The sequence below is a fragment of the Stegodyphus dumicola genome, chromosome 4 (genome assembly GCF_044657685.1).
Source record: "Stegodyphus dumicola isolate Sdum_Otavi_A_Nest chromosome 4, ASM4465768v1".
Lineage (NCBI taxonomy): Eukaryota > Metazoa > Arthropoda > Arachnida > Araneae > Eresidae > Stegodyphus > Stegodyphus dumicola.
Genome location: NC_140771.1, coordinates 33,166,114 through 33,238,202, shown reverse-complemented (window position 1 = coordinate 33,238,202; position 72,089 = coordinate 33,166,114). Strand labels below are relative to the sequence as shown.

Below are 72,089 nucleotides of genomic sequence, written 5' to 3'. Positions count from 1 at the left end.
ACTATCAAAACACTGAAACACATTATGATAAAATATGTGTGTTACGTTTGCATTCAAACCTGAGACTTTGCAGAAGAAAAAAAGGCAAATTCTTCATCTTTTGAGAAAATGTTAGAAAGAAATGGAAGAGATTAAAGTAGCTCTATAAACCAGACACCATCTGACAATAAATTAATAGACATATTTAAAAGGACAAACATATTTTAAAGATACAAGCACATGGCTCAAGATGGCGTTTCAGAACAGTAAATGTAGAAAGCAGAAATGAAGTCGAGTGGAGAAATAATTCTCCCCATAGATCCGGAGAACAATAAAAACTGCAGTGATAAAAGTGATGCTAAAGGAAACGATTAAACTGAAATGGATAATATAAAAACTAACTATCCCGAAGGTGCTAAATCCTTGAACAAAGCTCTTCAGCAATTTAGAACAGCACTCATATGCTTCTCCTGTAGCTCTGCTGTGGAGAAAGAAACTAGTATGATTGTGCAGTGGCTGAAAAAATTATAAGACTGTCCTACTGTAAAATAGTAGACATTAAAAAACAAAACAAAACCCCTTTAAAAAATGAAGAAGTCACATAAAAATGCATGACGTGTGGAATTTGGAAAAAAGGTTTCACTTTACTAGAGTTTTTTTATTCCAATTTTTTAATCAGTATTATTATCCCAAGAAAAGATCTTGTTTAACTGAAATAATCAAATTTTATCTACCGTTAAAAGAGTTTATCAAAAAGGTATTAATACTACTATACATATTATCAGAATTTTAAATGAAGCATTTAAAAAATCCCTTGTCTAAATAAAAACTGGTATGATTTCAAATTTAATATTTATGAACCGTGTTTTCGATTATCCAAAGTGGATACAGTCCCCGTTAACAAGATAATCGAAGTTCTAGTGTAAGTAAAAGTTAAGCTCGAAATGTTCACCAGACACTATAAATTCGCCCATAAAATGTTTCACATTGAATTTCGAATTCAACTTTTTAATTAGTTATGGCAAAATAGCGATGGCAGTAAATAATCAAATAATGGATCTGATTAAATTTGAAAGATAAATTAAAGAGGTTACGTCTCGTTCAAGGGCAACGCATAGCTATGTACAAAAGTGTGTGGAGTATAAAATACTTAATCTATCGGTTCGTGATCATAAAGTGCTTTTTAATTCTTAGTTTGCTGATCATTAATAGATTCATTAAATATGAAACATAAATTAAATGCTCTGAGAACAGGCTATGAGTAGTCATGCTTGCAAAATGTATTAAAGATATGCTTTCCGAAATGGCAATATTTGTTGAGGCGCTTGCTTGGATGGTAAATGTTGCTGTTTATTTTATCCGTCTTTTTAAGTCAGTCATTTCGCAAACCATTAGCATGCCTAAAGATTTCATTTACCGCGATTATGAAATAGATTTCTTGAAGTCCAAGGAGGAAGAGGGGCGATTATAATTTACGCAAACAAGGAGATAAGGTAAGACAAGTAAAAAATTAGATTGAGCATTGCACTAGCATTTGCCACATCCTTGTTCGTCTAAACATTGCTTAGTTTTAACAATTGTGGACGAAACAAGTAAGTGCAACATTAGACCTTGCAACAGCTCTAGCTAGTACGCAGATTAAATTTGCAGGCACAATTAATGCTTTTAAAGCAGCCCTCTACGCGAGAAGATTAAATGAGATATGTGTTGAGGTTTTGCTAAATCCGTAGAGGGTGGAAATGATCTGCTGTTGAGGCTTAGTAAAAAGGGAGGAGAGTTTTCGGTAGAGAAGAGGAGTAATCGAGGGAGGTAAAAAAAAACTTCCAACCTACGTAATCGTTACTACTTTGAAGGGAATAGGATGAAATAACTGTCGAACGCAACAATATGCTTTCGACGTGGTGGTAACATTGGGTAATATGTTTCCGGTCGAGCTGCCTCCGGCCTTTTCCGGTGGTCACGTGGCCTGCCACGCGCTCCTGTGCGCGGCGAGAGACAGGCGGGTCGGGGTAGCGAGAAACAGCTCTGTTGGAAAAACAGGCATTGTCCGGAATACCACCCCCACCGAAAGCCCGAGAAACGACAGAACAAACAAAATGGAATGGAAGAATATCTGAGGAGTTCGATGTTAGTGTGATTGACAGCTCTACAGTATGCAACCTAGTTGGATATTTCATTTAAATATTTGTAGACCTTAGGAGCAAATTCATTTTATATGAGATATAACAGCCTCGTGTGAAAAAATTCTTCTTTAGTATATAACAGGGATGGCCAGGCTTCAAGACGATGGGAGCCGCATGATAGGTTTTATGAGTGTTCGAGAGCCTCAAGTCCAAATTTATACCGTTTAAAAAATAATGAGACAAGTTTTGAACATAAAGAAACTTTTGAAGTAAATTAATGACTATGTGATTAACATGATTACATATAAATATGAATAAATGCATCTTATATCTACTGCTCTGTGTTTAGGAAAGTTAAATCCAAAGGAAATAAAAATTTGTAACTCTTGTACTGGGTAACAAAGCTATTTGTATTCAAGTAGAGAAACCAAATATTTTCTTCTGATTTTATACCTCGCCGTTTATAGTTATTGTTGTTTTATTTTAGTAGAAGTAAAAGGAATCGGAAGCATATTCGTTGGTCTACAATCAGATAAAAAGTGTTAGTTGAGTAAATTACAAACCATTATTTAAAAGAAAATTGAGCGTTTTTCTTTTAACTCATGAGCAACCTTTTAGAAAGGAAAAATTAAATGATACGTGTGAACGCGCACTGCAGAGAAATTACTATTCGAGAAAGAATATTTGTTTAAAAATAAGCTATTAACTTGTTTAGACTTTTGCTGAAAAAGTAGTCTTGTTTCTCCACACAATTAACATAAGAACCAACATACTAAGATCATTCGAATCTTTAAATCCTAATCTAAGAAATAGTTAAGCATTTGTTCCCGAAAACTTTGGAATAACTATTATTACTGATATACTCTGTAGAAGAATTCACCCCCCCCCGAAAAAAAAGGGATTCCAGTGGTATTTGAATAATCAGTATCTCTCATAGCAGCCTTGACTTATACAGTATTTCAGCGTGACATCCAACGGAATCTGCCAGAATGTTTTAGTAATCAGTACACTACTCATTGCAAATTCCCGAAACTAGCTCTCGAATCGTTCCGATAACTTTGGACATAAGATAACGAAGTTCATGCCCATCATTGAAAATCCTCGAAGCTATCACTCGAACAGTCCTTATAATTCTGGACATAGATAACTAAGTTCATGCGTATCATTGAAAATTCTTGAAGCTATCTCTTGAACTGTCCTGATGCGTTTGAACATAGATAACGAAGTTCATGCACATCATTGAAAATTTTCGAAACACCTCTTGAATCATTACGATAATTCTGTACATATATAATCTATTGCTAAAACATCTTGTAGTTTATGTCGGGCTATATAAACTCTTCGGCGAGCACATATTCCATCCGTCTACCTGCCAAATCTTTTCCCCAGCTGTTTAATTCTGAGCTATTTTTCAGATACATGGCAAATCAAAACTAATGTTTCAGAAAGAAAACATACCTCTCACTACTATAATGAATTTATTTCGTAAATCCAGATATAACATGAACTCATAACTCTTCATATTTCCCTGGACAGGCACAGATGTTCGATGTGCAGGCCTTTTGTAACAAGGCAGACGTCTGCACAATAGTTTGTTCCTAAGCTCTTGCCAAATAGGTGAATGGATCTACCATATTGTAACTGCTAGATGCATAAAGACGGTCAAATGACTTACCGTCTCGTCTTGAATTTCTAAGTAAAATAACTCAGAAGAAAGTTTGAAATAAATTATTATCAACCTAACGGTTACATAGTACAAGTTTCCATTGGGTTACCTAACCTGTGTATGGGAAAGTGCGATATTTATCGGCCACTCTAACCTAGTGCAGCAAAATGCCTCTAACCTAACGAGGTAGAAAGAAAGAAGGTCATCAAACAAAACATCGAAATATATGAGAAAATATCACGAGCTAAAGAGATTTTAGCAATATCAATATGCCGATTTTGACAGAAACTTTGGAGAAGAGAGACGCTTGTGTTCTGTTGATCCCACATTGCTTGATGCAACGTTATTGCTATGAAGATTTGATGATTAATGTGAAAAATCTCTATTTGGAATAACAATTTTTGATAAAATGGGAATTAAATATTTTGACTAAAATTTAAATCGTTGTCAAACCAGTTATTCTTCCCACAACTCCAAATATTTCAGCATGCACAATCATTGGTGAAATAAATTATGATCTCTGCTTAGGATTATTAAGGAATTATTACGAAAGATAGAGTTTCATGTGTGAAAAGTATTCATTAAGCATAGTATTGTGAATGTTTGTGAAACATGTGAAGCAATTGAATAAAAATACCTGACTTGCTTAGGGATAGGAAATTAATTTTGAATGAGTTCCGCAGAAAATTGAGATAAGTCTTCTAACCAAGTAAGAGGGTGAAGGTTCACTCCACCAAAAGTAAAATCCTCGTAAAATTCTTCCACAGATTAAAAGAGCTCTCAATGGATTATAAGGCAAAACAGGTTTCTTCAGAAGTTACTCGCATCATTCAAGGACTGAATAAAAGTAATATTTTCTACAACGAATAGCAAATCTTCCAGGTGGATGACAACTGTTGTGAACAATGGGATCACACAGTAATATGAGTAGTAAAATTAACTTGGGATAAAAAAAATTAGGGATAATCTCTACATATTGTAATGTTGCGCGCTTCCAACCTGCACGCAACAATAGTGGTGTCTGCTAAGAACTGGAAAGTAGACCAAAGTCTTGAGAAGGGTTTAAATCCCTTTTTATTCAATTTTAGAAATTACAAATGCGTGCTCTTGACGCTCACAAACTACGCCGACCCGGCGGTAAAATAAAAATAAAAAACTAAGAAAAGAATAGTAACAAGTGACTAACTACGAGGCTCTCTAAACGTAACTAACCTCACCGCGTTCTAAGATACCGCTGATAATTCAGCAAACTTCTGAATATTACGTTGAAAGATTAACAAACTGCCGAGACAAGCACACAGGGCGAAACGCGTGGTTCTTCAATTTCTAACTAGCCACCTCCACGCTCGTGAAGCAAGAAAGCACACCTTCGAACTCGTTTCCCTTCTATTTAACTTAGATTACTTCCGCTGACAATTTGAATCCTTGCGCGTTCTACTAAAATTTACATACTCTGGCATTGGCAATTCCAGGGGAAAGTAAGGCTTGACAGGAAAGATAGTTTAAACTTAAAATAAATGTTAGTTAAAATAAATATAAACCCTACAATATACATAATAAAAGAAAGAGTGTGTCTGTGTGTGTGTGTGATTTTCGTTCGCGCTGCGCGTAAGCTAATAGACCCATGGCCACGAAATTTGGTACACAGGTGCATCTAGACAAGAGCCAGTGCACCTCGAAGCGATTTTTTCGAAATTCGAATTCGAATTTTTTTTATTTTATGTTTTGTGACGAAATCGCGTCATTTTGAGACATAATGGGCTATAGGAAAGCGATATTTTACTCTACACACTCCATTTTTCCACCGTAATGAAAAGTAGGCACCTATATATTTTACTTCACATTATTGCCTGAAAATTAAAATAAATTTCGTGTTTTAATAAATCGATTAAATAAGAACTTATTTAACAAAGAGAGCTTAACACCTTTTCAACGGGATTTTTTCTAAAAAAGTTTATTTTTAAAAATGTACAGTTTATTTTTCTTTGATTTTTAAACACGTTAAACTTTCATCCTTGCGACTGCTTTTACAAAGAAGAATTTTGGAAAAATGATAATATTTTGTATTTAAAAAAATTTTTTTAAATGAAGCTTCCGAGACTCTTCTCACATCTCACATCTTTAAAAATGTGATTTTGGCAACAATTTTCCTATCTTATTGTTGTTGATAGATTTTTGATGAAATCGCATCATTTTGAATAGTTTCATTCTTTTAGAAATATGGGTTTGGCAACAATTTTTCATCGTATTTCTTATGTCACTGTTTTTAAGAGATTGGCATATGTCATTGTTATATATATATATATAATACATTTTTTTGATAAAGTTGTGCTGCAGAGTAAAATTCTGCGCGGAATTTTATGTTTTTTGAGTTGCTTTCATGTTATTTTTTGCTTATTTCACTGTTTGCAAGATATTGAAAAGTTTTGCATGATTTTTTTTCTTCAATGGAAAGTTGGTTCATTTTTTTTATTAGGATAATTAATATTTGTATAAAGGGATATAGGTTATTTCATTGTAATTTTTTTATCTTGAAAATATAAGATAAAATTTCATTAGTTATACTTTGCTTTTCAGAATTTTTTGTTTTTTGTATTCTTTTATGTTATTTATTGCTCATTTCACTATCTTTAAGATATTGAAAAGTTTTGAGTGATTTTGTTTAGGAAACAAAGTTCTTAAACTCCTTTATACCATTTGAGTTCTTAAGATTTTGCAAAGGGAAGTTGGTTAATTTATTTATTACGATAATTAATATTTGTATTAAGTGATATTGCTTATTTCATTGTAATTTTGTTATACGTAATAACTTTTTTTTTATGAAGTTGTTCTGCAGAGTAAAATTCTACGCAGTTTTTAAATTTAACGTTTGGTGTTCCCTTCAGCCATTTTTCCGGCTCATTTAAAAGCCAGACGAAGGCTGGCAGCGAAGCTGCTAGTAGTTAAATAAAAATATTAGCATTGAGTTTTAGATTAACCACGTATTAGTGCATTCTGATTACCATTACCTTTCAAAAAGTAACGTAATTGGAATTGTAGTCAGCAGATATGGAATTATTTGTAATTTTACATATTTGTTGCTCTGACGATAAGCCAGCAATTGACAGTTTGAAATGTGTCAAATTTTTACATAGTACATAATATCAGAAATTAAATTAGCGATTAATAAAGAAACGTGGCACTGCATGATTTCTATTTCAAGTCCTATTTGTATTAAAAAGTTAAATTATATTTATTCAAAACAACTAACATTTCAGATGGCAAAGGATCGCAAGTAGCTCGCGAGCCGTAGTTAAGGTGTCGGAGAACCACAGTTTGGCCATGTCTGGTATATATCAAGGTCCAGATTATAGGGTGAATGACAAAAAATTTCCAATCTGAATTGATTGTTGCAGTAGTGTGAGGATGGGCATTGCCATGAAGAAGCACGATTGCTTCAGAGAGCATTCCTTGCTTCCGTTTTAGATGGCTTGTCGTAGTTTTCTTAGAGCCTCATAATAACGATTTGCATTGATCGTAGTGCCTTTTCACATGAAATCCACCAAAAGAATACCTTTACGATCCCAAAGACGGTTGCCATGACCTTTCCGTGTTGAGACAGTCTATTTGAATTTTCTCGGTTTTTTGGGGGGTAATGAGAGATGATGCTATTCAAGAGATTGGCGTTTGCTCACCGTGGTTATGTGATACACCCAAGTCTTATCACCAACCACCATCCCATCAAGAAAGGCGTCTCGTTCTATGTGATATCGTTTCAAGAATGTCAAAGCTGGGCGTTAAATTCGATGACAACCTGGCTTAATGAAATGGGGCAGAAGAGAATGACATGGGATTTCTAAAGCTCGTGAATAGATATGCCAAATGGTCAAATGAAGTTGGCGGTCATGTAGAGAAGTGAATCGCGCTTCAAGTATTTAACAAAATTGCTTTTTCCAATAAATATTGTGATTTTATTTAACTAAACGGTTTTTATATTCTGAATGACCGTCATATAATTCATTCAATACTATACCAGTCTTAGCTCACTTGTACAGTCATTAGGATTACATCCGAGAACAACACATGGAAAAAAAGCAAAGCCCTTGCCGGGATTCGAGCTCCGGCCCTTCCGATATTAGCCAGAAGTGTTTTCGAGGGTGTACCCCAACTGCGCTAATGAAAATCCTCCCCGGGTCGAGCTATAGTCCAACTGCGCCAATCAAAATTTCTTCCCCCTGCTGCCTACAGGGTTACAATTTAACTTTTCGAAGCCAATTGCAGCCAAGAGGAAAAAAAAATAAATAAATAGAATTACATATCACAAGAACAAGTAAAAAATATCTAACAAACAGGCTAATTACTTGAATAACAGTAATAAATGCGAGAGCTAACAAAGAAAATAAAAGGTATTGGTTAACATACATATTAGCATTACAAACATCTTTCATTTATGATAATATTATCATAAATTAAATAATTATAACGCATACAAATTATATTTTTAATAAATTACATCAATAATAGTCAAGATGTCTGAACTAGACTTTAAAATTTAACAGAGTTCGCTAGCGTGCAAAAAATTACTCCATATCAAAGTGTGCTAAAAATATTTTTTGTTAATTAAAGTAATCATGTAAATGTTTGCAGAAATTAAATTTAGTTAAATTAAAAAAAAAAGCTTAGCGTGAAATCTATTATAACAACATTACTATGCATTTGGAACACTGACGTATAAATTGTAAATGAATTAAAATTATTATGCTAAGAAGTTTTTTCTAAAATTTATCTAGAAGAAAGGAATTATGTAAACAATACTGCAAATTAATATAATCAGTCAGGCCTCTCAATAAATAAAAGCTTAGTTTTTTAACCAAAAATTAAAAATTGGGATGCAAAAGTTTAAGTAATGTACTTAGAAATATCTGAACATGTATTTAATTAGAAATGTATAATTAAATTAATAACAAGCTAATTAACAGTAACATTAAGCTTAATTTCATTCAATCTAAAACAAACAATCGATCAGGAGCTCCGCATAACTGAAGTTTTAATGCTATTTTACGTAGATTTGCGTATAAAATAAAAGTTGCACTTGTGAAACAAGTGAATAATGTACTGATAGTCAACAGGAATTGAAATACAGTGGTTAAAAATATAACTACTTGTCAGAAGATATGCAAAGTTGCCATGGCTAGAGAAATTGAATGATTATAGAAAACTCATAAAGTTAAGCGCTACAGTGTGAAAAGAAAATTCTGGAATAAACATATGAAGAAAATTAGATGGAGAAATAATCCTTAATTTATTGATATCCATATAAACTCTATCCTTTTGGAAAAATGTTACATATAATTTGCACCGAGGTATCAATCACCGAAACCGAGTTAATTTCTTTCCTTATTTTTTCTTATTAGAGGGATTTGTAAAAAGATATGCTAAGGTAATTTTTGCAATATTTTTAAAGAATAAATTAAAAAAGTATTTTTACTTCATAAACTGAAATTTTTACGCTACATTTTTACACAGTAAATAAGTACAAAAAAAGAAAGAGCTGAGGGATCACTGGGACTAGAAACTCGGGTCGAACTACCAGTGTTTAGTGACTTTTCCGCTTGATCATAAGACATTTTGAAATTAGGCTGAACAATACATTAAAGAAAATAGAAGATACAGCACACGTAAGAACAAAAGTGGGCTCAATTAGAGATTTATATGTTTGGTGAACGAGTTAAACTTACCTGTATGCCATTATGAAATATTAGGAATGTAGCATAAAAGCATGAGTGAAGAAGACAATGACAATCTAAATCATTGTAATCTAAATGTATATCATTATCAGTATCTGCTAATAATTTCAATACTGCTGGAAAAATTATAAATAAATTATATTATAAATCACATGAACTCGTTGCATTATAAATTACAACAGTTAGAAGTATTATTAGCGTGATTTAGCGACCATCTTTGTTAACAAATAATTTCAAGTAATTAATTTTACAAATAATTCAGCCTGAAACTAGGTTAGAAAATAAGCTACATGCTGAAGATTAAGCTTTGCCAAGGTGTTAGAAACATCTTCTGTTAACTAAAGTTGTGATGCAAGAATTTGTAAAATTTATCATTTAAATTTAATTCTGCTGACGCTTATAATTATTAATTTATTAATGTAATGTGTATTAGAAATTAAATGTATGCCAAAGTACATCAGGTGGAAAACAGCATAAATATTTAAACGTTTCTAGCATTAAAATATGGAATTTGTAACAAAGTTAAATAACCTTAAAATAACTTCAATGACTAAAAATAGAAAGCTTAATACGGGAATATATTGCAATAATATTAGTGTGAATTTAGAACGACTTAAGAAGTCCAATTTTTAGATTTAATAAAGAGAATTTTTTAAATTAAATTAGAACTGTTTACCTAAAATGGTAAATTTGATAGTTAAAACCATTCTGCTATCTAAGAAGCAGTTAAGTTAATATTTATCTAGACAAGAAACTTATTTACGGTGAGCTACAAATCCGATATTTGATAGGTTGATTATGTGTCAGTTTTGTGTATGTCATTAATCTATCAATTTTACTATTCAAAACTGATATATATATCAGATTAAACGACTAAAATCTACAACTTGGAAAGTATTTAATTCTTACAGAGAATAAAAAAGATGTGGCTGATCATTCCTTGAAGCATCATAAAACTTTGAAATGAGTGTAAAAGAAATTTATTTTTACTTTAGCACACGCCAGTCTTTAAATTATATTTGTTTTGCATGCACAATTTTTACAATATTGATAAACGAAAATAAAGGCTTGCAGTCTCAATAGAATGTTCCATTAATGGCGATAAATGACTTTTTGTAGCACCCAATCTTCTTGGAAAAGAAATAGGGGTCAGGAAACGTCGCGCAGTTCGTGGATTAGATAAGGGGGGACGGGGATCTTCGATCAAATTTGGCGCAGTTCGTACCCTACCGTTTTCGAAATACACCACTCAGGGACTTGGTAGGGAGAAAATTCCTTAGACATGATTTTTTTATGCTTTCCATTCCTATTACATTTTTAAAGTTATTTCTATTTTACTAGATCTGTTAGTTTATAGTATTCCATTACATTTTCTTCCACTTGTAAGGTAAATTTTTTATTTCAATCTTAATTTACTAACGTCTTCTTTAGATTAAAATCATTCATAACGTCTTCCATTGAGTGACCAGTGAATTAATTACTGCAGTGTACTATAAAGCTATCTGCCTTCGTAAAAAAACTTTTCAAGGAAAACTTCAAAAGCTCATTTTCCCTATAGCTATACAACACTAAGGCACATACCAGTATAATTCTTCTTGTCTTGAGCATTAACGGGCCTCTTTAATGTATTTTTTAATGTGATTCTTCCTACTTATTAATTTTCACATCTTTCTAACTGATTATCTAGCCCAACTTTCCCTTACTCTCTAATTTATTTCTAACATTTGCTTTCATAATGGGATTTTAGACAAGTAGAGTATTTAAATAAGACATATTTTAGATTAGGACCATAACTTTAGACACTTCTGTTTGGAATTTGCATACTCACTGAATAGCTTATAAAATTTTCTAGGCACTTGTAACTTTGCTGCTAAAAGTTTTAGAACTGGGCTTTAAGCAACTTTTCATTTAAGTCTTTTTTCAGAAACAGGGCCAGATTTAGACTTGATGAGGCTCTAGGCTATATGAGATATGGAGGCCCTTTATAAGGGATATGCAACAACATTTTTTACATGGGATTTGGTCTAATTTTTGGGGGCACCCAAGAAAGTCGGGAGGTCTAAGCTCATGTATTTTATACGTAAATCCGGCATTGTCCAGAAGTAATTCCCTGCTCTATCGAACTTTAACAAAAGTATTCAGACAATAGATTAAACACGTTCGTTTTTCGAAAACATTTTGAAGCGATTCCCACAAAGCGTAAAAATAATCTCTGGATATCTTAACGACACTATTTAAACCTCCTCAAAATGCTTCCGAATACAGATCTGGGGTCACATCTGGGGATATAATATACCTCTAGATATCTTTATGCGGTCTCGTCGAGAAGTTTTATTTTCCATTGAGTTTTTTTTAAAAAATAAGAAATATGAAAATCACAGAACTTCTTCTTTGATAGTTGGACGTCGTAATCGTTTATATCATAACAGCACGCTCAGGGTGTCCTTACATCTATGCCTAGAGATACCCCAGGTCTAAGTACCTCGCCTCATTCTTTCCCGTTATGGTGTGTAGAGTAGTGTAGAGTTTATTTTTTCCCTCAGTAGACATGAAAAATGTGCATTGTCCTTTCCGGGACTCGAACCCTGAACCTTTCGAATACGCGTCAAGTATGCTTCCAGTTACACCATGAAGGCATGCGGAAAGGAGAGAGAAAATATCTTATACAATGTCCTAAGGATATCATCGTGACTTCTTCATACATCACTGTAAAATATAGATCAAGCATAATCTGATTTTGAAATAGCTTAGGACAAGTATTAGTTGTTTAAATTGAATATTGGTACAAACTTTCAGTTATTGAATAGAAAATTCCATTATGCAGTTTAATACTACAAATTATTAAATTTTAAGGATAACAAGACATACGACACAGATGGCGTAGATATTAAATTTTACAGTAACTGACATTATTGCATACAAATTTTACGTAAGTAAAATGCTGAATGCATACTGAAGATTCGTGCGAATTGTGATGTCGATTGTGTAAAAATCCGCATTAACTTTCTGTCAAAGAGGCTAGCATATCAACACTGAGTGGATAATATACCAGAAATTCTGGGTAATTGCTATCCTTCGCCAATTTCCGTCATTAAATTTAGGAAATAATAAAAAATTGTGCTGTATACATAAAAATATTTGTATGTTTCTCAGAACGCTTTCCCCCTTTTCCTTCCAACAGTTGAACATATTTTTAGTCCAAAGGGGCTTTGTCCCTGAGGGACTATTGTTTTCGTTTTGCGATTTTGCGTCGAATCACTCTGAATGTCCGTTTCACTTTTCAAACTGTTGCCACAAAATGTTAGAGTCATGCATTATATTTGAAAAATTAAATAATGAAGAATCTGCATGAATGTATGTATATTTCTCACATTGTGATAAAACAACGGTACCTAGAGCCATCGAATTTTGAATGACGTAATCTTACTGCGAATATGGGCATCTGGAAGCCAAAATTTGGAATTTGTTTTATGACCGATTTCATATTTTGTAAATCTTTAACGAATTTTTGATTAACAAACTTAACGATTTCAAAGCGAGCAGTGGCAACGCTTTACAGAGAAAACATTTTTTATCTCCAGCGCGTGAGACTGTGTATCGGAAATTCTAAAGATAGACTCAATTTAAAATTATTCTGCGTTATTGCTCTTGAACTTAATTTTATGGTTTAAGTGTAAAGAATGTGATATTTAATAAATAAAGGTAGGTACCACACAAAATGTTATAAAACGGCTCTTTGGACGTAATTTAAAATCTGAAAATTTCAGTTTTTTTCCCTTAATACTATTTTCTTAATTTGGTGTAAGATCAGTCTAGATTCTTCTTTACTCTTTCGAGCGGTGACCTCTAAGAAAATCCGATGGTCAGAAGAGAATCACTAAAAATGAAGAAAATAATTTAAAAAATTAAAAAAATAAACACTGTACAATAAACAGGATTCTTGTGTCTTCCTGTTTGGAAGAAAAGGTTAAAACACTTTATTATATTATATAACACTGTACTGTAAAATAAAATATCCAGAAACAGATCTTTTAAAAATTACTTATGAATGAAAAATTACTAATTACTTACTTAATTAATAAATATTAAGTTCATTATGAATATAATAAATAATTTGTAAAACTTCATGTACCAAAAATACTGGCACTGTAAAATTTCAAGGAGAAAAATATTTCATTTCCCAGTTATTATTATTTTTGGGGGGGGGGCGGGGATAGCCTAAAAAGAAGGGGAAGCCTCCTGAGGAAAAGGGGGCCTGAGTCTGCTTGATCTTCCTCGAAATCAAAAGAGGTTTAAACTAAGATTGCTGTTTTGCCTAAATTTAAAATTTACATTGACATTTGTCGCAAATAATAAAATAAGTTTTTAACAGCATCTGTTATGTACGTAGTATTTATTTCTAATTTTTGGTGCTTTAAAATTTCTAATTTTTAAAATTGTAAAACAAACAAAAAAAAAATCTTCTTTTTAATATACAGGTTAAAAATGTATGCTTTAAAAATTTTTTTGAAATGTTAAAAATTTTTTTGGAGGTGTTAGAGCTATTGCAATCTCCTTCCCCCCACCACCACTTCAGTTTTTAATATTCGGACTGCAATACAATAAAAGCATTTTCGGAGATTACTCACTCAAATTAAAATTACAACTACAATTCAGATGACCTACATTTATTAAAAATCTCTAATTTCTTCTAAAACAAAATGCATTTTCTTCTCCTGATGTTTTAAAAGTATTGCGTATGTAATCTGCTTTGCTTCCTTCATAATTTTTTTCCGTTTGAGTTCCTAAATAACTTAAGAGAGAACAATGTTTTAAACAACAGGTTTTTAAATGCACAGAGAAAAGGAGATACGTCTGCTAGATCCAAATTTAATTCAAAAGTTTCCACAAACTGTTTCTTTTGAGGGAAGAAAACAATAAGATCTTTTCTTTAGCCGCTATTTTTTATCTCGACAGAATACAGAAAACAGTTTATAAAATGTTCTCAGAAAATATGATTTATATTTCGATATCAGAGATTTCTTCCATCCCCCTCCGCGCGTCATGTGCTTGTGTCACGGGCGCCCCCTCCGTCAGCCGCGCATAATGTGGGTCCAGGAAGGCGGGGCGACTGGGAGCGTGGGCGTGTCCAAGCAGCTGCAGGACATCGATCGGGAGACGGGCGCATAGTTTTGAGAGCTGTCTTTTGCAGACGATGAAGTTCTATTCTTGGATCGAAGGGTGAAGTAAGACTTCATGACGTCATTCTATAAGGGGTATTTTGAAAAGAGAAAATGAACTTTTTCATTTTTCTTTTTCTAGATTTCTTACTTTCATGCTCCATCCTGGAAAAGAAATATTAGTAACTTAGAAAGAATATAGTCAGCTCTAAATTAACCCTTGGCTCCCATCCTATCATCATTTAAAGGTAAACCATTTCGGATTCAGACTTTAGTTCCTTAATGCAGTGAATCTTCCCTAAGATAATCACGCATTGACGCACAGTTGCAGTTGACTGGCCGTCAGCGGCGATTTTTTTTTTTTTTTTTTATGTGTGTTTTCGGCAATACCTGTGAGTTTAAAAAAAGAAAAAAATAATAACAAAAAATCTGAAAGGTTTCAGATTTTAAATTACGTCTAAAGGGGAGGGTACACAGTTCCGCGAGCTGAAGATAAAAAGGTTTTTTTTACCTGTACAGTGTTGCCATTGCTCTCTTTCAAATCGTTGAGTTTGTTAAAAAAAAGTTCGTTAAAGTTTTACAAAATATGAAATCCATTATAAAACAAATTTCAAATTTGGTCTTCCACATGCCCATATTCGTAGGAGAATTACGTCATTCAAAATTCGATGGCTCTACGTACCGTTGTTTTATCACAATGTGAGAAATAGACATACATTTTTGCAGATTTTTCATTATTTAATTTCTTCACTATCATGTAGGACTCTAACATTTGGTGGCAGCAGTTTGAAAAGTGAAACGGACATTTATAGTGATTCATCGCAAAACAAAAACATTAGTCCTTCAGGGACAAAGCCCCTTTGGACCAAAAAGACATAAAACAGAATTAAAAAAAAAAAAAAAAAAAAAAAAAGAATTTTAAATTTAAGTAGTATAAAAAATTTGCCTCAAACATGGAGATACTATGGAGTAAAGACGTCTTCCAGACTCATATTTAATTTTTTTTTTCTTTCCTAACTGTGTCCCACTAGCGACCGAGCGGTAAAGTCGCTGAACACTGCTAGTTAGGTCCGAGGTTCAAATCTCGCGAACGGGGTGGCTGCATGGGTGTTTTCGTGTTTTTCCCTATGTCTAATGTGTATATGCGTCAATTACCCTTAAATATCCTCCCGAAGGCTCCTCTCCTTTTAGACAAATAACCCTTGAGGGTTTGCCGTAATCACTTATAAGACAACCAAACCTTTCCTAATTGTTATTATCAGTTGAATCTCATAAACGTCTTACTGCAAAAGCAGCGTTTCCAGTATTGGAAAGTATTCGTACAGCAGGAATCGTAGGTGCACTAAATTAATCTTTCATGCATAAGAAGGCTAATGACGAGTAGATTATTTTAATTTCGAGGGAAGGAATTCGCTGAAATCTGGCTGTGTAAGCTGTGAAAATTTGTAAAAAATATTGTGGCTTGAGATTTATAATAACAATTTCTCCATCGAAGCTTCTCAGTAACAGTAAGACAGAGAAAGAAAGAAAGAAAACGTGTCGACCAGAAACGAAACAATCACACAAATAACTAGATAAATATTACACTGTATATTTTAAAATTAAAGCTTGCATTTTTAAACGTATTAAATTCATCAAATTTTTTCCAGCTCTCTTATATTAAATCGAAATTATTATTTAAGACCGGATGATTTTATACGTTATGTTACATATTTATATTCATCAAGGAGAATTTAGGGAAAAAAATCTTTCGATATCGAAATTATTTATCTACATTAACAAACAATGGAAAACAGCTTTTCTCATATTTCAGCAGTTTAGCAAACTCGAGGTTCATTCAAGATTTGGAATGGTTTAAGGCAGATTATTTCCAAATGTATTTTTTGCGTAAATTCTAATGGAGAGTAGTATTAAAAATTATTTAAACATAAAATATAATCTAACAATTACCACAGAAATTATAAAGTAATAGGAAAAAATCCGAAACTCGCTGGAAAATTTGATCCACAAAGTTATACAAAATCTCCTAAAATTCGAAAAAAGCAATCGCAGAAATTCATTGATTGAATAAAATTACTAATGATGAATACATCAGTCTTAAACATGCGCGTTTTGCATTTTAATGTTTTATTTAAAAAATGAGAGAAACGGTGATTAGTTTTCTAAAGGTCTCTGTATTTATTTATTTAATTTTCTTTCTTCTTCTTCTTCTTTTTTTTTTTTTTTTTTTTTTTCCACAACGAATTTTATTTTAAACTTCAACTACAGCGAGAAAAATTTACCAGTAAAATAGGCTTGCTATCAATTTGCTTTTGAAGAATATTATCCAGCAATAACAGAATATTAAAAAGTCCGAAATAATATCAAAAATACTTTAAATTGTTTTAAAACAGGAATCCATAGCTTCCCCGCTCGTCCTTCTTTCTCTTTTTAGTCCAAAGAGGCTTTGTTCCTGAAAGACTATTGCTTTCGTTTTGCGAATTTGCATTGAAAACTTTAAAAGCCTGTATCACTTTTCAAATCGTTGCCACCAAATACTATCGCTCGGTATTATATTTGAAGAAATTAAATAAGGAAGAATCTACATAAATGTATGTATGTTTCTCGAACTGTGATAAAACAACGGTACATAGAGCCATCGAATTTTGAATGACGTAATGATACTACGAATGTGGGTATGTGGAAGACCAAATTTGAAATTTGGATTTTGTTTTATTATCGATTTCATATTTTGTAAAACGTTAACAAATTTCTGATTAGCAAACTCAACGATTTAAAAGGGAGCAATGGCAACACTCTACAAAAAAAAAAAAAAAAAAAAAAAAAAAAAAACTTTTTATTTCCAGCGCGAGGAACTGTGTATCGGAAATTCTAAAGATAGGCTCAATTTTAAAATTATTTTGCGACATTGCTGTTGAACAGAATTTTATGGTTTAACTGCAGAGAACATGATATTTAATAAATAAAGGTAACACAAAGAACGTTAAAAAAACACCCCTTTGAACATAATTTAAAATCTGAAACCTTTCAGATTTTTTTTCTTTTTCTTCCTCCCCTCCCTCTTTGTAGTGGTAGCTGTAGCTGGCGCATGGAAGAGCGGTCGCTTAAAGTAATAGAATGAACAAGAGTCTGCTGACCAGATAGAGTTTCTGTAAAGAAATGCTTCCTTTCTATGTCGTTTGGAAAGCATATTTTATCTGGATTGCTGGCGTTTTGCGCTTTTGATGCTTAATAAAACAATACATCAAACGGAGCTGGAAGAGTCTCCCCCCCCCCTTTTAAGGAAAATTAAAGTCTGCATCTATGTTTAGATGCTTCTAAAAAAAGCACTAGTCACATAGGCAATTGAAATTAATGTATGGTCTCTCTGATTTGTATATGGAATAGTATATAATTTGAATTCTCTTGATTTTTAAAATTAAAATGCTTTTAAAAATTAAATATTAAAGAAAACATAAATAGTTTTTAAGCGAACTAAAAGCAGGATAGTGAAATTATATGCGAAAAATAACAACTTGATATTAAAATTCTGTAGTTAAAGTATAAATATGACATTCTTTAACAGAAGTTTCGATTATATGCTTTTTTCATTTATGCGTCCCTTTTTCCTTACAGGGGTGTCTTGAAACGCACATTAAACAATGTTTTGCTGCTTACTTGCTTGTTATTTTCAGAGTAAAAACATTGGTTAAAATCTAGAAGTAGTATTACTGCTTTTCACATGTGCATTTACTTAGCAATATTCTTTTGTGTTTCATCTTTACTCACTTCAAAAAGAATTCTCCGAGCGCCCCATTTTTTTCGATCCATACAAGTCATTTTTTTAAAATTAAATGTTCTCATTCGGAAGCATGCGCGACGAGTAGTTATTGTGACTTGATATTTGCATATGAAGAGAGGATAATATCTCTTAGAAATTGTGATTTAAAAGTTTTTCCTGATTCCAAACACATATTCAGCTTTGTACTGGAAGCGAGTTTCGCGCGTTTCTCCGAAGGTGGCCTCACGCCCCTCTTTAGGGACACGTGGCTCGAAAGGGAACGTTTCCAGAAGCAAGGGTTTCTCCGCAGGGTATCTGGACAATTCACCGAGTATTTGCTTGTTTCTCTTCGGGCAAGACTACATTTTGCCTTTTACAATAGCAACGACTAGAAATAATATTAGAAATGTTTTTGATAAATTGATAAATAAATTCATAAAAATAAATTAAAAAATTGTTATCTGAAGATTTTTGATTTTAACACTTCAAGATTTTACCATTAAAAAATTTAAAAAACTTTAAAAGTATAAAGCAGTTTAAGAAAATGAAAAAACTGGCTAGTATTTTTCTTCTCTTTTTAAATAGAAATGACATTGTTTGTTGCCATCACTTAAAACTAAGTTTTTATGATTGAATAAAATTAAAATTCACCTAAACAATAATTCATATTTTAAGATTTCCGACGTTTACTTCTGTATTTTTCTTCCTTTCTTTTCTTTAATTTTCCTTTTTTCCCCCTTCTTTCATGTAAAATGGTGAAAACAAACAAATAATTAAAAACTGAAGCATTAAAAGTATATCCGATTGAAATCTTCATCATTACGAATTTTTATCATAATCATTTTCGATTTCACTTGTTATGTAGGTGATAACGAACACGTTGTAGAAATTTTATAATTGACCTTTTTTTATATGTTTGTAAGGTTTATTTATGTTAATTAGCCAGTTATTTTATATTCCGAATCTGCACTGTTACTTCTCTCTTCCTGTTTTCCTACCAGAGTGCAAATTAGCTAGCTTGTGAGAGTTTGTTACTGTTTCTTGTTGAAGGCCACGTTACTAGTTGTTAATCCTAAGAACAAGCATTCCTGTGTACGGCGTTGCTTTACTCTTGCCGATAGTGTTATCATGGCGGCGTAGGCTTAAGAGCCAATTTCCTCGTTTAAATATCTCTGCGTTACCTTTAGCTAATAAATACTTAGATTTAGTTTTAATTTAATGTTTTGCTTCTGAGTTCGCGCCATAAATGCTGACTTATTTGTAAGCATCAGAGGTGTTTTATATTCAACTTCTTAGTTTTATATAAAAGGGTCTTTTACACCCTTCTTATGTTCTGTTTCATCTTAGGGATAAGTCGCTTACACATTTACTCAAAGTTTTGCCACACTTGGTTACAATCATAATCCTTACAGGCTCTTAGAAACTTATTTCGTTTATGCCATTCATAGTTAAAAAAATAACGCTTGTTGCAAAATGTTGTTCAGAAATTGTTGAGAATGCTGCAAAAAAATAACTGTTCAAAACTTGTGGGTTGCATCGCACAAAGTCTTATTACAAAGTTGATGATGAAAAAAAGATATCTATCTTCGGCTGGAAACAATTTCTGTAACTCGTAGACGTAATTTTATAATTTTATCAAAACTGAAAGTTATAATGAATCGAAAAAGTCTTTTTCGAAGTTAAATAGAAGGAAATACTTTTTTTGTTTGTTTGTTTTTGTTTTGCTCCCGACAGCCTAAATATGTGTTTAATTGTAAAGCAAGTGACTGATTTTGAATTTTGTTTTAGAGCATTTGATTTCAACAAAAAGTATACTAGCAGGTTCTTTTAGTAACGTAATTATAAAGTACTTTTATTATCATAAATCAAAATATGAAATACATCTTTTACAGAATTTGAGGAATGAAATTGCTTTTCACTGATATAAATATAAAGGCAGACTATTTCTATATAAACTTTAACAAGAACAATGAAACAAAAGCGTTAAAAACTAGAAAACAAAATCGGAAGACATATATTCAATGCGTCAGTGCTTTACAATTAATATTTACATGTTATATCAACGGGTCCTCATTGGACCTCCATTTACGTATTGTACTAAATTAATTTTTTAGCATATTTATAAATATACTACTGTTTGTAAGAAATGTAGCCCCCATGAAAGATGTGAGGATTTAGCTATTTATTTTTAACTAATAGTTAATTTTGAGTTAAAGTAACTTTCCAGTCGCTTTCCATTTTCCCTACTTTTTTCATCCCAGAATATAAATGAGTTAGCGCGCGTTTATTCAGATTGAGGGAGAAAGAAGTACTACTTGAGCGAAGGTTTCGCTAGTTGATTTTAACGCGTATTCTGCCTACTTGAGGTCACGTTCATAACCTCGACTAAATAGCGATTTGATTCTGCAGCGCTGAGTGCTACTAGTCATTAGCATTGTCTCGGTGTTTCTAAAAACCAGAGCCTTCCTGCGCGTTACTTTATCCTGTAAACCGTTAGGCGTATTTAACTCCTTTTGATTTTAGTTCAACATTACTTGTTTAAGTTAAGTCAGAAGTGTTGGCTTGCGTAAACCCAAGTTGGGTCATTATTGTGTTACTTCTTTGTGTTTAAATAAAAGAGTTATTTACACCTTTCTTCTGACTTTGTCTTTCTAAGGTTCAAGACATTATTCCTCTTTGGTCTTTCTAGAGCTTATGAGTTTATGTTACCAAAGAAAGTGAGATTTTATAAGGAATTGCTGGAAATGAAAAAAAAAAAAAAAAAAAAAATTCCACATATTATCGATTAAATTTCGATAATATGTGGTACAAGTAATCGGTACAAGTAAACGATTAAATTTACGAGATAGAAAAACAAAGCGATCGTCGAAAATCAGTACTTTATGTGTCCCCTACGATAAGCAATGAAAGCGTCGTGGCATTGAATCATGCAGGTTCTGAATGTAATCCTGAAGAATGGCATCCCATATGGCTTCGACTTGATGCCAAAGTTCAGGCTTAGTGTGTGCCGCACCAGCTGTAGAGCGAGTCGTTGACCGATGAAATCCTGGACGCGCTCAACGGACGACATATCCGGAGAAAAAGCGGGTCATAGAAGAAGTGAAACCTGTTGTGCAGTAAAGAAGTTCATGGATGACAATTCAGAAGATGACACACCCGAACAGAGAGAGATTAGACCAATTTCTCACAGAATGGCTCAAAAGACTCCCCCTTCACTCTACAAGAAATTAATAATATTATCAAGCACCTCAACAATAAGAAAGCCCCGGGCCCCGACTCTATAAACAACAAAATTATAAAAAATATGCACAATCATGATCCAAAAATCCCTCTTAATTTCTTCAATAAATGCTTAGAATTGTCGACCTTTCCCGATAACATGAAGAAAGGACAAATTATACTTTTCGAGAAGAAGGATAGGAACCCCGAAGATCCTTCTGCATTTCGGCCTATAAATTTGCTGCCCGCCATAGGAAAAGTTCTAGAAAGACTTATTGCCAGGCGGTTGAGATATCACTTTATCAAAAATCAAACAATCAGTAAACACCAATACGGATTCAAAGCCAACTCAAGCACTATTCCTGCAATTGATAAAATACTGAAGCAAATCCAACATCATAAATCAAAAGGTGAATATAGTGCACTTATTTGTGTTGATTTAAAAAGTGCTTTCGACTCAATGTGGTGGCCTTCAGTATTACATGCACTTAATAAAGCCAACTGTCCATCTAATCTTCTCAATATTCTCATTCATTACTTTCATAATAGAGAAAGCATATTCATTCATAACAACATGATAACCAGCAAAAAATTTACTAGAGGATGTCCCCAAGGATCTTGCTTGAGTGCTGATTTCTGGGCCCTCACCTTTAATGACGTCTTAAAATATGAATTTCCCGATCATACGAAGATCTTCGCGTTTGCGGATGACACTGCGTTGGTTGTTAGTGGTAAAACTAGAGACATCCTCGAAAGGAATGTGAACGGTTCTCTCAAACAGCTTAACATAGAATGCCAGAGGTTGAAACTCTTCATTTCGCAAGTGAAGTCCAAGGCAATACTTTTTAACAAGCCAGGCCAAAAGCTCTTAAGAAAGCCCACCTTCAACCTGGACGGAAAGAAAATTAAGATTACTCAAGTCCTGAAGTTTCTGGGAATCCACATAGATAACCAACTTAATTTTATGTACCATCTCACGGAGACTCAGAAAAAGACAAATCAAATCGCTTATAGTTTCAGGAAAATGCAAGGTAGTAGCTGGGGACTTCGTCCTCATATTCAAAAATTTTTTATTTTTAACAGTAATTTCAAGTATAGTGAATTATGGGGCTGCAATCTGGGCGGAGACTATGACAGAAAGGAAGAAAAGGAAACTTTTCGCCATTCAGAGACCTTTTCTCCTGATCATTTGCAAAGCCTATAGAACGACAGCTAATTCCTCTCTATGCGTTCTTACTGGGATTCCTCCCTTCATTTAATTGCGACGAAGGATTCAATAAAAGCCAGAGTACTCCAGTTGAAAGAAGATGCTTACCTGAACGGCACCACCTTTTCTGCCTCAAAGTATGAGTCTCCAGCCATACCATTGACCTACCATCCTGCAAAGTATTGTAATTTAATTATCAATACGGACGCTTCAGCAATCAGTAGTAAAGAATGTCCAAGAGCATTTACAGACGGCTCTAAAATTCATGGAGAAGTGGGCGCAGCATCAATAATCTATTCTTCTTCCTCTATTCCAACAGTATGGCAAGGAAAATTATCTCCAGAAAATTCCATTTATCAAAACGACCTGTCAGCAATTCAATCTGCAGTAAATAAAGCTATATCAAATAATTTCAGGACAATAGCTATCTATTCAGACAGTCAATCTGCATTATACGCCCTGAAGGACAGAAACAATAAGAACCAACTGGTTCAGGATATTCAAAATATTATAAGTGCCCACCCAGAAATCCAGTTTATCCTCAATTGGGTGAAAGCCCACAACGGAAACGACTGCAACGAGGCAGCTGACCTCCTTGCAAAGGATGCAACGACTAACATCAACAGTGAGGTAATTCATGTCCCGTGGCTCAAGTCCCATTTAAAATTTACACTAAATGCAATTGTCGACTCAAAGTGGCAAGAAGAGTGGGATTCTGCATTACAAGGTAGAAGAGTCCACAAATTTTTCTCAAAAACTGACAAAGAGGCCCTACACAATGACCATGTTCTGAATCAGTATATCACAGGGCACGGTCCTTTCCCCACCTACTTCCATGACAGAGGCATGTGCCTTACGGATCTCTGCATATGTGGCGAAAGGGGTGACCCTGATCATTACATTTTTGACTGTAATCTAACAGACGGCAAACATCTGATCAAGCCTAACAACAATCTAATACCATTTAAGAAATATGCAATAAAGAACAGACATCTTAGGACCAAAATCAGAGACGTTCTTATACATATCCAAAGACTCGGACTGGATATTTGTCATATCTAAAGCTTATTCATCCCATATGTTACTATACCATATTTGTCTTTTTTATTTTATTTTATTTTATTTATATATTTTTATCTTTTTATTTTTCATTATTTATTAAAATTTTTTTAAATTTATTATTTATTATTTTTTTATTTCATTTCATTTTAATGTTCCAACAGTTTCATTTATCTACGCAATGCTGATGGACGGGAGCTCCAAAGACTTGCTTATTACACCTTCCGCCTTAGAAAAGACATTTATTCTTACATTTCTGCTTTTGGTAGCATCAGTTGTTGAACTTTTCAAGGACAGTCTTTTATTAATATGATTTGTGTACACTATTAATACCAGAACTCATTTATCTCAGAAAGTCCTCTTAAGTGGTTGATGGTAAAAAAAGAGGGGCGGGAGAACCTCGGACCACCCCTCAGGGTGTTCTCCCTCACAATTGGGGTGGAAAGCTTAACAGTTAGCTAGGTTCAGCAATACCTCAATTACCTGTGGTACTACGGAGGTGCTGGCCTAGCTTCTACCTGTACCTGCACCTGTACCTGTGCAGTAAAGAAGGCTTGTGGAGTCTGAGAAACAGACACACGGGCATTATCCTGCTGAAATACAGCGCCCAGAATGCCTTGAAGAATGGGGAGGACTTTTGGTTCTACAACTTAACTTATATAGTGATCATTGTTGAGGTTGCTCACAATCTGCACCAGATGGCATCCACCAGATAGCTCCCTACACCATGATGCCAGGCGTTTGTGCAGTATGAAACTGGAAAACACACTGTGGCAGCAGACGTTCTCCTCTATAATGTCGGACGCATACTCTTCCATCATTGTATTCCAAATTGTATCGAGATTCATCGCAGAAAACAACTTGTTGTCACAGGGGACGCTACACACTGTGCTGCCTTGCCCATTGAAGTCGGAGGCATCTGTGATTCAGCGACAGGGGAATCCTGCGTAGAGGCGAAGAACAGCGGCAGCACCTGTAACCATGCTCCAACTGTTATGCTAACATACGAGAGAACGCTGTATGATCCGTCACAGCTATGTGGATGAGATGTTTGTCGTTCCGTGCCGTTGTGCTATTGCATGCCCCACTGCCAGGATTTCGTCTTGTTTTATTCTCCTCTATCCATTTCTTCCAAACACTCATCACAGTTGTGGCATTAGGCTGCGTACAGGCAGCGATTGCATACTAAAGATGCGGCCTCTCGCATACTAAAGATGCGGCCTCGTTTCAACTCGGCTAGTTATTGGTATGGCACTATCCAATGTTGACGAAGCATACTGACCACTAATTAAACGTTTAGCGCAGACAGAAAAAGATAAACAGATTTCAGCGTAGCTTTACAGTCCTTTATGTACATGGAACAAGCGGCCGGTTCTCATTCCATGCATGCGCAATCACTTTATAATTTTAATTATTCGCATGTCTTACCTCATTTTACATTTCTTGTGAGTTTGGTTCTATTGCGTAATTCCTTCATGGTGTCGCAATTTTTACAAACATTAGTGTATATATTTTATTGTTTTCCATTTTATATTATTTAAATCAGTGGGAAAAATAAATAAAAAACACGAAAATAAATTAATAAAAAGATTAATTTTATTTGATCTAAAATAAGAAGCAATTCACATAACTGTAGTTCTGCCACATTGTTAATAAATACACTGAAAGAAAAAACGAAAAGTAAAACATCACTTTTTTTCATCGAATATCAACTTATAGAGCAGCTTATTAAAAAAGGAGGTGCTAGGTGTGGATAACATATTTGAATATGGAACGTGATCACTTCCTGCAATAATAGCGATGTTCCATCACACTATCTGTAATGATATCAGCTAGTTCATTACTATTTAACGACCATTATTTCACCAAAAAAGTCACAAACCCCCAGTTGCTGGGGATGTCTGTATTAATGCAGCAAAACCTTTCTGCTGGGTTCTGCAGCCGCTTTTGCCTCAGCAGGGGTTTCCTGAACCCTTCAGAATATTATTGAGGGTGGGAAAGAGGCTGTTTGCAACTCTATCTCTTGAATAATAGGCGAAAAGGAGAGATTATCAGGTGCAGCAAATAGGGGATCGTTTGAAATAACTTTGTGGGAATATATCATCAACAGAGCTGAATTGAAATAAAGTCGTTTTCATGCTGTATCAAAGCACGAATCAAGAACTGTGCGGATGTTGAGCAGGTTTTTAATGCAGGACACTAGAAATGATATCAACTAAATTAAATAAATACATAAATAAATATTCTCATCTTAATGACAGATATCAGATTTTTCTCATAGACGTTTATATTAATTCTCATCCTTTTAATAATTAATCTTTACAGAAAAGCTTTTCGATATTTAGATGATGTAAAACCGGGATCGATGGGATAATAGTAAGTACAGTTGTAGTAGGGTTGTTATAATGCAAAACAAGAATTGATGTAAATTAGGCAACAATGGTTAAATACGATCATGGAAGAATTTTTAAAGTTTGGTTACATCTCGAAAGAGATATATTCAATTAGAGTATAAAATTATGCGCGTGGATCGTGCTTCGGAACCTGACCAGGAAGAACGGAAAGAATCTAGAAATATTAATTATCATCAGCTCGCCTTAGCAAGTGTTAAGGAGTTATCCTATTTAAAGACGCATGAAACAAGTGCAAATTTTTCCGAAAAACGAAATGGCTCCTGGCTAGAAGTGACATCTCGACTAACTACGCAGTCTTGAAATCGTTTTCCTTAAAGCTCTGCAACGTGTAGGTTTTTCCCAAAGAACTCGTTTTCACGTGAAAAAAACCAATCAGTTAAACCTAAAACGAAAATTCCCGGAAATGTTTCTTTCCGTTCTTCTTGTTGAGGTTATGTAGTAGATGGAATATCTGCTTTTCACTAATGCGAAACAGGAGATATTAACTTACTTTCCATGCGCCTGCGCGGAAAGCCGATTATCAGACAATTGCCATTCCGTCAAACAATCTTTAATTTACATTTCAGATTTAATCAGTTTATTATTGATTCATAAACAGAAAGATTTAAAAGCAATAAACACAATTTTTAATAATTTAAACCTTTATTTTATTTATTTTAATAATATCTCTAAATGATGTAAATTAAAATGCATCTAATTTATACTACATCAAACTCATAGTTTTTTTTTATAATTTGGAACTTTGTAAAACTCGTAAAAGTTCTATCTAATCTCATATGTTAAATAACTGCTACAGAATATATATTTACATGTTTATAAAAATTTAACATTTTAAAATTTTTTGAAAAATTGTTTTATGTCTGTAATCGTAAACTCTTCTTTGAAGCGTGAGTTAAACCCATAGTTCTTCAACCTTTTTTTCGTCGTCTACTTTCCATTTTTGTCTTCAATATCGCCTTCGAATTTATAACGCTTCCTTCTTCTTGCAACAATGATGTATTAGATATCTTTTGAAAATAATCTGTTGGCAACAGCACAGACTGAAAAAGATTTAAACAGCTTTAAGCAGCATTCATAGGGACATAATCCCTACACATATTACTACTAAAGAGCACGCAATGGTGCATATTGAAAGAAAATGCTACTTCAGTTTTCTGGATATCACATTTGTTGTTATATTTTTAGAATATTAGAGTGATTATTAATCAATTCTTTGGAACAGAAAAATGAAACTACATCCAACTTTGATTATCTCTATAATAATTGACTAACATGATTTCGTAATATTCTTATAAAAACATGTGTGTAAATATTTACGCAATCAAGCGGATGGCCAAATATTTGTTTCAAATGCTTTTATGCAACCAAATTGTTAAAGCGTGTTCTTATTATCCACTTGTTTTTCAGTGCCAACCTACATTTCTTCAACACTTACCGGTGGACGACAACTTCCCGTCTGGAAAACAATTTTTTACTCTATAATGTTGTTTCAAACTGCTGTTTATGATATTGTTTTATTATTAAATATTTACGACAAAAATCTTTTCTCGATTACTATGCATCATGAAGATCTTCAGTATAAATTAATGCGAATAGAGGAAGGTTACAACGAGGAAATTGATTTTTAAAACTGAAAACCGAAGTTGCGGTTGTCCACTCGCCTTCTAGGATAGAGCCGCGTGTCTTGAAATGACAGTCTGACAAACGAATATGAGTTTGAAAGTTTCTTCGGACAAAATTCGCAGATTCTCCTGTGATATAGGTCGTTTCAGGCAGCTTGGTTAATATCCCTGTCAGAATGTAGCTGATTTTACGCGCTTCCTGTGCAAAATTAGCCTATTGATTTCTACAGTAGGTCCCTAACTAAAATGCGGTGGACGCTACTGCATCGCCAACTGAACTCGTTTGAATGGATTTTGTCCTTACCGTCAGTCTTATTTCAAGTAGGGGGATACAGTGGCATATCACATTCCATTCTGTGTTTTGTTGTGGCGTAAAGTTTGCAAGATCCGTGGTTCGAATATCGGCTAGTGCATAGTTGATTTTCCATATTTCCTGGCTTCGAAATGCCTATTAGTCTCTATATGTCTTGTTGATGAGAATAGTGCACTATTAAGCAGTGAAACTGGCGAACCTTTTTCATTAAAGAATTTAACATGAGGTTGATGTGCTTCGGTACAAAATCTTTTAATTGAATTGTATATGAACATAATTATTATATCCATATACAATTAAAGCGCATTGCGCATCAGCACCACATATCCAGGGTTCGATTCCCGGGCTGAGCAAGGTCGACTCAGCCGTTCATCCCTTGATTTCCATTACTTGGGTCGATAAAATGAGCACCACGTTCGCTTGGGGACTAAATACTGGGGGGTCCTGTGACAAGCTGACCACTTGCTCAGGACATATGCTTACCAAATTCGCTTGGGGACTAAACACTGAGGGGGGGGGTCCTGCGACAAGCTGACCACTTGTTCAGGGCATATGCTTACGCACCCCCGGGCCCACTGTCAAGAAAGCAGATTTCGGGCACTGCAGGCCTTGGCCTATTAGGGCTGTTACGCTGCTGAGTTTAAGTATATACAATTAAAGTAACAGATTTAAAAGAGCAATAGTAATTAATTTAGAAATCAAACAACAAAAATCAGCGTTATATTTTCAAATTTTCACAGGACTAGTTTCGATGGTTTTACCGAACCATCATCCGCAGCTGCAAAAGCGCAAATGAACGAGATAAAATATAATGATTAGATAAGATATGAAAGCTTGGACAGGAGATAAGCCACTGGCGCCATCTGTTGATGAAACCAGAACTAAAACATAATTTCTTTAAATGCTGAAGGCAAAGATGAATTGGTATTAGGGTCGTTAACTAGAACAGAAAGATTTTTTTTTTTGAATCTTAGACCCCTCTACAAAATCGTTTTCTTCGCAGTTCCTTACAGTTCAACAACAAAATCACAAAATTTTTAAAAGCTGCATAACAGCATATGTTTAGAATTCCCAATGTGGTGATAAGTGTTGGCAAGCGTTTTAAAAATTTTTTAGTCTCTTCCCAGTTTATCATATGAAAATTTAAAAAAAAAAAAAAAAAAAAAATATTTTAGACTTTTTATTAATATAATTTATTATTTAACTTTTTATGTGTTAACTTTATTTATTAAACAAATATTTGCGCCACATAAAATTCGATTCAACAGCAAAATCACAAAACGTTTAAAACCAACATATCTTTAGAATTGTGGATAGAGAGTCTCGCGCACTGGAGATAAAAATGTTTCCTTCCGTTCAGTGTTGCCACTGTTCGCTTTCAAATCGTTGAGTTTGTAAATCATAAATTCATTAAAGTTTTATAAAATATGCAGGGCCGTTCCTAGGCCATTGGCTGCCCGCGTACTTTTCTAAGTTTAAAAAAAGGCTCAATGATTAATAAAATTTTTTATTTCATAGTCACTAAGTACTTACATACGGCAAATTGTAAAAAAAGTACTTACATATGACAAGTATTACATCGAATTTAAAATATTTAGGCGTGGTAATATTTAGGCTTTAAAATATTTAAGCGAACGTCCGGCCGCCCCTGATCTTGGCGGCCACGTACTTTTACGTGCTGCACCCCCGCTTGGAATAATAATAATAAAACAAATAATAAATAATAAAACAAATAAGAAATTTAAAATTCGGGCTTCCAGATGCCCATGTTCGGACGGAGCACTATGTTATTTAAAACTTGAGGGCTCCAGGTACTGTAGCTTTTTTTACAATGCGGGGAACATACATACCTCCGTGCAGATTCTTTATTATTTAATTTATTTAAAAATATTACAAGGCAATACTATTTGGTGTCGACAATTTGAAAAATGATACTCCGTTAATAGTGAACCAATCTGCAAAGTGATTCGCCATTTACAGTGAATTGACACAAAATTCTATTTCGAGACTAATCGCCCTTTTTGGGCTAATGATCTACCCTCTGAAGTCCTGTCTCGAGTCTGAGGTTGGTTGTACTGAACACTTAGAAAAGTGTTACATTACTATACTTTCCCGGAAGGGGGAGGTTTTAGTTAATTGCCTGAAGATAAACCGACTTTTTGAGCTATTAGAATATTTCCAAACGTATTATTTCACAATCAACTAAAGTATTATTGATCAAACTGAAAATTTCTTTGAATTTTTAATATTTTTTTTCCCCCACCGTTACTGAATTCTAGTAACAAACAGCTTGAAGCTACTATCCACCGCGCATGAAAACAGATGTTAGCCAGGTATATGAAAGATTATGTTATTTCCCCAGCAGTACTGAAAAAAGGGTACATTTTTTGTGCCTCGAAGTGTTAAAATATGATGACTGTTTTAAAGCTCACATCTTGGTTCGCGTGAGAAAAAGAAAATCTAGGATAGTTTTCCTTTTGTTTATTATACAAATAGCTCCTCCTTCGACAAGGCTTCGATAACAAAAATCCACTGTAGCATAAAGAAAGCGACCCTGCAATTTACGGAGGGAATCTTGCAACTATAAAGTGCACATGCAGCAGTCGCATCTATCATGTCCTAGTAAGGCATTTTTGTCACCGCAAAAGAGCAGTCGAGTACCACTCGAAAAAGAGGATGCCTTTCGAGAAGAACCCTCACGACCACCAGTCGTCGGGCGCGTGGCACTCGAACAGCATTCGCTGATGCGCGAAATGACCGCATCGCGCTCAATTAGGCTGACGGTTTGGCGGTTTACACGCGTCGTGGGAAACGCACGTCGATTTGTTGCGCTATCTTCTGCGCTCTGAGAGATGTTTCCCAAGAGGCAGTTGAGCAGCGCTCTTTGGCTTCTCGCCATTCACTGTAACCAGATCCTTTTATTCATGTTGCGACTGGTAGAGGAAGCATATATAATAAATTTTGTTTTTAAAAAAATTCTTTTGTGAAAAACGGATATGTTAGCATTTGTATATTAAAGCGTCGTTTATATGTCTTTTAAAGGATTCCAGGGTAAAAACATACAAATAATAAAGATATAGAATGGAAATTTTAGTTTAGAATGTGATATGCTTATTTTAGTATTTTAGTTGGATTTAAATTGAGAATTCGTCTGTGGTCTCTTTTAAGGATACCTCCAGGAAGTACTTTTAAGTCTATCTTCCGGTGTCTCATATGTTTGGCGATCTTTATCTTCGCAATCAGTTTAGATATTGGAAAATAGTTATTTCTTCTTTCCTAGCAACATCCTTAACTGCTTGATCAAGGTTAATATGTACACATGTAATTCTTCTCCGATGTAAATTCTAATCTGTCCTTATAGCGCCTTTGTATGGGAGGTATGTACTCCATGGATGACGAGAATCCCGGGGGGGGGGAGGGTGCTTTGGTCTGTAGGACTGACCTCTGGATGAATCCGGCGCTATGGGTCTGGGCGGCCGGTGCGAGAGTCCTGTGTAGCTCCACTCAAGCCAACTCTAGATAAGGGTGGACGCGGTGCTCTACTGATTAACCGTTACGGTGTCCTCTTTTCCTTCAATCCCAGTGTGTCCTTATATCCAGTTCAGTGTGACTGGTCGGAGCTCAATCTCCGTTTTTAATTCGTTCAAAGCTCTATTTAGAAGCGTCGTTGCTCTGCTGTTTTAGATCTCGTTGTATGCTTTAGCTGTCCAAAAAAACTCTGAATACTCTGTCTTTTCCATTTGGGTAATCATTTGCCCTCATAAAGGCAGCTCGTAATGTTACTGCTTCCAGTTGGCAGACTGAGCATATGTTACTTAGTCTTAATTAACTAAAATATTTACTTTCTTACAGTTCAGTGCAAATATATTTTGCAAAAGAGCTAAATTATTAACCTCTTTTATACCATTTGAGTTCTTAAGATTTTGCAAAGGGAAGTTGGTTGATTTATTTATTAGGCTAATTAATATTTGTATTAAGGGATATTGCTTATTTCATTGTAATTTTGTTATACGTAATAACTTTTTTTATGAAGTTGTTCTGCAGAGTAAAATTCTATGCAGTTTTTAAATTTAACGTTTGGTGTTCCCTTCAGCCATCTTTCCGGTAAATTTAAAAGCCAGACGAAGGCTGGCAGCGAAGCTGCTAGTTATTTTATAGAATGAGCTTTATTATGCTTTAAATAGCCATTGTAACAAGTATGGATTTTGGTAGTATATTAGTTCTATAATCTGTTTAAACTTCAAATATGTATATCTTTTAAAAGGTTTCCATATTTTCTCCTGCAAGTATATATACAACGAAATCTCTCTGTCTGAACCTCGGATAAATTGAAATTTCGATACAATTATTTTTCTGGAGACTTTACTAAGTTTAACATACTTTGATATGGAAACTATTATTGAGCATCGCAAGACGAATATTTGCAGTCATAAAATTATGAGATAAAGTTTTCTTGCTTTTAGCAATCTCTCCATTAAAAAAAATAAATAAATGACGAAAGGAAACTAACATTAATTTCGAAGAAAGTAAAGATTCAAAAATTTGAATAAATGCTCTGCAGCTAATAATGATATTACGATTGTGATAAAGGAGAAAAAATTTAAATAGCAGAATGGCTTAAAGCTTGAAAGCGGAGATTAACATTCTGATTCAAGTTTTGCAATCTGTAGACGCAATCGCTATTTTCTATAAGGTCTGAGATACAAGATTTCCGCCATTTTTTGGTGTCCCCATTTTGGTGAAATTGTCATTTTGCAAGTCGTAAATAGAATCCTACAGTTTTCCGAATTCTTTTTTGTTACAGTGTTAACTGAAACGAGAAATCTTTTTGAAAGTCACCTCATTTTCTCCGAGTTCTTCCATTTCGTTCTCCAGTTATCCAAGAGAGATGTGAAACAGAAGCAGCTTCGAAACACTTGTAAATAATTACCATATTCTTCTGTACATTTTATCGTAATGTAAATTATGAGCATGTAGCAGTTCAAAACTGGGCAAGGTAAAAAAATAAATTTTTCACGTTTCCTGCTCCATAAGAGTGGCTCCTAAACTTAAGGGGAAAAAAAAAAAAAAAAAAAAAAAAAAAAAAAACTGATGTCAAAACAGATGGTCTTTATATTAAGCTAAAATAAATTATCATGTGCGGTAAGTTGTATTTAGTTTCTCTAATGAAGTTAATATTTTACTCAGACTTAAAAGAAAAAAAAAAAAAAAAAAAAGACCTTTATTGGCTGGAATAAGTGATCTATAAACTGGAGATGTTTCCAAAACTGCCTGACATGCTTCAAAAGCATCCGTTGAGATGTATGTCGAAACGTTTGCTCACTATGGTTAGAAAATAATTGGCTTCATGAATAAATTCTTCTTAAATCATTGAGTTTAATCGATCGGGATGCACCAAGTTCAAACTACGAGTACACATAATTTAACACTTTGAAAAGTACACGAAAGAATTTGGCAACGTAAAGAAATAACCTCATAGGTTGAAAATGCAACTTGTGGAAACAGAATAAAACTTTAATTTACAAATTGTGTATTTTGTATGTAAGATAAAAATATTATCATAATTTAGCTTTTATTTTTCATCATAAAGGTGTCTGAAGTTATAATTGAGATCAAATCCTATAGCCATTGAAGTTTATAATTCAGACAGATACTATTCCCAAAAATTTAGGTAAAGAAAATTTACTCTTAAGTGCCTTGAGATACTAGCTAAATACAGAAGAGAGAACTTCCAGACATAACGTTTAATTTTAGGAAACGTATCAATCGCTTTTTACTATAACTGAAAGTACCAAAGATCATTTATCACTGTTGTTAATAGTTACGATTATGTCATATAGAAATCTCAACTGATAGCTTCCTATATTTCTGTTTATAAATTATAGGTTTACAATGAATAACAAGTTCATATATATCTTAAAAGATGCTTTAAAATTTTCTTTATGCTTCAGAATGAATGACGAGTGATCAAACAGCATTTAAATCTAGTAAACGAAGGTTCCAACATAAATAGTAGTAGCACAGACTTCCGAACTTCCCGTGAGGTCGCGAAGCTGCGTGAGAAAGGTTACCCTGCGGAAAGGGAAGATTCCACCGTGTCGAAAGGAACACGTGACTCGAGTACAGTGGCAAACTCTCCTTCGCGGCAGCGAGTTTCAGCAAGGGAGATCGATTTTCTCGGGTAATCGAAATATAGAGGGATTCTATTGTTGAGCGCACCGATCAAAGATTAGGGGAGGAAAGCACAATTCCCCCCTTTCGCCTGTAACTAGTTTTTGTAAATCGGGAGCTGGAATGGGGCTGTTGCAGCCTTTTTCTTCCCCAAATTCACTAGACTTTTGAAAATAAATAAATTTGATACGGGCTTATCGGATTATGACTGTGCATGGATTTAAATAGTATCCGAAGACTGCAGCTCTCAAAACGAATTCCTAGTTGTATCTGCAGTGCTCATCTTAATATAATTTGCACAATCAAAGTAATCTCGGTACGATATTTTATTTTTCTTTTTCCTTTTTATCTTCCCTTTCTTTTTCTTTTCTTCTTTTCCCCTTAACCTTTCCTTCATCTACTTTTTTTCTTGTTTTTTAAAATAATTATTAGTTAAATTTTAATTTTGAATAAGTTTTATTGTCATTTAAAGGCCTGAAATATGTAATTCAGCAGTTTACTAATAATTGTAATACAGACACCGGTCCTTCAGAAACCAAAAGCAAGATCCATTCATCTGTAGATCACAGAGCCAAGCGGGTAGAATCTTCATCGGGACTGAGTCGATACCGGCATACCACATGCATGCGCAGGGTCGACGATGTCTATGCTGTATCGATGGCACGATTTACGTACCATCGATACGGTATAGAATGCATTCAAGCGCAAGTCGGACTATACGTGGAATTGGCATTGACATAGATTAGATAGCATAGGATCGACGCTAGCATAGGATATACACTAGCCTAGAATCGACAGTGGAATACAGTCGACACTTGGCATAGGATCGACACTGGTATAGAATTGACATTGGCATATGACCGCTACTGACACAGAATCGAAACTGAAACGAAATCGACTCTGACATGACACTGGAATAGAATGGACAATGGCTAGTACGGTCACTGGCATAAAATCGACTCTGGAATACAATAGACACTGGTAAAGAATCGACACTGGAATAAAATTGACACTTTCATAGAACAGACACAGGTATACAATCCTCATTATCACTGCACAGACAAAGCTTATAATTAGGGACGAAGCTTAAAAATAAGACTGAAAGAATTTGACAGATCTATTATTTTCAGAAACACCAGAATAAGATCAAATCATGTTTCTGAGCTGATGTATTAATAGTGGGGTGACAGAGAGGCTGTCAATACCCAGAGTCGATCTCGTGTCACATTCTCTTTCTGTGAAACAAAAGCAACACCAACGCAGTATTCAGAGTTTAACTGTAAGGTCTGCTCTCATGATTCACTTAGATCACTGTCAGAGATGTTATAGAATCTTTTTCTTTAGTTATTAATAACCATACAAAATAGAAAGCAAATTTAAAGCTTGCATGATGTTCAGTAGACTGATGATTCTAAATTCTTGTAATGGAATGTGTACTTCAAATCAAGTATCTGCTTAACTCTATGAGATTTTCGAAAATATATAAAAATTCTCACGAAATATTTGAAGCGTACATCGACTACTAAAAAAGTGTAGGAACTTTACAGTAAAGGAATATTAACAGCTCAATTCTTTACCTCATTCCAACCTTCTTAGCAGCAAAAGTTCAGACAAATTAATGTTATAGAATTTCTGCGCATAGTAACGCTTATTTATGTTTTATGTATTTTGTTCAAACAGATTAGGACAATTCAAAAATATAATATTTACATATTTTAATTACATCAGTAGTCATTACATAATAAAGCTATGACAAATAAATTTCAATCTGGCATTAGATATTCATTAGAAAGAAAATTATGAATTACGAATAAGGCTTCATCTTAAGATTGTAAAGATTTAATTTCAAACTTTAAAAAAATTCTGAATAAAATAAAGTATTCTGTTCTTTACCCAGTTGGTTTTGCTTTCAGTTTTAAATGCTTATTTTGGTATTCCTATTAACAAAGTAATCATGAAATTTAATATAGTTCCCCCCCTCTTACCATAACATTATAAAATCTTTAAATATCCATACATCAGCAATGGAGTATTATATAATTTTTATCGTTAGTTAACCGTTTTCAGTAACATTCTTTAAGATGTACCAAATGTTTTATAAAGAAAAATTAAGTATTTTCATTGTGCGAAAGAACAACAGGTTAAATTTCATTCAGAAGAGTCGAGATGTATTCATCCGTCCAACTTTCGTTTTAGTATGCAATTTCTTTATTAAACATCAGTATCACTGCAATAAATTAATGATCTTCCAGTGCAAATTACTGAATATGCTTCCTATCTCTGCATCTATTAAAATATGTAAATTTTACAGCTTTCCTCAGCTACCAGTTATAATTGTACCTTTCTGATGCATTCAGCGTAGTTCTAAACAAAATCAATGTCTCAAATATAATTATCAGAAAATAAGATCAAAAGATCAGCGTTTTCAATATAAGCATAACTTGAATCACTAAGCGACATACATGGAAGCCTATGAAAGATTTAGTTAGAAATTGGCTTTCCTGCATTTTGCACATTTACAGGTTTGACATTTAGTATCTCAAAATTACAAAAATAGTGACCATAATAAGCAGCATTCTTTTTATCCAAATGTATCATTAGGGAACATAAAAAATTGATTTTGTGAAAGAGAGGAATTTAGCCTAGTTAATTTTAGACAGGGTACATAACTTTTTAGACAATTTAGTTACTTAGACATCTTGTACATTTAGACAAGAAGCTTCTGTCGGTTAAAAGAGTGATGAAGAAAAGTTCGAATTTGTGAAGAAACTATTTTGTATGATATCTGTATCGAAATTTTTAAATTCGATCACAAATATACGTAGGGGTTAAAACTTTAAAAGTTACAACTTTTTATTTACAACTGATACAAAAGAGATAGCTTTGTGGAACCTTTAATGTCGTTTGATGTTGTTATCAGTGTTGGGTATAAAATATTGCTAGCGATGTGAAAGTTGTAATGCACACTGGGAGGGGGGGGAGAAAAAAAGGAAAAAAAAAAGAGGGCGCATTTCTATATCTCCGTCCTTACTGGACCGATTGACGAAATTCAACTTGCGTTTTTCCTGTCTGGAAATTGCGACTTAGGATATGTATTAGATTTATATATAGCATTGTTCTAATATCGGTATTTTGACACAAAATCGGACTTTTTCTGAAATAATATACCAACTTTTTTCCATATTTCAATTCTGCGACTCAAATTACGCCAAACTACAGTTTTGTAAAAATCGCATTAGTAGTTTTCAAAACATCTCTTAAAATTTTAGCTTCTCAATGTTAATCGAGTTTGGTACATATTGATTAATCTTTCTTTTTTTTATTAAGCTTATCTGATTCTTCCTTTCACATTTCGAAATTCAGGTTCATTCCAAATAAAATTCACCCTTTTTTTATGATTTATTTTTAAAATTTGTATTTTTAAATAATTTTCATAAATTTTTCAAAAAAAATTTTGAATTATAAAACTATAAAATTTTAAACTATAAAACTATAAAATTTTTACCATCACCATAAAGTAGACGAATTTCTAAGCATACCTGCAAAAAAATTACAATTTTTTATTCAAAATTTCCGAAGATATACGTGAATTTATACATTGGCGCGTTTTGAAATTTGGTATATTTGTTGAAAGTGATAAAACATCAGATGGGGTTTAAGCACTTTTCTAAAATTATTTGGAAGTAGAAACGATGCGACTTTTTTTCCGCTCATACACAATGTAAAAAGGTAGGAACGAGGTACCTTTTTTTCCGCTCCGGTATAATGGAAGGGAAAGGAAAATGGGTTGCCATATATTAAGAAGTTCGCCAAGTGAATTATTCTTCGCCAAACTGAAAAAGTTTCGCCAAGATAAATTTTTGAATTTCTCCGTAAATTTTGCACCAAATTTTACAAAGTTTAATGTCTGGGTATAATTTGAGTCGTAGAATCGAAATATGGAAAAAAATTGGTATGTTATTTCAGAAAAAAATCCGATTTTGTGTCAAAATACCTATGTTAGAACAGTGCTATATATATAATATATATCCTAAGTCGCACTTTCGAGACATGAAAAATGTAATTTGAATTTTGAGTTTTGCTTCTACGATGGGACCGATATTTCATCCAGCCTTATAATCAACTGCGTAAAGAAACTTTTCTCTGCCCTCACAGCCCTCCGAGTGGTTTTGGTCAGCATTTTATCGAATCCATTTTTGTCGCGATTTTTATTTCGAGAAAACTGTAGCTATCCAACGTTAGATTACCAACTCACATGAGACTCTCTTTACGGTGCGTGTCTGCATAGCGTTGAAAAGGAGAGTAAGATAGTTTAAGTATCAAATTAATATGTGATTATAAGCAAGAAATTGCTGTTGCTCCAATTCGTATTACATACACAGCAGCGTTACAAATATTAAAATTCCAACCAATATATAACTTTCAGAGCCTTTCGGCAAAGAGGAATATTTTTTACCAATATTTGTCATACTGAATAATTTTAATGTAAGATGACGAAATCTTTAAAAGACCTGCCATTAAATAAACATCATTTAGTGACATGAAGAATTCTAATCTTTTTATGCTAATCGTCTCCTTATTTTGAAACGTATCATTTTTATATCCGGCGTATAACGCACATAAATTTCGATCTTATTTTTCTGTATTAAAAGCTTGCGTTATACGCCAGAATACGATATTTTTAATTGTATATTTTATATTTCGCTCATCCGATGTGGTTTTATAGTATCTCTCTATTTATATGCATTTATATGAAAGAGAATTTGAAAAATAATTTAATTAAAGGAGATGAATGTGTATTTTTATCCATACCTACTTATTGCTTTTTATAAAATAAGTAGAGATCACAACAAAGATTCAAGTAAAAACAAGGTTTTATGAATATTTATTTTATTTTTGTATATTTAGCTATGTACATATTCTATAAATACCAGGAATATTTCTATCACAGCAAGATTTAGAAATAATTATCACAATATCAACAGATAAATAAATAAGTATAAATAAGTAAATAAAAGAACACTGCATGCTGTTAATACTGCACATTTTTCTAATAATGTTAACCTATAGAGAATCTTTTTTTTTTATCACACATTACTGAGTTCTAAACTATTTCTTTCTTTTGACAGATGTAAATTATCCCGAGGACAAAAGCTACGAAAATACACTTTTTGAATATTCAGAATCTTGGGAATTCATTGCAGTTTCAAAAAAAAAAAAAAAAAAAAAAAAAAAAAAAAAACTTAACTACGAAATAAAACTAATGAACTGTTTATGTAGTTAACGCTTTACAACGTTGCCATTACAATCACAAATAATTATGCACTTCTGCATTTGATTTCATGTAGAAAGGCAGTATTGTTGTTGCTTCAATGAGTTAATTACTTAATTCTAAAGAGTAAAAACACATTTTCACTATATCTATCAAAATCTAACAAAAAAGAGTGTGAAAGGTTTTTGGATTTTAACAATCGCCCAAAAGGGTTTGTTAAGGTTTTTTACGCTCTTATTGAGCTCCAGTCTACCAGTCTGCTCTTGCACTCACTCCTGCTAACCCATTCTTTTTTCTTTGGTCTTCCTTCCCTAAGAAACGTTTTCTTTGTGCTTACGACACATATATTTCAAAGGCAAAATCACAAAATATTTAAAAACATTGTTTAGAAATTCCAACAGTGTATTGGGGATGCCATACAAATTTTCATATTCTGTATATTACTTTTTAAAAAACCAGCCGCTTGCACAGCCAGTCTCTAATTATATATATAAAGAAAAAGTATGTAATGATTTCAATAAATCCAGCTAATGTCATTTCATAAAAAAATATTGAATATTCGTTTGTGTTCCAGGAAAAATTTATCACCGAGACTCATACGATGGACCTTTAAATTTCAAGAATGCCATTTAATATTTAAACATACACTCGGGAAGGAAAGTTTGTAGCGGGTGCTCTGCCAACAATTAAATTAGATAACGAGGCAAATGAGGTGGAAAATACAGTGTTAACTTCAAAATTTCAGATTCTCCAGAAACAATTATTGCTGAATTACAAACAGACCCATAAATTATAAATATTTAAGCTATTTGAAAGATCCCGACCACTTTGAGCACCATGTTGTGACGGGTATTAGAAACAGAGCTGTAATTATGAAATTATTAAAACTGCTTTACTCCTAAACTATTAACTATTAATAATATTACTATTACTGTTAATACTGCTTTACTCCTAAATTACAAATCGTAACAATGCATTAAGACCAGTTATAGTAGTGAGTTTAAAATTAAGCATTTTTCAGGAATTGCACGATGAACCGATTTCAGGCCATCTCCGGGTAAGAAAAACAGTTCAGCTGTTTATTTTCTACAATTACGAAAAAATGGCAAGTCCTGCAACATTTGCTAGTTGGTTAACTATATTAATTATAGCCCGATCGGGTACCTAAATAGCATAAAAGCTACTTTCTCTAATGAATTAACAGGAATTCACTTACTAGATCCCTACCCAAGTAGCGAGAAAAATAAAAATAGGTATTAGTTCATTATGGTTGATCATTTTTCTAAGTGAGTAGAAATAATATCCTCCAAAAGAGCCTCTGCTAAAATGGTTTCAGATTCTGTTTTAAGTATATTTATATTAAAATATGGAGCTACCACGAAAAGTAGTTCGTTAGTCAAACTTTCGAGAATATATGTTCAGGGCTTGGCATACAACATTTTACGATGATTCCTTATCGACCACAGTCAAATATTGCAGAACGGGTCAATAGAAACATAGTTAAAATTATCCGAAGCAATGTAAAACAATATCACCAACTTTGGGATGACTGAGTCAATGAACTTGAAATGCCTTGGGGATGGATAGACATGATATTACTGGGAAGAACTCGGCCTGAATCATTTCTTGACAGAAAGTTAATTATGCTTTTAGATAAGCTCTTTTTTGTTGTTGTTGTTCAAAAGAGGTCTGCAGAATTAAAAATGTCAGATTTCGGATATGGTCAGAGAGCAACAAAAGTTTTATTAAGAAAAGTCAAGAAGTTGATTTTAAAGTGAGAAATAAATTCTTGAAAATTAAACATTCTCTTTCGTATGCACCAGAAGGAATGTGAGAAAGTTTTGTAATAAGTTTGAAGACCCACTTTTGACTGAGTAAATAAAGGAAATAATAGTATATCTGAAATGGTTAAAGTACAAAAGTAAATGCAGGCCAGATCAAGCGATATTATGAGCGCGCTATGTGACTGCTATCAGATGTTTTACAGGAATCCTCTGCTGTGAGCAACTAAAGGTCAACAAGAAATACTGCAGAATACAAGGTCCACAAAGAAAAAGAAAGGAAACTAGAATTGGTGAAGAAGACAAGAAGAGATCGAAGTTCGACCAATCTCAAAACAGAAAAGTTGCAGATAACGGAGGGCCTAAAAAGACAGAAAAAAATAATCAAATAAGCAGCGGCCACCATCCAAGTGAGTAGCAACACCTGTTTGGAAGTCAACGTACAAGAAACCCAGTTACGAGAGAGCCTTTCAACGGAGGGAAGAATTCGGTACAGACAAGAAAGAATTTACGCAGCAAACGATCGACAGATGACGGGCCAGCATATCCTGTTAAATCCCAAAAGAACCAAATAAAGTTTCCTTTAGTACATCAAGAGTCAACACAGCCGTTCAATTTCCAGGTGAACAAGCGGAGGTTTGCAATTGCGAATCTAGTAGCAAGCAAGCCGTGGCCGACAAAAGAATTCCCGCAGCCACAGAGAAAAACTAGACGAAATAAAGATAGAGCTTAGAAGCGCAAAATATCAGACCAATCAAGTAATCAACGGTCACACAGAAAAGACGAGTTCTTCACACATCCCTTTACACAATGTATCTCCCTTTCCACCCTCCTGGCAGGAATTTCTCCAGAAGAGAATGGACGAATATCACCGGAAAAAAAGTAAATGAAATTTATTTTCTTTAAATATTCAATTTTAATTTATATCATAAGTACAAAGTTACTTTTTATGTTGACTTTTGCCTCAAGCGAGGACCTCATAGATTTAATGCAGGAAGTATCTTTTTAAATTTAGTTATGCATTTGTCTGCAGGATTTTTAGTTTTTAATATGAACATGATACGCAGATTTTTTATCAAAAGACTGTCTGGCACATTTGCGGAATAGATATTAGCATCTCTGTACCTTGTGATGTAAAGTGTAAACTGAGTAATTTTTTTAATATAAATGAAGATTAAATGTTTTCTCATGAAGTATATTCTTAACTATTTTGTAAAAGTGAAATCTTGATCTTGTATTAGCTGCTTTGTAAGAGTAACGTAAACTATTCTGATGTGGGAATGATAATCCCAGAAAGTGATAATTGAATTAGAGCAAAAATTAGCGTAGTGAATTTAATTAGTTAAAATTTAGGCTCTCCAATCAACGCGAACGTTTTAATGAAATTTAAGCTCAGCACATTAGGTACAAAGGCGTTCGTTGAGGGCCAGTGTGTTTAAGTTATTACCGGGTAGGATTTCTGTGAGGAGGTAATTTGTGGAAAACTTTGAACATTCTGCCACGCACTTGCATACATTTCAGTGTTGGAGAGCAGGGGTGAGAAACTGATTGTAAAGAAAGTGCAAAGTGTTGTTGTCCATATTACATGGAACAATGTTTGCCAAAGAATACTCCAAATAGAGCCTGGACTTTTATTTTCCATACCCAATTTTGAGGGAGAGCACCCGGGGGGATCCGGGGGTCTCCCATTCCACCAATACACACAAGAGAACTTTCCGATCGCCACATATTTAGAGTGCCGCCAAGCCTCACCGACACTATATATTTACAAACATCTATGTCTTCTCCGGGATTCGAACCCGGGCTCTTCGGTACCCCAGGCTCCCCTAACCACTGTACCCTCTGGGTGACATTGCAAGGTATAATAATATAATAATATAAAGTTAAATAAAAAAGGTTGTATAAGCCTTTCCACGACTTGTAGTTATTCCAGACATAGCGGAAATTCGCTTTACGTATTTTGGAGTTATTGGTCAAATTATGAATTTCAGATCAAGTAAGACCCCCCCCCCCATAAAAAAGTTAAAATATTTCATTTTTTTTCGTTGGGGAATACTTTTACATAATCCTTATCTTTTCTTTTATAAACTTCTGAAGTATCTTTAGAAAGCAGTTAAGATTTTATATCAAGCGATTGCTTTTACTTATTCAGAAGAAAAGGCCAAAAGGTATGCCGTTACAATAGTACAGTTGCATATATTTTACAGTTATTACATTTTTATGAATTCAGTATATATATGAATCTATGGTGCAGAAATATGGTAATTTCAAATTCCAAATTAGGCAAAATTCAAGCTTAGACACATACTGATTTTGCAAAACTACAGCAAAACTATGTGCTTTTTTACTCTTTATGAAAAACTGTCTAGGCTAGCACTAATCTTCCTCGGAATGCAGAGAGCTTTATATATATATATATATAAAAGCAGTGTAAATTTAAAATAGGAATTTTAACATTATGAAACTCTTGTAGGCCGCACAATACTTTCATTCAGCATTCCTCCTTCTCCGCAAAAAAACAGAAATATTTATTAATCGATTTATAAAAATGTTAATAACTATGATAAAGTTAATAATATAATTATTAACATGGTGCTTATATTTTAAAATTACCTTATTTCTCAGATTCTAAAACCTCATTTATTGGAAGATGCACCCATTCGTTTCAGAACCATTAATAAATAAAAAAGATTTTCACTCGAAGAAAGCATAATGCGTTAAATAAAACGCCTAACATATATTTAGTAAATGCTTTTTAATAACCAACTTTGATTGGTTATTAACAACAATAATGTATCTGTTTAAATTAATCATTTGGAAAAATTAATTACTTCGGAATAAATAATAATCCAAAAAAATCTGATATTCTAAGACACATACCATTTTAGCGATATTTGTATTGGAAAAGAAGTGTGTTCTAGAATCAAAGAAATACGGTGTATTAAAAGCGAGTAATCTATTTTTAGCGATATAAGCACAAAAAATTGTTTCTACTCTGCGGGGACTTACAAAACTAGAAAACGTAAACAAGATATGACATTTAAAAATGAGAACACGTTGAAGTACTAAGATTAATTTCGATATAGAAGTGCACTGGAGGAGATAATCTAAGGTTATATTTGCATGAAAAGATTTTAATCACATGTATCTTGTCAAGATACAACAGATTAAAAATTAGAGGCACCGTATAAACTAATATTTGAGAGAAATCTGAACTTTCATTCGCATGCAAACAGGATTTGGTTGTTTGAAAATGGAGTTTGCATTTCGTACTAGAAGTACGGTGGATGTTTTTAACAACCTAACTAGACATTAAAATGTTGTGATAGCATAACAAAGAATTAAGTTTTTTATTTCCCAGTAGTTCAGTAGTTCTATTACCAGGAAGATGGAACTGACGTAAGAGGTCCTGCCTCCTTTTAATGACGTCACCGTGACTTTTTCCTTCCTGAACCGCTTTACAACACACACAGAAAAGAATTTTCAACTCCTTATCTCCTACAATGTTTTTGCCATGCACTGCTACTTTTCAGAAATTGTTTCTATGTACACTTTTGTGTGGAAAGTTTTTATGTCTCATTCAATTTCAGCTTTAAGTTAACGTGAATTTGGCTTATACCTTTAGTTTTCAAGTGCTTGTTCCTTCGTATTCACACTATTCCATACGATTTAAGTTTTTGCATCACAGATGAAGTTGACGTGACCTCCGTCGTAGATTTCTGTAAGCCAGAACTCACTCCGTCCAATTATCCGGCTAAACTACAGCGCTGCTGAAACCTTGCTGTCCGGGAGTGGCTTAACTGCCATTGTGACAAGCAGCCAGAGTATCCGTCGTCAGGGAGAGGGTGGTTAGAACACTCCTGCGATTGGGATTGACTCCTAAATTTTCCCAGTTGATCCAGGATAATCGAGCAGTCAAATCTGAGAGGAAAGAAGAAAAATAAGTTTCATATAGCAAACTACAAAACAAATATCAGAAAAATCAAAAAACTATTTCTGAATGATTTCTATAGCATTTCCTAAATATCATGTATAAGCAGAAAGAGGGAAAGCTTTAGATCAGGGGCAGAAATCTTCATAATGGTGTCTCGGCAATAAATGTGACAGAACATTCATAAAAGTTCCAACGTAAAAGACGTTGGAAATTTCCAACGTAAAGACGTTTATGCTGGAGCAGCATGATGCAAATAGTTTTAGTTTGCTACTCCTATTAGCAAGGTATATGAACGTTCGTTTTGCATGCACAACTCAAATTTAAAAGTGCTGGTCGCATTTTTCAAGTTAGAAACTGATCTTAATAAGGGTGCAGGCAACTTTAAGCTGGGGTACATTACTAGAAGTTTTTGACATTTTTGAATTGCCGCTGATTTTAATAAAGGTGTCAGTTTTATGTCGTGACACTGTTATGAAAATATCCGCAGAAAAGGCCAATGTTCTCTATTTCTATTCATAAAGACTATTATAAAAGATATTATTATTACCAGACTATTATTAACAGACTATTATAAAAATACCAGTAGTTAATCTGCAAAACATAGAGAGATAGACATTAATGCTTCAGGGAGCATGGATTGAGCCATGAGCAGGTGGTTTGCTTCTATCTGAATTGTAATTTAATAGCGTGAGCAGGCGCTTATCTTTCTACAACACATCCACTTTAATTAAGTGCATCTGTAAATCGTTATGTGCATCATCATTTGAGCTGGACCTAATTGTGATTATTATATCGCAATAAATGTGTGTGTCTGAATAATGGAGTTGTCATTCCAAAGTCACCATAGAAAATATGGGGGTTTATCCTGCATTAGAGTGCTCTGAGGTATTAGAGGTACAAGTTTTTTTTTTTTTTTTTTGTCTTTTTTTATGATTAGTGTGTGCTAAATATTTTATTGAAAATGTTCGTGAAAACAAGAAAGGATAGTTTCTTAAAAGTATATGATATGGAATAAGCTTACATGTGCCTACTAGTCTGAGAGTAATAGAACTGCGAAACCTAATAGAAAACTCAAATGCCTTTAGAAAGGACTGTGAATTTGTTGTTAATATAACTAACATAATGGCAGAAGATACATTATAAAAACTACAAAAAGAACTTGAAATATAAAATGCTAAGAATCAACGGGCTGAATCAACTTCAAGAATATCAGAAAATGATGACTCGAGGATTATTTTAGAACAATTAATCAAAAGCATATAAGGTATTTCTCCCACTTTCCTAGAGTGCCTTCTTGGTGTAGTGGTTCTGCACGCTGGGCCGGTATTCCAGAGGTCCGCTGTTCGATTCCCGGCGAAGGCGTTGTTAATTTTTCCTCTTTCCTACTTCCAAAATACCTAATGTCTCTACAAGCCTTAAAAACTAACCATCTCGTTTTGGCGAAACCGGAAGTATTGCATTTGTTCTTGCATCAATTGAGAAGACATTTCGAAATAGGAATGTTCCAGACGAGTTTGAAAGGCGAAGTGCTGGTAAAATTCTGCCTTTCGTTAGTGAGGAAGAGTTAAATGATTATGATAAAGTAAAAGGCTCCAATGTTAAAAGAGTTTCAACCAACTCCCATAGATTGCTTAAAGAGTTTTGAGAAAGCTCAGAGATCACAATATGAGGCTTTCGTTCAATTTGTATCGCATTTAACTGCAGTGTTTGACTGCTATTATAATTTTATAAGCGTTAACGATATCAACTCATTGAAAGAGCTAATTGTTTCCGATAAGATGTGCGAAATACTAGTTTCCGAAACTAAGTGTCAGTTTGCAGTTAAGCAGGGTAAAAGTTGGCTTAAACTATATAACTTAAGAAAAGAATGTGATCTATATTCCCACCCCCCCGAAAAAAAATATACAAAACAAAAAAATAGAATGTAATAAATAGAAAACCTGCAAAAGAAAAAGTTCAACTTTTATAAGTACACTGCTAAAAAGGAATAAGCTAAGCCTAAAGAATCATTGTAAAAACAACAAAACAAAAATTATTTGAAACGCTTGTGGTGGCAGAAGCGATTCATTTCCTTTCGCTCGCGACTGTCCGAAACATTTAGAAAAGAAGCTTTCTGTTCAAAACGTATGGCTTTACATTACGGAATAATAAGTAAGACATCCACTGCAGCTAATTGTATGAAGCTCTGGTCTCCTACAATGTAGCTCTGCTTGGACTTGATGCATTTCACTTACATTTTTTCCCCTTTCAGTGTTTTATAGATACTGATGTCGTTTCCATATTTAGCTTCCGAAACAAGTGTCAGGACGATCAAGCTGTGGAAGCGTGTTCTTTCCTCTGCCAATAGATAACTCAGTCGTCTCCTCCTTCGAATGCAGAGACCGCGTACTTCTAAAACACAGTCAATCGCTGACGCAAAAATAGACGGTTGTGCTTCAGAGAACAGTAAGCAGGTAGTTTGCTTCTATTTGAACTCTAATTTGATAGTGTAAGCAGGTGCTTATCTTCTTGCAGCATATCCATTTCAACTAAATGCATTTGTAAATCTTCATGTGTGTTAGCCCTAACTGTCATTATAATATCGTCAGTAAATGAGTTTAAACAGAATTATCATTTCAAAGTGAAGAAGACACTACATATATTATGTGGCTGTTTGTGTGATGATTTGGATGAGAAGACACGGATACTTTCATTCATGGCCGGAGATACAGATGATAAGGTGCGTGTGTATTGCAGTCAAAATTTAGTGTGTGGATTTAGCAAATTTTATCCCTGAACAAAAGCATTACTGAGAAGTACATTTTACAGTGGATTAGACATCATAGTGGGCACAATCTGCATCCATTCTTCATATCATATTTGTGCTTTTTTTTTTACATTACGATTGTGAAATACAGAAGTGAGTGGCGACAGTTTAACTAAACACATTAGCTAAACGACAGATTAGCTAAATAGGCGACATATTAGCTAAAGCAGGAATGCATCGCATTCAAGAAATACGCCTGAGAAAGAAGAAAAAAGTTATAGTTTTCCCAAACGGTTTTGGTTTGCTTTACCTGGATTGGATACTAAATAATGATTACGGTTCCGACTGAAATTCTGTTCTCTGAAGCATTTACATAAGTTCCTGCAGCAGCAGAGTTATATGAAATCATATTTCAGGGATTAATTTGAAAGTGATGAGGTTTAGAGAGCTTTATTATAAGTAATTACTGAAAATTAATTTAATTTAATAAATAATTTAGGGCTGAAAGGAGAAATAGCCAAATTAAAATGAAGCGTCAAAGGACTGTTGCAAATTAAATTTAGAATTTTGGTTTATATATATGTGCGTATGTGTGCGTGTGTTGTACGAGTATGAACCGAAATTTGCTGAAATACAAACCAGCAAGACCTTACAAATGCATTTTGTTTCTCTTTTTAAACAAAAGTATCATCCACTATTCCCATCTGATATAAATATTTATTAGTATTAGATAAAATCTTCTTTGAAGAATTCATTCTTTTTAATTTTGGAGTTGCAACATAAATCTTCTTGGTAAATGGACTCTACTATTCAAACAGTTAATTACACAAATACAAATTATATCTTGCAGATTGACAACATTTCCTACTTTAACAGCACGCGATTTTCTTGGCGAACTAAAAACAATAGCTCTTGTTTTCTAGCTCTTAAAACTCAGATATTGCTATACGTGCGAGTTCACATTCCCCCCCCCCCCCGAGTTCTTTCCTTTACCAGTGACTATACATTTCCATGAACAATACTTTCTGGAGAGCACCCATATATTTTTAATGATTAAGAAATGTTCCTGAAATGCCCTTGAATGGTGAAGCAGCCTCCCACAACGACACAAAATACTCACTAGTTTTCAAATGTTATGAAACAGAAACTGTTTAAACCTGTATATTAGGCTTTGAATCCTTACTAATACAGTGAAAGCCTAGTAACTTTACATGTACTTTAGCGAAATCTTCAATTTTTATAACACTTTTCTGTATATAGTAACCACTTAATTCACTAATTTCTAACTTCTAGGTATCATACTCAAATGTCGCGGCTTAAGTTTTCGTGTGGAGAAACATATTTTAAGTAAATTTAAACAAATAGAAGTAAAACCACTCGGAAAAGTTTATAAAGAGATTAAATGATATTGAATCTGTAAGGGTTCATTTACCTTGCAGATCAGCAACTTTGCAGTCACACAAAGCGAACACTGAATACTAAGTAAAAACAGTAAAATAGAAATTAACTAAAAATTTATAAACCTTTCAAAACAGAAATTATAGTGTTGAAAACGGATTGTTAGTCTGCTAATAGCAAAAATAAAGCAATGAAAACCCTTTCTTGTCAACGGAAAAGTCTTGTGGGAGGCAGTTTTAGACACTCAGGTGTAAAACTACAATGAGAAATATCCTCTGTTATTACCTTCCAGTAAAAGTTATAAAATAACGTTTGTGGTTGTAAGCCGTTATCATCAAATTAATTCGCATTATGGTCCTCAATCACTAAGCTATCATATTAGTAATAGATTCTAGCCATTGAATAGCAGAAAGATTGCAAATGTTGTAAATAAGTGTATAGCATGTTTTTAAAGGATTCGAAAATAACTATAGATTTAATATGAAAAACACTTTAATTGCAGATACTTACAAAATTTAGAAGCAGTTATTCTTATAAAAACGATAGAGCTTATTTTTAAAACATAAAATTAAAACAGAGTTGAGTTGTAGCTGGTATTACACAAACAACCTCCCACCTTGTAGGATACCTATAAATTGTAACAAAAGTTATAAATCAAGTCTATTGGGAATTTTAACACGTCGACCAGCTCTAGTAACAAAATTTGGGACTTTGGGTTGTAGAGACATTAGAATTTTTTTTTTTAAAGCAGGCAAGATGAAAAATAGCAACCGCCTTCGCCGAGAATCGAACCACGGACCTCTGGAAAACCAGCCCAGCGTGTAGAACCACTACACCACAAAGGCACGCTAGGAAAGTGGGAGAAATATCTTATAGGGTGATGAATAATCATCTTCACTGGAGTCTAAATCATTAGCTGCAGGGCGTAGAGGCACTTTCATCCCTTCGAGCATCTTGGGCAATGAATGGGAACTTTTCCGAACTGTTGATTTCTAACTTTTGTTGCAATTTATAGGCATCCTACAAATTGCAAGGTGGGAGGTTGTTTGAATAATACCAGCTACAACTCAACTCTGTTTTAGTTTTATGTTTTAAAAATAAGCTCTATCTTTTTTGTAAGAATAAATGCTTCTAAATTTTGTAAATATCTGCAATTAAAGTGTTTTTCATATTAAATCCATAGTTATATTCGAATCCTTTAAAATACTGGCGTCCGTGCAACAGGACTATGGATAATTTAAGACGGGAAAGAACACAATTACAGCGATATTTCACAACTTCTTTGAAAGAAGTGGACACTGTTCTAAAAGATGAAGCAGTAAGTAAGATTGATTTGATATCTGTATTTAACATATTTAATGATAAAGCTGACAAATTATTTCAGTTAGATGAAAAAGTTGAAGTAATCTGGCTAGAAATGGAAAATTGTAATGAAGATGAATTTTCTAATGATATGGACTTAACGGAAAGCTATCGAAATCATTGGGTTGCTATGAAAACGAAAGTTGATTTAATTAATGTTATCAACCACTGAAAGAAAAGGCGATATTTCCAGTGTAGTAACTGAAACTAAGCGAAATTTCCGTTTTCCTAAGTTAGAATTGAAACGTTTTAATGGTAATATTAAAAATTGGCTAGGATTCTGGGGACATTTTAAAAAAATTCATGATGATGATAGCATTGATGAAGATGACAAATTTCAGTATCTTTTACAAGCAACTGAAGAAGGTTCATCGGCTAGAGATTTAGTTGCAAGTTTTCCACCATTTGGCGAAAACTATTGTAATGCTAGTGAACAACTGAAGTTTCGTTTTGCTAAAGATGAACTATTAATTCAAATTTATGTTCGTGAACTTTTAAGTCTAGTTCCAACGCAAGCGAAAAGTGGCGAAAATTTTACTTAGCTGCGAGCGTTAGAGACTTTAGGGGTAACGTCTGAAAAATATGAAGCAATGTTGCATCCTTTAGTAGAATCAGCTCTGCAAGAATTTCTTATCAAGGAGTGGTCTTATCATTTCTTATCAATCTTAACATAACCGTGTAGAAAATAAAGACAAGATGAACATGTTTAGGAAATTTATTAGAATTTCTCCGTTTGGAAGTCGAAAGTGAAGAGCGGTTACAACTTGCTCGATCAGGGTTTGCGAATGATCAATTTGAAAAATTTAAAACGGAAGAAAAATTCCCACTGCAGCTTGTATTGTATCTAATGAAAACCAAAGAGCTGAGAAAAATGGCAAGCATTGTTTATTTTGAAACAAGTCGTTTCATAATACCTCAGAATGCTTTAAAGCTGCCGAGATGTCACTGGAGGCGAAAAGGGAAACATTGAAGAAAAGGGGAGCTTGTTTCGTCTGTTTGAAACCAGGACATAATTCTAAGATCTGCAAAGCTTATTTAAAGTGTATTATATGCAAGAAAAAACACCATAGCCTTATGTGTCCAACTAAATCAATCAAAACAAGACAAACAGTCTGAATCGGATGGACAGGTTCTTTTGTCACCAAAAAATTCTCCAACGTTATTGTTAACTGTATTGGTGAAAATCATCAATGATGACAAGTCAGGAATCGTTCGAGGATTATTTGATACTGGTGCTCAGAGATCTTTCATACGAAAAGATATAGCGGAGAAACTAGGATTGAAAGCCGTAGATCAAAAAATGATGAGTCATGGACTTTTTGGCGGCAGTGAAACCAAACACATGCTTCAAATTTAAACCTGTATTCGCTTAGAAATCATGGGGGAGCTACTTAAAGAATAAGTCACAGCTAATCGTACATTTAATTGTACGGGAGTTAACATCTGTGGTCCATTCTTTTTTAAATACAAAAAACCAAGGAAAGGGTTCATATCAAATAGTTTACTTGTGTATGTTCATTAGCATGGTCACTAAGGCCAACCGTTGATCGTGATGGATTGATCAGGGGTACAACTACTGCGAGTTTAACCTGTAGATGATGCTGCTCTTGGCCACTGGCGGTTAATTATGAAAAAAGCGCAAACAGCCGCAGATAAAAATATTTTTCTCTACAACGTTGCCATAGCTCGCTTTGAAATCCTTGAGTTTGTTACTCAAAAATTCGTTAAAGTTTTACAAAATATGAAATCGATAATAAAGCAAATTCCAAATTTCAAATTTGGTTTTCCACATCCCCATATTAGTAGGAGGATTACGTCATTCAAAATTCGAGAGAATTATAGCTGTTCGAGCTTTATTATATGTTAAAAGTGGTGTTTAAAGAAAAAGGATCTAAATCAGTTTTATAAATATCTTTCGGAAGATAAATACGCTCAATTAAAGTCATACGTACGGGAATGGATATCCGTATTTGGAAGTACTTACCAATGCGAAAAGATATTTTTGAAAATAAAGTATATAAAATTGCAGTTCAGATCACCATTAACAGATGACCATTTTCAAGCAATTTTAATAATAGGAATTACTAATTTCGAACTCGAGTACGATGAAATACTATTATCTCAAAAAAAGCAATTACATTTTTCCCTTTAGAAATTTTGAGATATTTAATAATAACATTTTTAATATGTAAACCTTTTTAGTCCAAAGGGGCTTTATTCTTGAAGGATTATTGTTTTCGTTTTGGGATTTTGCGTCGATTCACTACAAACGGCGAATCACTTTTGAAACCGTTGCCACAAAGTATTATCGCCGTGTGTTATATTTAAAGAAATTAAAAAATAACAAATATGCATAAATGAATGTATATTTCTCGCATTGTGATAAAACAACGGTACATAGAGCCATCGAATTTTGAATGTTGTAATCCTACTACCAATATGGGGATGTGGAAGAACAAATTTGAAATTTGGAATTTGTTTTATTATCGATTTCATATTTTGTAAAACTTTAACGAATTTTTGAGTAACAAACTGAAGGATTTCAAAGCGTGCAATGACAACGTTGTACAGGAAACATTTTTATTTCTAACGCGCGAGTCTCTGTATCGGAAATTTCAAAGATATACTGATTTTAAAACTATTTTGCGATATTGCTATTGAACTGAATTTTATGGTTTAAGTGCGAAGAACGTGATATTTAATAAATAAAATTAACACACAAAATGTTAAAAAAACGCCCGTTTGGACATAATTTAAAATCTGAAACATTTCAGATATTTTTTTTTATTAGGTTTTTTTAGGGGGGTTAAGAGTTAGTAAAATGTACATATATATTACGTAAAAGTAGCACTGGATAATAAAAAAAGAACCTTTGCTTCCTTCTATGAGAAAATTACTCATTCATATTTTCATGGCTTGCCCAGTCTAAAATTTTTACAAACTGGCTGTTTCTAAAAAATGTATACCGACCCCTGCTTTACACGATGAAATATGGTGAGCATCACAGAGAAAGCACTTGCCAAGAACTTTTCCTTAATGTGATTGATCACTCCTCATGTAGGACTGAAATGATGCGCATTTGATGCGCTTGATTAAAACACATTTTCTGACTGTGCTCATAAGCATTGTCACTTGTGACACTGCGCTGGCCGAGGCGGAATTTTCCGCTCTAATTGAAGTAGAGAAATGAATCAAATGAATCTTAATTGGAAAATATTCTAATAATTTTCAAAACAGGCGACTAAAGAAAATTAAAGATGTATTTAACTTTGTTTTTGTAATCAAAATTAGCTCAAAAAGGTTAAAATTATGGGAATTTCATTGTCTGAAATATGTAAATAATGAATGGATCTTTTCATTGTAGTACCAGTACAGAATTTTATTGTGAATCCTAGAGTCAAAATTAAAAAATATCATTTCATTAGTTTGAAACAAGTTATCGACTCTCGATATGTGAAAAGTTGAAAGTGAATATATTTCTTGTTACCAAGATTAACTCAAAATAGACAAAAGTTCTGGGATACTTGGAAAAAAAAAAAAAAAAAAAAAAAAAACGAATTATACTTAAGTGTTACACAGAGGAATTAAAGACATTCCTGTACGAATTATACTTAAGTGTTACACAGAGGAATTAAAGACATTCCTGTGATGTGTCCTACTGGAGTAGTATTCAGCACATCTAACTAAAAACTGAGTTCTCAGGCTCGTTTTCCGCCAGTTGCATAGGCAATTTTTCAAGTTTACTGCTTCTTCTTTCTCATATTTCTTTTAAATCGCAATGATCTACTTCTCTATTATTATTTTTTATTATTATTATTGTACTGTGTTAGTTTGGATCTATAAAAAGCATCGGAGAAGAAGATAAAAATAAGCAAAAGGCTATATTAATAGGTTTATAACGTATTTCTTCCGCCTTCTTAGCATGCCTTCGTAGCGTAGCGGTCAGCACGCTTGGCGCGTATTCCAGAGGTCCGTGGTTCGATTCCCGGCAAAGGCGTTGCTCATTTTTCAATCTCTCCTACTTCCCCCCCCCCAAAAAAAAATTCCTAATGTCTCTACAGTGGCGCTCGAACTAAAAAGGGTGGTGGATGATTATTCTCCACAGCCAGGATTTAGCGACTGGGCCCCCTAAAACCCCCAGTCGCCCTTTAAAAAGGGGGAGTATATAATGTATTTCTCCCACCTTCTTAGCATGCCTTCGTAGTGTAGTGATCAGCACGCTGGGCGCGTATTCCAGAGGTCCGCGGTTCGATTCCCGGCGAAGGGGTTGCTCATTTATCGTCTGTCTTGCTTCCAAAAAATCCTAATGTCTCTACAAGTTTAATGAAGCTTAAAACTTGCTCATTTGTCAAAGCCTTACACTTGGCTGGTCTGCTTAAGGTTCAGGCGCAAGTTCATTAATTGGATTAATTGGAATACTAACTCGCTTCATAATTAAAGTGCTGATTCAACCGTAAAAGAAGTTCTGCCGTTCTCTAACAAGAATTCCACAATAGCACAAATCGAAAACTTTTTTCTCATTCTTAGGTGGAAAAAAAAATTACGAGGCAAAGGTGGTACTCACCGCTGGTGTTCCACTCCCCCGCATGCTCTCCCTTCAGCTCCCCCTTGAGGCACTTCTCGATGTGCGTGAGGGGGTCGTACTCGGAGACAAGGATCTCTCTAAGTAGGGCGATGTAGGCGATGGCGAGGCGCAGGGTGTCGATCTTAGATAGCCGCTTCTCAAAAGGGAAAGTGGGCACATGGCAGCGCAACTCGTCGAAGGCGCTGTTGATGCTGAGCATGCGCTTGCGTTCCCGAATGTTCGCCGCATGACGCTGGACCTTGTACGGGCTTCCGGGAAAGCCGGAGCCGTAGTCGCCACCTCCGCAGTAACTGCCGTCGCCGTGCACTCCTGAAACAAAACAAACAGAACATTACGGCCGAAAATGGAACGAATTGCAAATCATCTCAATCTTAAGTTGCTCGGATCTTTAAAATTCGAAACAGCCGTATCCTTCATAATAATCAGTAATACCAGTATTATTATTATTATTATTTATTAGAGTAGTTACGGTATGACGATGTTACAAATATTAATAATATATATTAACAATAAAGGTAAGAATGATAATGATAATAATAATGACAATTATAATAACGACATTTATTTAATGTTAAAAGTTTCTAATCAAAGCGAAATTCAGAAGGTGCGATTAATGAAAAACAAATATAAGAATTCAGTTTTAAACAGTATTTCTCCATTTATTAAAAAAGTTACAAATGGAATTTTGTAAATGAATAAATAAAGAATTTATAATTAATAAGTAATGAACAAATGAATTAAATTTAATACTTAAAATTCTTGAATTTTCAGTTTCTTTTTCTCACTAAAATTCGAGAAAAATATTTGAATAACAATTCCTCTCCATCCCATTTTTATTTAGTCTTTTTAAATTGAAACAAATGTAAAGGAAAAATTATTTTAAGTGTTAGTACAGATAATCTTTAGACATAAAACGCTAAATTGTTTCCAAAAAATTAAGAGTGTGGCATTCAGGACCGCCACTGTATGATATTACAGAATGCAATTGCGAATGAGTTCTAATAAATTGCAGCAATTGTGTACCTTTTTAATGATGTCAGTTGAACGTCTACAGGACTTCAATAAAATTAATATTTGCAAAGCTAAAACATTTATCTAAAAATAAATAAATAAATAAATAAATAAATAAATAAATAAATAAGCTTGAAATATTTGAATAGTGAGAAAAAAGAGAGAGGGTACGAATTTGTTAATGTCCCATTTCTCATTAGTACTAATTATTACCCAAAGCAGCTTCAGATCAAAGTTAAATTTTTGTGAATAAAAGCCATGTATAAACTAGTTGAGGATATTCAATTCTAACAAAATGACTTATTATGAAACAGCAACACATAATGGAAACCCGATATGTCCTTTTTTAACCCGGGATGGAGAAAAATACGATAAATGTGAGAAAATCGTTTTAGCCGAGAATCTATTATATATTATAAATAAACAGCTTATTCTAAATGTATAGTATTTATTTCTTTCAATATAAATACACTACATTGAATAATTACTTTTATTTAAGAAAACTAGACATTGTTTTCCCCTCCTGTGTTGAATTCTATTTCACTTTTTGCGGTTCTACTCTACTCTAAATGTAAACCAGCTCCTAGAACAGTAAAGACTGTAAGACGGCTTATAAGAAAATACGTACAGTAAATAAAAATTCAAATGAAGGTTTAAAATAATAGCAGTGACTAGACTTGTGTGCTGTAAAAAGCAGTGTTATTTTGAACAGATTCTGTGTAATTTCCTCTGTGATAGGAATTATGTTGATAATCTTCACAAAATTGTTGAATTAAATGCCAATTTTCGAAGATTTCACTATTCTTTCCTATTGAATTTTGCGTTCCTAATTTGTGATTTGTGGTAAAATTATTATAGGTTAATTAATCTAAATATCAAAAATATTTCTCATTGCTATTATACCTAGCTCTACAACATGAGAACTGAGATTCTGAAACGCCATTACTAAATAAAATTTGTGAGAAACGATAAGAAATCGCACATACACACACAGATACACACAAACGACAAAAAACTCAAGAATAATAGTAAACGAAAGTTGCAAGAAAATGTAAGATATAAGTAAAAAAATATCGCACGTTCCTTGAAGTCCAACCAAGAAGACAGATATGGTCAACCTATATCTGTACTTGTGACGTTGATTGTTAATGAGGAAACATATTTTATATAATTTTATATACAGATGTCATTTTTTTGCTTAAAAAACTGTATTTTGCAATTTTCAGATAAATTTCTTTGCTCTGAAAATTTAGACCAAAGAAGCGTTAGCTCGGATCTCAAATCGGGATTTTGCGTTGAATCCCTGTAAAAAGGCAGAACCATTTTACAAAATGTTGCCGCCAAATACTATCGCCCTGCATTATTTTAAAAGAAATTAAATAAAGGCGAATGTGCTTAAATGTAAGTATTTTTCACGCATTGTGAAAAAACCGACGGAACCTAGAGCCATCAAATTTTGAATAAACTAATCCTCCGCCCGAACATGGGCACCTGGAAGCCAGAATTTTGAATTTAGAATTTGTTTTATTATCTATTTCACGTTTTGTAAAATTTTAATGAATTTTTGACTTACAAAATCAACGATTTCAAAGAGAGCAGCGGCAACACTGTAAATAAATATATATATATATATTTCCAGAGCCAAGATTGTCTTTTGGAAATTCCATAGATATGCTGTTTTTGCATATTTTGTGATATTGCTGTTGAATTGAATTTTATGTGGATTAAGGGCAAAGAACGTGATATTTAATAAATAAAGGCAACACTCAAAATGTTTAAATTTGTTTTAAATAATAATTAAAAAAATACCCCTCTTTGGGCATAAAGCCGTTATCACATTAGCTGTTTGTTGCCGGGACAAAACGTTTGTAGCAACAGTTCTGAGAAACGGCCTTTGGCGAAATAGGGTTACCATCTTCACTTGGCAAACAGGCTGAAAGCCAAACAAGAATCAGTTATCGCTCAGATTGGCGAAAGTGACGTTTCCTTTCAAGTGACATTCGCTTCTTCGTGTTGTTTTGTATCGCTCACACGCTTTTCGTTTTAAATTTTAAATTTGTTTTAAATAATAATTAAAAAAATACCCCTCTTTGGGCATAAAGCCGTTATCACATTAGCTGTTTGTTGCCGGGACAAAACGTTTGTAGCAACAGTTCTGAGAAACGGCCTTTGGCGAAATAGGGTTACCATCTTCACTTGGCAAACAGGCTGAAAGCCAAACAAGAATCAGTTATCGCTCAGATTGGCGAAAGTGACGTTTCCTTTCAAGTGACATTCGCTTCTTCGTGTTGTTTTGTATCGCTCACACGCTTTTCGTTTTAAATTTTAAATTTGTTTTAAATAATAATTAAAAAAATACCCCTCTTTGGGCATAAAGCCGTTATCACATTAGCTGTTTGTTGCCGGGACAAAACGTTTGTAGCAACAGTTCTGAGAAACGGCCTTTGGCAAAATAGGGTTACCATCTTCACTTGGCAAACAGGCTGAAAGCCAAACAAGAATCAGTTATCGCTCAGATTGGCGAAAGTGACGTTTCCTTTCAAGTGACATTCGCTTCTTCGTGTTGTTTTGTATCGCTCACACGCTTTTCGTTTTAAACTTTATTGTTAATAATGGAAGATAATAGAAAGGTGATTGCTATTAAGTTAATCACTTTGATCTCCACTCTGGCACTTCATGTAACAGATAAACACACTTCTGGTTATAGCAATCAATTACATCAGTAATAGCCAAATTCTGTATACACTCTAAAAATAGTTTAAAAACATGTGCTGGATAAGTCTATTTATCACACATCGCTTATGTGTATTTTCTGTTGTCTGCATTTCAATGAAAATTTGATGGCTCACTGGAAAATTTGTGACCTGGTGAAAGCATTTTCTGACTAACTTTATGGCTCATAATTAATGTTTTGTCCATTCAAATGACAAAAATCTATATGGCTGATATTTACCTCCTCACAGACAGCAGATACTATTTATCAAAATGAAGATCAAATAAAGCATATGAATACATGAGCAATCAAACATGTGCGAGTTGTTTACTGTCCCATAGAACACTCGGTAGTATACCTAAAACACATTAATTATACCAACTCTAGAAATTAGGTGTTCACATCATGAGTTTGTTTTATGATTTGATTTATTGAGATTACAGCAAAGCACACTAGGGCTATCTGCCTAAGGGAAGGGATGCCTTCGGGGAGGACTTTCTAAGGGAAACTGGCTCGTATACACGTTACACATGGGGAAAACCACGAAAGCTTCCATTCAGCCAGCCCGTTCGCGGGATTCGAACCTCGGACCGAACTACCAGTGTTCAGCGACTTTACCGCTCGGCCGCTGGTGGGCTCAGTTGGTTTTATGTGATTACCGCAAAGCCTCGAGGGATAACAACAGGAGGGATCCCTTTGTAGAAGATTTTTTAAAACTGGCTCGTATACCAGTTACAAATGGGGCAAACCAAGGAAACGTCATGTAGCCAGCCCGTTCGCGGCATTCTAACCTGAGACAGAACTACCAGTGTTCAACGACGCTTCGGCCACTAGTAGGCCCGTGCACTTAATTGGAAAGTGCAATTCATTGTGTAAACAGACATGAAGGTGATAATCAGTTGTGCGCTGTTTTAAGTAATCAAATGTTATAAATGCACAGCTGTTACATTTCTTATTATTTATTAGTCATGTTTTTATTACGTAGATCATACGTATGATATAATTATGAATTAACCCAATAACAAAATGTGTACACTCTTTAGTACTCAAATACTCATCAATTATTTTTCAACTGATTATTACATACCCATAATAATTTGCAAAGAACTGATAACTATAGTTCTGCCAATTACATAATCGTTATCTGAATTAAAAGTAACTTCAAATAAACTTCTTGGCAATGTTCATTTTTGTATTCATACATACATATATATATATATACACACATCTAATAAGTCATATATTTACATACAGATAGAGAGATGCGATGTTTTAGAAGTTGTTAATATATATTTATTAGTATTAATGTAATGAATAAGATTTATATTAATGAATGTATATACAAATGTTTTTCATCATGCATAATAATAAATCCATAAATTTTCAATGTTTCAATAGGTAGCATTTCCAATAAAAGTATAGTTTCTAATGTATTTATAATTCAAAAAGTATTTCATTAATAACATGAAAATAATAGACAAATTTAATGAGTATTCTCATTATTACATAAGCTATGCTTTTCTTTTTATGCATCTTTTATGCTGTTTAAAATGTGTCACTGATTAAGCAGTTAACAATTTAAAAGATAAGTAATTAGGAGAAAAGCCGCGCATATACAAACGGATTTTAAAAAATTATTCAACTTAAATTTAAGAAATAAAATTCTATTATATAACAGTGTTATAATACACGATCAGCACGAAATACGACAAATTTGGCGAACTTTTGGCTACGAACAATTTGTAAACAAATCCGAAATGCAAGAACGTCGTAAAATAATGTCAACTCTGAAATTTCTACGATTACATATTTAATGAATATATACACATTTAAAAAATGACTCAGGCAGTTGTATTACAACAAAACAGCAATAATTAAATCGGCCTCTATTTCCACCGTCCATCACTTCACAGTGAGAGCCATCGCCATATTGAAAGTTACCTAGATCCTTCAGAAGCTGACCTTTCGTCTGATTGGTTGAACGTTCGAGGAACACGTCTCCGGCCGGAACATTTTGGGAAAAGTTCTAAAATGTTGCTCGTAGCCGGGACACGTTCCTCCTAGCTAGACGAAACATTTCTCGGAAGCCTGCAGCTTAAAGCCGTGCTACTAGAAACTCGTTTCTCGGAATTGTCCCGGGTAAGCGCGCGCGTCTATAGATGTGATAACAGCCTAATATAAAATTTGAAAGCTTTCATATTTCCCCCCCCTTATTTAAGATGTTTTTCCAGCAATCTTTAGAGCAGTTTGAGAAAAAAAAAGCGAAATTGTTTTGGGTCACAAATTAATTATTATTATTATGCCTGTGCTGCTGATAAGCACCGCTTTCGAGCTTAAAGACGATATGAAGACTTCCGTGTAAATTATGTTGTAACAAACACTGAAGAGAGAAAGTTATAAAATATGCCTTATTTAAAAAAATCTTATGTGTACACCACATGACTTCTTTGTATGGAATATTAAATTATACGCGTTTTTATTGCATTTCATTTAAACTTATTGGATTGAATTAAATCTATTTCGTTGATAGCGCATAAACCACAATAGAATAAATGCACTCTTTAAAATTCACTCTATTTTTTTACCATAACGACACTCTGGCGCTAGATTCACTTAACAGTATTATACTTCTTTCATATTATAACTCATAATGCACAAAATTTCTATCATTTAAAGAATAGAATTATCTAATCGTTGCCACATGTTCTATTCAAATACTATAATAAAGCTAGAATGATGTATAAAAGAAATTAAGCAAACACAACAAAAAAGAAACAGTTTTTCACAGACGATTCAGTATTTCTCATTCAATTAATTCAGTTCTCACTTCGCGAGAAGGCAAAAATACATAAAAACTCAAAATATCTATATTAAAAATTACAAAGTAAATCTCAAACGCTTATTTCCTCGAAAAAATTCCAGAAAGAATTAAGCATGATTTAATTGGCAATAATAAATGAATGCGTTATCTTTGTTGTTGCGAAGCCAAGTTTCTCTAGATTGGCAACAAATCCACTAGTCTGCTGTTTCAAATGTAAAGAATCAATGGCCGCCATGTTATTTAAAAATTAGGCTTAACCTCATTTCAATAGCTTTTAAATTGTTGATAATTATTTGTACAAATATTGCTTGCAGATTTACTAAAGGCATAAAAACCTTAACCGGAAGATAAGAGAAACATAATTCAATCATTTTTAAAGCAAAAAATGCACAATTTACAAACAGATAAGAGTAAAGAAACTGAGATCACTGAGTCGGGTAGCAGAGATCACTGAGCCGGGTAGTATATATATATATATATATATATATACTACCCGGCTCAGTGATCTGATATATATATATATATCAGATATATATATATATATATATATACATATATTTATATACTTTTGGTGCGGCCGATTGCAACTAAAATATTAGGTGCACATCTACATGTTCTACATGTTATAGCAGTCCTATATACAAAATTTCAACGTTCTGAGGCTAGTCGTTTTTGAGTTAATGCGAAATACGTACGTACAGACGACACGAAAAATTAGCTTCAGAATTCATTTAAAAGCAGTTTTATAATTTTTTTGGAAGAAAAGAGTCTTTTATTCTATCCTTATGCGCACATGTCACGCAGAAACATCGTTAAATTGCATTCGATAGCGATCAAAATGGATATTTTCGTTTGAAATATACTGCGTGAAACTTTTCGCGATTACAATACTTCCTTTTTACTTTGTACAAAGAAGTAAAAAAAGGCAAAGGATTTGCTTTTTTCTTTCCTGGAGATTAAATTGTTGAAATCTTCGCTGATTGCTTTGCAATATATACTTTTTGTAAATAGCATCAATTTCCGTGATCATGGAGAGGATTATTAATATAATATTATAATACTTTTATGCATATTATTTATTTATTTATGAAATATGTAATCCATCAGTCAGCACGATGATTTAAAGCAGTTATTAAACGTTGCATAAACAGGTATCAACGTAAAGTTTCATCCACAACATATAACCAGCAAACCTAAACAGTTTTCAAAAAGATATATCTAAATAAACTAGAAAATCTAAACCGCTTTCAGGACTGTAGATGTAATCTTATAAAGTTTCAGCCACAGCACACCACTACAAACTCTAAACGGTTTTCAAAGAAATACATTAAGGATCTAGTGAATTTAAATATTTTTTTAAGAAAATAAAACTAAAGAAATCAGAAAATCTGAAACGTTTTCAAGAAATTACAAATTGGGTACGATGTACCACATATAGAAAATCTAAACAGTTTTCACTTAAATGTATCCACTCCCCCCCCGAAAAACTTAATACATTAAATTTGATCACTAAAACATGTAAATAATTTAATCATTCCTTGTTTACAGCAGAATACTAAAACCATAAGCGTTCTCTTAGCTCACTAAGATTAAAATTTTAGCAGATTTAAAATTAAAAGACACCTTTTAAACTAAGTTTACTAAATTGCAACTTTTAAGTCTCGGGTTTGATTCTTCACCCAATTAAAACCGAAATTAAGAAAGATTATATAAATTACTTTCAGATAAATTACTTTTTAAGATTTCCAAAATTATATAATCATGAACGGATCATTTAAATACGTAGTTTACACCAATTCTTTTTTGTGTTTTCTATTTTTCAGTTCATTTTCATTAGATTGCAGATTGAATAGCATGTAAATAATGTGAGAAATTATTAATTAGTTGGCTTGCATTGGCAACATTACCTAGTGTTATATCTAATTAGCTAACCGAGTAAATGAGAAGTTTATAACTTGTTAGAAGTTAGTGAAGATTAGTATGGAATTTCAAAAGTTACAGGTTATACAATCAACTTCCGATTAACCGGGATAGGGAACAACTTTGAGGGTTAATTAAAAATCAAAGTTAAAAAGTTAAAAAAAGCACAGGAAAGAGGAACAAGCACTTTATAATTAACGATAAAGAACTATTAACAGTTTCCTGCATTTTTATGCAGATTCATCTGAGGAAGTTTATTTGGTTACAGAAATTATTCAAAACAAAAAGAAAGCATTGTAAATAACGGAAAAATAAACATCATAGAAATGAAGAAATTAAAAATTGCATTTAAAGTGCAACATTTACAAGATAACTTGAATAATGTTACTGAGTTCAAACTTGCTAAGTAAAATTAATGGGTTAGAATTTTTTTTTTGACAATGATCATTTGTCAGATATCGTCTGCTACTACGACTGCTATCTTACGCAATTTTTTTTCCATTTTATATTTTCGGTGAACATTACATTACATTACACCACCAAACGATTAAATTTCAATATGTTAAGTTTCTAGCAAACTATCTAGTGAAATCTATTTCCAGCAAGATCACGGCCAAACGATCGGGTCTGCAGTTCAGGCAAACATTTACTGAAACTGATAAAAATTCAAAAGAATACCGATTTACAGAGTACAGAACGATAAACTCAAGTTATATCTAACAACAGATAAATAGACAGTAACATAGTAAGACTGTTACGAAATTGACATAATACAAAGCTAATTAAAAATTTTTTAAATAAATAATAATTATAATTATAACTGATTAGAACTAAATTAATGAGCGTGATTGCTCAGATAAGATAAAATATGCAGGATAAAAAGATGAGAAAGAGAAACAATGTTGGAAAACATTGATGCTACAATAAAAATATTGAGATTCAATAATGAGAAGAACGATTGTTAATTATGTAATAAATAATGATACAAAACATTTCAATTTGAATTTGTTTTATTGTTGAATTTAAAAGAGTTTACACTAATAGAAAATGATTAACAATATTAAACATGTTTCAGAAACAATCCTTTTAATTCCTCCATGTGCTGTATAAGTGATAGGCTGTTGATAGTTCCGTGAATTGATTTAAAAAGTTCATACCAGCAGCGAAACGACTTCAGAATAACTAAGCATCAAAAGAATAATATTGCAAGATTTCATTTGCTATGTAATTGTGAGTTCATACCATTGATAAACTCAAAGGCCGAAAGAAATCTGGATAGATGTAAACATCTAATTTGGCCCATTTACTGTTTTATACACTTGTTTAAAAAAAATTCACACCAGCAGCGAAGAATCAAATTTATAAAGTCCATCAAATTTGCTATATATCTACATGCTCTATATCTAGCTATCGAATGCTATATATCTAGCTATATATCCCATGCTACATGCTATATATTACATGCTACATGCTATATATCTAGCTATATATTACATGCTACATGCTATATATCTAGCTATATATTACATGCTATATATCTAGCTATCAAACTTCAAAGATATAGCATGTGGATGTATATGCTATACATCCGCCACATGCTATATATTTGGAAGTTTGTTAATAATTTTGCAGACTGTTTTAATATATTTTAAACAGCAGAATAAGAACTTCATAGTAATTAAGTATTTAAAAAAATCAATCCATTAAATTTCTCTTGTTATATAATTGTAAAAATTGTAAGTCCATACTAACAAAAAAAAAATCAAAATTATATAGATACACGTTTAAAAATGATTATTTCTAAGCACAGAAACCAAATATATAATAAATAACGATACTAAATGGTAATTAATAATTCAAACCAGCCATTATTACAATAAGCAAAATAACTAGAAAATTATTATACAACAGAAACATAGATTAAAATTTCTAAACGTTAGCTGTAAAATTTATCCAATACAGTTTTACGTATTATTTAAAGAAATGTCTATACCACCACACCAGCTAAGAATAAGTAAATGAGTGACGATCACTCACACAAATAATATTTTATTAAAAGTGCAAGCCACGTTGCTAAACAATTAAATTAATAAAGCATATACAAATATTTTCAAAATAAGAACGCCTGTAAATAAGAATACTGAAAAGTGCTTCAGATAAGATTTGTTCTAACCTGTTTGTGATATTACTTTTTTCTATCGTTCTACAATAAAAAACATTACATTTTTTCAAGACAGAGACCGATTAACCGGTAATTGATTGCAAAATATTTAATTTTCCGAGTTAATCCACTTAAATATTTAAGTTTACTTCCCTGCGTTGCTCCCCCTATAGCGTTGGATAATTTTTGATAACTTTGAATTCTGTTGTAATACTGAATATTTTAGGTATATTTTATTTATGAGTTATTACTGAACTTTTAGTCTTGTGTGACTTGAATAAACATGGAATATAGTGGGAAATAATTTGCTGCGCCAGAAATTATTATCTAATTATAATATCAATACTTAAAAGTAACATATGTCAAATGCACTTTTATACATCACTTCTAAGTCAGGATTTATACTTACAGAGCATCAAGGGGAAAATATTAAGTGAGCCATGCTATTAAATTGCATTAAATTAATTCCGAGGGCGAACTTTTCCCGTATTAGGTCTCGGCACTGCGAAAGGAAATGCATCTAAATGTTTTACATTCATATTTCTTCGTTACATACACATATAATATATAGCTAATTATTTTTTAAAAGGGCTACTGCTTGCAATTTGCGAAGACAGTGTTGCTCAAGCAAAAGTGGATGATATTACCAGTCTGCGCAACCTATCATTCTTCCAATTATCTTGAAAATTTTACCAATATTTTCTAACAAATATAAAGAAAAGGAAGAAATGTTTGTTTTATAATTCGTGAAATTTCAAAATTTTGTATCCCATACATTTTTAAATGTTGAAGTTTTAAAAATCAAACATTATTCATCTACAAATATTCAAAAGTTCGCCAGAAATCCAGAAATTAAGTTACATTTTCCTACAATTTTCATTGAAAAGATTTTATTCCACTGTATTTGATGGTGCAAACAATAAAATTTTGATATGCTTAGTTTATTCGTAAAACGAAGATATGTACGTATTTAAACATTAAATAAAAAAAACGCTACATCGAATTTTGAAATAAATCGTTTTAACACCTTGCATTTTCATTGAGAAACAGGAGGAGGAAGGCGTACAAAATTGGTACTCTGTAATTTACCTAGAAGTAGGCTAAAAATTGAGAACAAAATTCAGCCCAAACTAAATAAAACTGAGTGAACTAAAAGCAAGCTTATAAAAAGTTTTCGTTTCATAAACATATTATGATACTTTTCGATGGCAACTATATAAGGATGATAAGATGAATTTACCATTACTTCTAATATAGTTTCTATCTTATTTGAAAAATATTAGTATATTTTAACTTATGCCATTATCGTAGCAGTTAAAAGAATTTTATAGTGCTATATACTATGCCAAAGATTCCTAAAATGTAAGTCGCGATTCTTAAGTAGGTTTTGAAACTAATTTCGTAATCGTGAAAAGTTTTGAAATTTTCATTTGATTTGTATTTATGGATATTTATTTATGATTGATGATCAGTTCATAAATAATATTAACTACTTATTAACAATTTAGATATTTAGCTATTGTTATTATTTTATTTTCTTTCTCCCTTTTTTCAGCGCGGTAACTAGTATATCTATATGGATCGCAAGGCTGAAAATTTGGAAAACGTTGAGTTATGTGCAATAATTGAATTATTGTAAAGTTTAAGGAAATAACTCTTTTAATATTTATCAAAAGTTTTTCCTTTATTTCAGCAATACATACTCTAAAAATTCAATTTTACTATTTTACTTGCATTTCATATAATGTGCTTTATAACACCTTTTAATAGATTGTTTTTCAGTATAAACGATTCTTGCTTAACTAGTTTCATAAATATATTTATTAACAGAATGAAAAAATAATTTAAATTTTTAATTTATAATTATATCATGAAGCAAAATGTACGATTTGTGTTTGAGAAAAGTTGGGAAAAAAAAAAAGTATACTCAAATTCTAAAGGCTTAAGCTTCCTTGCTTTTGATGTGGAGCAGGGTTAGGAAACAGTATTTATTTACTAAATTCCCTTTCAAAATATTTTTTAAATGACTCTTTTGTCGCATAAGGAGTAAATTTAGAATGAATGCTCTTAAATTTTATCATTCTAAATTATGACATTCTTAGTAATGAAAATAGTTTCGTTAAATTTTGAGGACAGTTTTTCGTGTATATTTTACAGAAAAAGAAAAAGGCATACCAGTCAGTTTTCTTTTACAGATTTATTAATTTTATGACATTAGAAACGTCTTTAGTGGAGTCTGAAAAAATTCCATTACGTTTAACTACGATACATTACCATATTCCCGAAATGAATTGTCAAATTGTCATTGTCAATGAATTGTCATTGCAGGAGTGTTATGAAAGATTAAAGAACAGTGCGTACCACCAGATGTACAAGAACGAGAAGTGGCTGCGGCGCATATCGAGAATTTAACCACTGAATAGTGAAATTATCTAAAAAAATTTTGAAATTTGATTAATGGAATTAAAAAGATTTTAAGCATTGGATGGCAAAGAGGAATCTTGTTCTGTTTTATTTGCAAAGGCTAAAGAGTTTTCATCTGAATTTCTGTTTTGAGAATTTCTGTTTGTTGAAAGTTTAAAAAAAAAGTTAGAACACTTAAAAAAAAAAAAAACCTCTCTTGTTCGTAATAAATACATACTGTTACCAATCGACTGTACATTGAGACATTTTGTTTATCGCAAATTATAATGAAAGGGCATCGAGTGCTCAGTACAGTGCAAGTCAATCATGTAAAATATAATTTTACTTGGACTTTTCGGAGCAATATTCTGTAGCAATGTATTTTATATCACGTGGTTCTATATGAAAAATCTAACAGACCATGACTATCACAAATAAAAGAGGTATATAACATTCCATAATTGGTCCACCGCGAAATTTCTAATTCTGTGTTAAATAAGTGGTTATCTTCATCCAATGTAATACATAATGGACATGAAAAAATTTCTAGTTTTATATAAGAAGACTTTATATTAATTTCTGTTTTTAATTTTGTACAGGTGGCAATACTCTTTTCGTTTCTTTTTTACCTTTTTTTTAAATGCTTTTGATATGTATTTTATATTATTTTGTTATTTTACGTAAAAAAACATTCAAAAAATTAAAATTTTTAGATGTGTTTTTTTTTAATAACATACTTATTTTCATGAATTCGGAGAAACAGATTTTACTATATGAAGAGGAAAAAATATTTGCACGATTTTAGAAATTTAACTTTTTTTACATTTTTTTATTTTTATTTCAGTTGTAATGGTAAATTTTAAAGAGGTGTGATCTAAGGTTTCCAGATTGAGAAAATAAATGAAATTTTCTTTCCCAAATAAATCTACTCGTCTATATGCATAAGCCGTTATTATTCCTTTAATTCAAAAAATAGACTTTATAAACACAGCAGTATATAGTTTTGGAATTAATAATGCAGATGGCAGGGTTAAAAACTTAGAATATTTTTGGAAAGGTTACCAGTCAACACAAAAACTTCCGCAATTTTTAGAAATATTTTTATATTATTTATTATTTAAGAGAGAATAAAGCATTTCAAAATGAAAAAAAAATAATGTTTGCTGTGTGACATATATATTACTTTAAAATAAGTATTACTTTAAAATAAGTATGTTGAATTTACAGAGGAATGTAACATAGATTAGCACTTAGAAATCAAAATGTAAATGTAACATTAAAAACTGTTTTTAGAACCCGTAAAAAATTTTGAAAACCTTCTTAGGTTAAGTATAGCTACTTCAGTTAAACAAAGATTGCGTGGTAAGAGGTTCTTAAAATCTTCCTTTGATCAATTGGGTACAATCTTACTATTCTGACTTTTAAACTTCTAAGATGGTTACATATAATTCATACAAAAAAGGCCTACTTTTTCACTTCTTTTTTTTCAAGTAATCTTTCTAAACTGTCATCAGAGGTATAATAAGGCTGAGAAAATTATATGATCATAAGGACTGCTAACTGATTACAGTGAAGCGCACCGAAGTTATCTCACTCTCTACAAGGCTGTCTTTGCGAAGGGCACAGTTGAAAAAAACTGGATTTTATTTCCAGTACATATATAAAAGTCTCCAAAAGTCTTCGTCAAGGATCTATTTCTGGCTCAGAATTTTTTGTGCCCCACAATTTTAACTGTTGGATCATTTTTTGATTTACTTTCTAGAAGAAATCAAACACCATCAAAGAAACACACCTCGGGAAGGGTAAAAAAAAAAAAAAAAAAAAAAAAAAAAAAAACCTAACCATGCATCGTAACCGTTTTTTGTTAGCATCCAGCATCTGCCATAATTAATGATGTTCTGATGTTTGTTCCATTTCATACAAATATCTCGGCACCCAATTTTGGCATAGGATCTGTAATTAAAGATAATTTGAATTTAAAAATGAATTGACAGCAATGACAATATTCTTTGGGCCCTCGTTTGATATCTAAAATGCTTTTCTTGAGTTCTTGCTTGTTTGATTTAAGACAATAGCTGCGACATTTCGCTAAAAGTGAGTTTTTCACTGCAATCTTAAAACAGTTTTAGAAAAGTAATTTTTCAAGTATTTTTTCTCTTAAGACTTTTAAATGAGCTTTATTTTCAAAGAAATGCTTATGGCGTAGTTGTCTATTTCGAAAGGCGCATTTCGATAGGATAAAACCTGAGCGCTTTTGAGGGATAATTCGAATGGGTCGTCTTCACGACTTGTTGGAACAGAAGGAGAAGAGGAATCACAACTCACCGGACAGGCAGGAAGGATACTGGTGGTGCAGGGATGTTGTCATACCATGTGTCGTAGAAGAAGTTGCGTAATCGCAAGCCGGTCTTTCTTCACCGCTGCTCGTCTGCCTCTCTTCGGGGCTGTCGCGCGGCGACGACTCTTCATAACGACAAGGTCTAGGGGGCATCTCGCCGCCCCTTGAGTAATGCTGCACGTACAACTCCCCTTCGAACTCGGGCGACCCACGCGCGAAGCTGCCGGTATAGGACTGGTGGGCCAGCGATGTCATAACCTCTTCTTTTATATAGAAAGACCAAGAGGGCCCGCGCGCGCGAAATTATGAAAATGGACCCTTGAGGGTCCTTTCAAAGCAAGCTGACTTTCTCTCTCGCGAGGAACAGAAGCCTCGGGCAGAGGGGGAGCTGCGGTTGACAGCAATGGCTTGCTGGCCCTGGAGCGGGACATTTCTCATTTTATACTTGAAAAGAGGACGTGTCACCATCAGCTGGCCAATCGCCGGAGCGGAGTGCGCCAGCGCTCCCATTGGACGCCGGAGAAATAGAAGCGATAGAGGGTGGTTCTCGAAAGAGTACAGCAGAGGAGAAAAGTAGGCGGTGCTTCGGCAGCTGGTAGGCGAGGCAATCGATACGTATAGATCAGTTTGGTTGACGCTCCTTTATTGGAATCGATTTGAGAAAGGAGGAAGTTTAAGTCACAATCCAATTTGCCTCCTGGCATGCAATTACAAATATTTTATGTGTATTGCGAAGACTAAAATAATATTAAGTTCTGAAATACTGTTACAGAACTGGAAATTTTTACTTTGTTTTCGTTGCAGATGAATATTAATGAGCTAAATTTCTTATGATTACAATAGTTTTAAGTCTCAATAACTAAAGTAATTGAGTTCTCATTGGCTTATTTTTATAAAAGTGGCTATTGTAAAATACGCATGTTGAAGCACATTTAATGTTTTATTATTTAAAAAATTGGTAATATTTCGAAACTGGCTAATCTTAGAAATAGTTTCCCAGTTACTGATGAAGAAGATGAAGTAACCTTTTGCTGCTATGTTTAAACAGGTATTTAAAAAATTACAATAGATCTGCTTGTTCATTATAATATGAAATATATTCACGTAATTTCAACCATTACTTTTGCACGATCACGTAAAAGGTTTGAAAAATTAACATACTCCGGATTGAAAATATTAATTTCTTCTGTGAATTTATTAATAACAGGAAAGGAATTTATGAAAAA

At 33.2% G+C, this 72,089-nt stretch overlaps 1 protein-coding gene across 1 annotated transcript; it reads right to left on the bottom strand.

Annotated features, from left to right (window-relative positions):
• Positions 1–39,291: 39,291 nt before the first annotated feature.
• On the bottom strand, positions 39,292–71,256 carry Fer2 (basic helix-loop-helix domain-containing Fer2). Its single transcript, XM_035358821.2, has 3 exons — positions 70,851–71,256; positions 55,476–55,805; positions 39,292–45,392 (listed from the first exon to the last, which is right to left on the bottom strand). The coding sequence occupies exons 1-3, from the start codon at positions 71,116–71,118 to the stop codon at positions 45,268–45,270; spliced, it is 723 nt and encodes a 240-aa protein (XP_035214712.1). The 5' UTR covers positions 71,119–71,256; the 3' UTR covers positions 39,292–45,267.
• Between the last annotated feature and the right edge of the window lie 833 nt (positions 71,257–72,089).

Bases quoted from the DNA above. Each gene is read 5' to 3' on its own strand.
- Fer2 (XM_035358821.2), bottom strand. From the start codon at position 71,118: ATGACATCGCTGGCCCACCAGTCCTATACCGGCAGCTTCGCGCGTGGG. The intron at 55,806-70,850 runs GTGAGTTGTGAT...GTTTTGTTTCAG, and splicing joins GTATCCTTCCTGCCTGTCCG to GAGTGCACGGCGACGGCAGT. The intron at 45,393-55,475 runs GTGAGTACCACC...CTTTCCTCTCAG, and splicing joins GGGGGAGTGGAACACCAGCG to ATTTGACTGCTCGATTATCC.